At 46.4% G+C, this 71,365-nt stretch overlaps 1 long non-coding RNA gene across 1 annotated transcript; it reads left to right on the forward strand.

Moving 5' to 3' along the window:
* The first annotated feature begins 13,369 nt into the window (after nt 1-13,369).
* LOC135181527 (uncharacterized) lies at nt 13,370-19,526 on the forward strand. The gene is made up of 3 exons (XR_010304908.1): nt 13,370-13,464; nt 19,272-19,303; nt 19,397-19,526. It is a non-coding gene; the product is annotated as an uncharacterized LOC135181527 (long non-coding RNA).
* The last annotated feature ends 51,839 nt before the right edge of the window (nt 19,527-71,365 follow it).

Genomic DNA, 71,365 nt, shown 5'->3' on the forward strand with positions numbered 1-71,365 from the left:
TTCTTCACTGAGAGAGTCATTGGGCACTGGAATGGGCTGCCCGGGGAGGTGGTGGAGTCGCTGTCTCTGGAGCTGTTCAAGGCAGGATTGGACGTGGCACTTGGTGCCATGGTCTGGCCTTGAGCTCTGTGGTAAAGGGTTGGACTTGATGATCTGTGAGGTCTTTTCCAACCCTGATGATACTGTGGTACTGTGAAGTTACCATCAATGCATTTCAGGAACCTCTTAGATTGCTCTGCTCTGCTGTGTTGTTCTTCCAACAGACATCCCCCCCAAGGACCAGGGCCTGTGATCATGAAGCTTCTCCTATTTGTTTGTAAAGAGCCTCATCTGCTTTGCCTTCCTGACCAGGAGGTCTGTAGCAGATTCCTATGCTGTCACCTTTGCCTGCCTTCCCTTTAACCTTTACCCATGAGTTCTCTGTTTTTGACTTGCACATGCCCAGGTGGAGCTCCATGGTCTCTAGCTTATCATTGATGTAGAGGACAACACATCCTCCCCTTCTCCCCTGCCTATCACAGAATCAACCAGGTTGGAAGAGATCTCCAAACTCATACAGTCCAACCTAGCACCCAGCCCTGGCCAGTCAAACCAGACCATGGCACTAAGTGCCCCAGCCAGGCTTGGCTTCAACACCTCCAGCTGCAGCCACTCCAGCACCTCCCTGGGCAGCCCATTCCAATGCCAATCACTCTCTCTGACAACAACTTCCTCCTAACATCCAGCCTAGACCTCCCCTGCCACAACTTGAGACTGTGTCCCCTTGTTCTGTTGCTGGGTGCCTGGCAGCAGAGCCCAACCCAGCTGGCTACTGTCTCCTTCAGGCAGCTGCAGACAGCAATGAGGTCTGCCCTGAGCTTTCTCTTTTCCAAACTGCACACCCCCAGCTCCCTCAGCCTCTCCTCACAGGGCTGTGCTCCAGGCCTCCCACCAACCTTGCTGCCCTTCTCTGGACACCTTCCAGTATCTCAACATCTCTCTTGAATGGAGCGGCCCAGAACTGGACACAGCACTCAAGCTGTGGACTTGCCAGTGTTGAGTCTCTCCTGAAAAGTCTATAACCATCTATTCCCAAGCTCCAATGATGAGATCCATCCCACCATGTCTCAGTGGTGCCAATGACATCATAACCCTGTAGGCTTGCTCAGATTTGCAACTCTTCCTGTTTGTTCCTCATGCTCCTTGCCTTAGTGTAGAGGCATTTTGGTTGTGCCTTTATTGGAGCCAACTTGCTGACTGATTTTCCCTTACCCTGATCTTTGGGGAACTCATTCTCAGTCTATTCTCTAATCCTAGGGTCAGATCCCACCTGTCTATGCTCAGGCACCTCTGAAGCTATCAACCTATCTCTACCCCTCATGGCATCATTGCCATGTGATGTTTTCCTCTTGGCAGCTACTACCAACCTAAACCATTCTATAACATTTAAGAGCTAAGAAGATAGGTTTCAAATACTGCTGGTTGGGTTAGAATCATAGAATGGTTTAGGTTGGAAGGGACCTCAAAGCTCATCCAGTTCCAACCCTCTGCTATAGGCAAGGACATCTCCTACTAGAATAGGTTGCTCAAGGCTTCATCCAGCCTAGCCTTGAACACTTCCAGGGAGGTTGTGGAGCACAGAATCACCCAATGTGATCTTTGATCACATTGGGTGATTCTGTGCTCCACAACCTCCCTGGGCAACCTGTGCCAGTGTTTCACCACCCTCACTGTGAAGAGTTTCTTCCTAAAGAAGAAGGTTCTATGTGCAATAATTCCAGCCAGGAAGGTTTCTGAACTGAGAGAAGGAGCCAGGAGTTGTTGGCTGCACTCTAACATTATTAAGCCATTGCTTTAACCATCAGGCTGAGTGAAGATGCACCACCTAAGGACTTTCAGATAGGAGGTCACAGTTTGACACCAAGTACCTGACAGCACTTCCATTTCACAGGGCATCAACTGTGGCTCCAGGCAGAGCTGCAGGACTCATGTATAAATAAATAACCTGCTGTAAGACAGATGAGGTTCCTTGGATATCAATCACTGGTAAATATCATGTTCCTACTCACTATGGAAGAGTAGTAAATGGAAACTCAGGAAGATTTCAGAAGGCCATTGTATTTACAGTCCTGGGGCTTCCTGCTGGGAATTATTGGATGTCTTTGCCTCTGTATATGGACCAAAAGCTGCAGTGGGATACTCATTCCTAGCTTGCCTCTCAAGCTTTCAAAGCAACATTAATCTTGCTTCTTACACTCTACCTGTGAATCACTGTAAATAATGCAATAAGCTACCAGGTCTTTGCCAGCTGAGTTCAGTGAGGAAACAAAACCACAGAGCCAACCTTTTCTAATTCCATATCTAGCAAAAGGTTTGGACTAAAGTATTCTGGGCATTGTGTGATTCCAGGGGAAGAAGGGGAGATAACATAGTAAAATCCCCTGAAGGGTTGGAGTTGCCTTCTAGGAGCTGCTTAGAAACGTAGAATGGGTTAGGTTGGAAGGGACCTCAAGGATCATCCAGTTCCAACTCCCCTCCATAGGCAGGGACACCTCCCACTAGAACAGGTTGCTCAAGGTCTCATCCCACCTGGTCCTGAACACCGCCAGGGAAGGAGCATCCACAACCTCTCTGGGCAACCTGTGCCAGTGTCTCACCACCCTCATTGGAAAGGACTACTTCTTAACATCCAGTTTAAACCCATTCCTCCTTGTCCTGTCATTACCAGACCTTGTCAATAGTCCCTCCCCAGCCCTCCTGTAAGCTCTCTTCAGATGCTGGAAGGCCACTCCAAGGTGTCTTCAAAGCCTTTTCTTCTCCAGGCTGCAGAGCCCAAACTCTCTCAGTCTGTGCTCAGAGCAGAGCTGCTGCAGCCCTCTGGGTGTCTTGGTGGCCTCCTCTGCACTGCCTCAAACACTTCCATGTCTTTCTTGTGCTGGGGGCTCCAGAGCTGCACCCAGGACTGCAGGTGGGGTGTGAGGAGAGCAGAGCCAAGGGACAGAATCCTCTCCCTTGCCCTGTGCCCACACTGCTCTTGCTGCAGCCCAGCACAGGGTTGCTGTCTGGGCTGCACTTCCACTGCAGGCTCCTGTTGAGCTTTTAATCAACCAAGATGTAATTTGGCTTCCTACAAAAGGGTACAGAGCTTTCAAATGTAGAAAGGAGAAACCTATTTTTACTCCTTCTAAGAAACAGTCACCTAGGAGAAAGCCATTTATGAATTTCCAAATGGAGTTAGAGACCTTTGAGAGGTATATTTAGCCAATTTTTGATTCTCTCAAATCATCTTGGGTGTTTTCAAACTTTTTTTTAACCAATGGATTCATCTTTGAGACAGAACTTCTGAACAATCTATTTTATGCTTCATTTACCATAAGGCTTGAGGTCCTCACCCCTGCTGCCACAGTAGTGCTAAAGTTTTAGGGATAAATGTTTTTGTTTTTTTTTTATTTTAAGGAGGTCTCTGCTCTTTAATCTGAGATTTGTCCTTTTTTTTCCCCAGTTCATTACTTCTGCTGTTTTTCTGTCTAGGAAAAAGTGATCAAAAGAGACAGATAAATTAAGGTGGGATATTGTTTTAGAAACATGAATCAGGCAGGGTTGGAAGAGAACACAAGGATCATCTAACTCCAGTCCCCCTGCCATGCCCAGGGACACCCTACCCTAGAGCAGGCTGCACACAGCCTCAGCCAGCCTGGCCTCAAACACCTCCAGCCATGGGGCCTCAACCACCTCCCTGGGCAACCCATTCCAGCCTCTCACCACTCTCCTGCTCAACAACTTCTTCCTCACCTCCAGTCTCAATGTCCCCATCTCCAGCTTTGCTCCTTTCCCCCCACTCCTTCCACTCCCTGACAGCTTAAAAAGTCCCTCCCCAGCTTTTTTGTAGCCCCCTTCAGTTCCTGGAAGGCCACAAGAAGGTCACTTCGGAGCCTCCTCTGCTCCAGCCTGAGCCACCCCAACTCTTTCAGTCTGTGCTCACAGCAGAGCTGCTGCAGCCTCTGAGCATCCTCGTGGCCATACTCTAGTTGATTGGACAGGGCTGGGTGATAAGTTGAACTGGATAATCTCAGAGCCCTCTGAGCATCTTACTGGCCCTTCTCTGGACACATTCCATCATCTCCACATCCCTGTTGTCATAGAGGCTCCAGAACTGGAGACTTGGACTTTAGACTTAGCCATATAAAGAAGAAGAAATGGATTGCCCAAGGAAGGGTCAGTGTACTCCTGCTGTGCTCCTTTTGCCTTAAGAGGATAAATGTTATAGTTTTCTGACTTTACCTTTTTTAGTGACACATGAAAGCTGCTACTTCTCGTGGTGATAGTTGGGGTGTTTTTTATTCCTATCCTCACATTGCTACTCTGGGGGAACCTATTTAAAACCTGTAAGCCATGATTCATGGTTGGGTAGTGTGTCTGCTAATGCTATTTTCATAAGCAGAGTTCTTTTATTTAGCTGTGCCATGAATTGCATCTCTTGAACTTCAGCAGACTGCTGGTGTGGTGATATTATAGTGTGCTATGCTAAAAGCATGAATAACTCCTGTCATTATTTAAGTGTGCTGTGTAGCTGTGAGGAGGAGGAGGAAGCTGAAGTGGAGATTAATCACTGAGGTAATGCTTCTATTTTCATGTGTTCTCTATTATTCTTTTAAACTGTTTTACAACAAGCCCTGTTTCCTCAAAAATTGGGCCCTGAATCCACAATTAGTCACATTGTTGGCCTCACTCTGCACAAATTTGCATTTTCCATCACTCATGTAAGATTTTTCTCTTATCTCAGTCTTGAAAACTGTGCAGAATTAAGGATTTTTTGTTTTCCTCACCCCAAACCTCTCTTTCTATCTTTGTTTCCAAAATGAAATGCTCAAATAAATTCTAACAAGCAAGCAAACAAAATCTTCCTCTACTTGCCTGGATTAAGATCTGTCAGGCAGCTATAGAATAATCTCAATACATGACCTGAACCAGGTGGTTTGGCTGATTGATGTCAGGTGAACAAGGGGATGCAGTCTCAGGCGAGGTCTAGGCTGGATATTAGGAGGAAGCTGTTGGCAGAGAGAGTGATTGGCATTGGAATGGGCTGCCCGGGGAGGTGGTGGAGTCTCTGTGCCTGGAGGTATTGAATCCAAGCCTGGATGAGGCACTTAGTGCCATGGTCTGGTTGACTGGCTAGGGCTGAGTGACACATTGGGTTGAATGATCTTGGAGCTCTTTTCCAACCTGGTTGATTCTATGATTCTAGTTGATTGGCTATGGCTGGGTGCTAGGTTGGACTGGATGAGTTTGGAGGTCTCTTCCCACTTGCTCTATGAATATACAATGTTAGAGAATGAAATCTGTGTAGTCTGGGCCTGTAAGCTGGTGTCTCTTCCTTGCATAGGAGCAGCTGTGTATTGTGTCAGGGAATTGGTTGAGTTGTCATCCCTGGGGCACTCTATAACTATCTGCAAGGAGATGTTGGTCTCCTCTCTCAAGTAACTATGATTCTTCAGTCTTTTCCACCTAAATCCCTGTAAAAAGCCCTCTGCTTTTGCTTATATTTAAGCTGCTTTTTCACAGTGGTTTTAAAAATCAGATCATTGCTAGAAATGCTAAACTGTTAACTTTCCAGCAGCAACAGAAGATCTTTTGGTTAAGGAAGGTTGGTCTCTTCTGCCACACAACCAGCAACAGAACAGGGGGACACAGTCTCGGGTTGTGCTGGGGGAGATCTATGCTGGATGTTGGGAGGAAGTTGTTGGCAGAGAGAGTGATTGGCATAGGAATGGGCTGCCCAGGGAGGTGGAGTCACCATCCCTGGAGGTGTTCAAGAAAAGCCTGGATTGGGGCACTTAGTGACATAGTCTGGTTTATTGTCTAGGGCTGGGTGCTAGGTTTGCCTGGATGATCTTGGAGGTCTCTTCCAATCTGGTTGATTCTATGATTCTATGAAATGTTTCAGCTGGCACGTAGTTACATGCATATGTGGGTGTCTATATGTGTATATAGATACAACCATGTGTATGTATGTAGTAAGATGCTTATACATTCAGTATCTCACACATATATATACACACACACATACATATCTATACAGACACTTAGATCTAAAATACACTTTACTACACCTAAAAATCATGTAATGAATAAGTGATAAATACAATGCTACATGAACTGCAATGGTAAAACCAAGTGAAAACTTGGATGGAGATTCTAGAATGTCCATGTGAGTTTCTGGTCTTTAAAGAGCCAGTGGCAGTGCTACCATTTGATTATTGTCTTTACTGTTACAGTTTGAGTCAAGGAAGAATGGGGAAAACCAAATGTGATTCAACACAGAGCTTTCTCTTTGGGACTTTTTTTATTGACAAGGCTTTACTGCTGGATTTTAGCAAGCCTGTGTGTTTGAGGAGATGCTGGTTTGTGTTCTGACAGCTGTCTGAACATGAGCCAGCAATGTGCTCAGGTGGCCAAAAGGCATCCTGGCCTGGATCAGCAAGAGTGTGGCCAGCAGGAAAGTGGTGGTGGTCCCTGATTAGGCCACTCTCTCAAATAGTGGGTTCAGGTTTGGGTCTCTCTCTACAAGGACATTGAGGCACTGGAGCATGTCATAGAATCAACCAGGTTGGAAGAGACTTCCAAGCTCATCCAGCCCAATCTAGCACCCAGCTCTGTTCAGTCAACCAGACCATGGCACTAAGTGCCTCATCCATACTTTGCTTGAACATCTCCAGCGAAGGGCAACAAAGCTGGTGGTGAATCTGGAGAGCAGGGCTGGTGAGGAATGTCTGAGGCTACTGAGATTGTTTGGAGAACAGAATGCTGAAGTGAGACCTTGTTGCTCTCTGCAACTCCCTGAAAGGAAGCTGCAGTGAGATGGGGGTTGGGCATCAGGCGATGGAATGAGAGGAAATGGCCTGAAATTGTGTCAGGGGAGGATTAGATTGGAGATGGGGGGAAAAAATATTCTTTGCTGTAAGAGTGGTCAGGGATTGGAACAGGCTGCCCAGGGAGGTGGTGGACTCACCAAGTCTGGAGGTGTTCAAGAAACTTGTGGTCATGGCACTTGAAGACATGGCTCAAGAAGCACAGTGGTGTTAGCTTAATGGTTGGACTCAATGATCTTAGAAGACTCAAATGAAACAACCCTGTGATTCTGATGTGTGCTTGCTGTGCTTACCACACTGAGACATTGAAATCATCAACTACTACTAATATGTTTAAGCTTGAGCTCACTATCCCATTCCCAGTGGAATCTGGCCAACAAGTTAAAAGAATCACTGTACCTAAAAAAAAACCCCACCCACACCATCCCCTTCAGCCTAATTTCTTCAGCAATCAGGCCAAGGCAGTCCTGAAAGATAAAAAGATGCAGTGCTGAGAACAAGGAACTGCAGAATTGTGTTTAGAATCATAGATTCATAGAATCAATCAGGTTGGAAGAGATCTCCAAGATCATCCAGTCCAACCTAGCACCCAGCCCTAGCCAGTCAACCAGACTATGGCACTGAGTGCCTCATCCAGGCTTGGATTCAACACCTCCAGGGATGGAGACTCCACCACCTCCCTGGGCAGCCCATTCCAATGGCAAATGACTCTCTCTCTGAAGAACTTTCTCCTAACATCCAGCCTTTTAAAAGAGAACTAGGATCTATTACTTTTTTTTCTCCTGGTGGGAGTATGGATTGATCACTGCCTGATCTCATCTATAGTTTGTCAGTCTCCTCCATTTAGTTTGGTACCTGTGAATTCATAGCATGGGCACTGAGGCTTTATAACAGAACACTTCTCCTCTTCCTTTTCTCACTGCTTTTGCTTAACTTAAACTGTGTTGACAGAAAGGAGTTGGAAAGAGAGGAGTTTGGATAAATTTATCTCTGTCACAAGGGAAGTCACACTTGACAGAGGAAAAGCAAGGAAGAGCTTCTAATGTTTTAGTATGCATTGGAATATTAATAGACACTTATCACAGGATGTTAGGGGTTGGAAGGGACCCAAGGAGATCACTGAGTCCAACCCCCTGCCAGAGCAGGACAAAGCTATCTAACACCAATGAACACATCCAGACAGGCCTTGAAAGGCTCCAGAGAAGGAGACCCCACAACCTCTCTGGGCAGCCTGTGCCAGGGCTCTGGGACCCTTACAGTAAAGAAGTTCCCCCTTGTGTTGAGCTGGAACTGCTTTTGCTGCAAATTAAACCCATTGCTGTCTACAGCTGCCTGAAGGGAGGCTGTAGCCAGGTGGGGTTGGGCTCTGCTGCCAGGCAAGCAGCAGCAGAACAAGGGGACATAGTCTGAAGTTGTGCCAGGGGAGGTCTAGGCTGGATGTTAGGAGGAAGTTGTTGGCAGAGAGAGTGATTGGCATTGGAATGGGCTGCCCAGGGAGGTGGTGGAGTCGCTGTCCCTGAAGGTGTTCAAGAAAAGCCTGGATGAGGCACTTAGTGCCATGGTCTGGTTGAGTGGATAGGGCTGGGTGCTAGGTTGGCCTGGTTGATCTTGGAGGTCTCTTCCAACCTGCTTGATTCTACGATTCTGCCCATTGCTCCTTGTCCTATCCCAGGGAGCAGTGAGCAGAGCCTGTGCCCCCTGCTCCTGGCAGCCTTCAGATACTTATAAACATTTACCAAATCTTCTCTAGGTCTTCTCTTCTCCAGACTAAGCAGCCCCAGGTCCCTCAGCCTCTCCTCATAAGCCCTCCACTCCCCTCATCATCCTTGTAGCCCTCCACTGGACCCTCTCCAGCAGTTCCCTGTCCCTCCTAAACTGGGGAGCCCAAAGCTGAACACAAATACACACACCCCATTTTTGAAGTGATGTGCCAGTTTTCAAACCCAAAACACTCCTGCTTGTGTCTTCTGTGAGAGAGAGAGAAATCAAATAGCCTACTAAAACTGGGAAATGGCAGAGCACATCTTTTATTTATCATGGCATGTCCACCTCTTTGTCTTTTCTCTTCTAGAAAACATAGGGTGGTGTGAGATGTGAAATTGTTAATTTTCTACTCTCTCTCCTTTTCCTTGAATGTCCTCTATTTTTGCTGTGCAGTCAAAGAAGCATGAGCCATAAGCTTCCATGCTGTGCTTATAAATAACTTCTCCAGCCACTGGTAAGAATTAAAACGTGGCATTAGCTGTGAAAGCTGCATTAGCTGGAAGGGTTTACCCAGGACACATTAGCTGATACACTTCTCTCTGTTTAAGGAAGGTCTCATTGTGATAGTTGTTTTGTGCCATAAACCAAGCCTCATTGCTTCTTACCATAAAGCTTACAGAAAATAATGCAGAGGAAGTATTGGTTTTTAATCATTTCATTCCAATGCCATGGCTTGAAGGGAATGTCTACCTTTCAAGTGCTTAGTTTGATGGCGTTCCCTGGCAATCCACTGACTGCCATGTCTCAAATGTTTGCTGTTATTAAGAAGTATTTAAGCTAAGATAAGATCAGTTATTAATATTTTATGGAGAGAAAATTTCTTCTTCCAGATGATTTCCAATGTCTTTATGCCTGTAACTCTGTGTATCTGCATGCAAATAGAAGGGCTGCTCTGTAGCCACACTTTGAGTGCTGTGTCCAGTGCTGGGCTTCTCCATTGCAGAGAGATGTTGAGGTGCTGGAAGGTGTTTGGAGAAGGGCAGCAAGGCTGGGGAGGGGTCTGGAAAACAGCCCTGTGAGGAGAGGCTGAGGGAGCTGGGGGTGTGCAGCCTGGAGCAGAGGAGGCTCAGGGCAGAGCTCATTGCTGTCTACAACTCCCTGCAGGGAGGCTGTAGCCAGGTGGGGTTGGGCTCTGCTGCCAGGCAAGCAGCAACAGAAGAAGGGGACACAGCCTCAAGCTGTGCCAGGGGAGGTCTAGGCTGGATGTTAGGAGGAAGTTCTTGCCAGAGAGAGTGATTGGCATTGGAATGGGCTGCCCAGGGAGGTGGTGGAGTCGTCATCCCTGGAGGTGTTGAAGCAAAGCCTGGCTGGGGCACTTAGTGCCATGGTCTAGTTGACTGGCTAGGGCTGGGTGCTAGGTTGGGCTGGCTGAGCTTGGAGCTCTCTTCCAGCCTGGCTGTTTCTATGATTCTATGACCCAGACAGCAGTTTCTCAAGTTTCCATCTCAGAGGCTTAGGCCATGCATCTGGGCTGTGATTCATCTGCAGCAGTCCAAATACCCCACGGGTTAGTGACCCCATTTGTAGGTGCCCCCTGGCTTACAGCACATGGACCCTAACAGGTGCTGCTGATGCGAGCCATGCGCAGCAGCTGGATGTGAGCAGCAGCAGCTGGATGTGAGCAGCAGCAGCTCTGCACCCTGCCTTGCTCCATTTGTTCTCTTGCTGTCTGAGGACAAAACAGTGCTGTGAGTACTACCTGTTGTGATCTCACATTAAGCCAATTTCCCTTCATGTCTTGAAGTAATATGAGACACTAAAGAGAGGAGAATAATATTTCTCAGTACCCTTTAAAACTGTGCAAACAAATGGAATTAACAACTTCTTGAAAAGGTTCTTTTCTAGCTTAGGCTTATCCTCTGATTTCTACAAAGGTTTGTGCATCTGGAACAGGCTGCCCAGAGAGGTTGTGAGGTCTCCTTCTCTGGAGACTTTCAAGGCCTGTTTGGATGTGTTCCTGTGTGATCTGTCTTAGTATTGTCCTGCTCTGGCAGGGGGGTTGGGCTGGATGATCTCTTTGGGTCCCTTCCAACCCCTAGCATCCTGTGATCTGTGAATTTGTGGAGGCTGGTTTTGCTGGCAGGCAATATTGGTCTTCATTTGGAAATTTGATTTGGGAAGAATGGTTTGGGTTGGGAGGAACCTTAAAGGTCATCCAGTTCCAACCCCCCTGTCATGGGCAGGGACACCTTCTGTTCAAACATGTTGCTCAAGGTCTCGTTCAACCTGGCCTTGAACAGCTCCAGGGTGGGGACATCCACAACCTCCCTGGGCAACCTGTGCCAGTGTCTCTCCACCCTCCCTGGAAAGAATTCTTTCCTAATCTCCAGTCTAAATCTCTCCTCTTCCAGCTTCAATCCATTTTCTCTCATCACTACAAGCCCTGGTGGAAAGTCCATTCTCAGCTTTCTTGTAGGCTCCCTTCAGGTAGTGGAAGGCTGCTGTAAGGTCTTCCTGGAGCCTTCTCTTCTTCCTTCTCTGCTTGCTATGAGATTTTTTGATAGATAGCAGAAGTAGAGTTGTAACTGAAGCCTCCAAATGCATGGAAGTGAAGGTGCTACAAATTGTGGGGATACTCCTCTCTCTGTGTGTGTATATATATATATAATGTGTATATATATTTATAAAGTTTATATATAAAATGTGTGTGTTTTTATATATAGGGAGGTTGTTTTTTTTTCCTCCTAGCTCTTAAGGAAGTGATAAAACCCCAGAATGTGAGAAGTTCCATATTAGGTTGACTCATTGAAGTCTTCCTTGGACTTTGCTATTTTTTCAGTGTTCCCAAAGCTTAGCTGCAGAAATGTTAACTTCCCCTTGCATGCTTCATTACCTTTTGACAACTTTTGCAACCTGGGTGAGCCACATGGGTGCTCAGACAATAAAGTCATAAAATCACACAGTCACAGAATGTCAAGAGTTGGAAGTGACCTCAAAAGCTCATCCAGAGCTCACCCTGCCAGAACAGGATCACCTAGAGAAGATCATACAGGAACATGTCCAGGCAGGTCTTGAATATCTTCAGAGAGGGAGGCTCCATGGGCAGCCTCTTCCAGTGTTCTGTCACCCTCACAGGGAAAAAAATTCCTCCTCATGTTCACATGGAACTTCCTATGTCTCATATCATGGAATGCTAGATTGGAAGGACCTTCAGGATCATCTGGTCCAACCTTTCTTGGTAAGTTAGAAACAAGAAGGAACTAAATTAAAATCATAGAATCAGAGTTGGAAGGGACCACAAGGATCATCTAGTTCCAACCTCCTGCCACGGCCAGGGACACCTTGCACTATATTGCAGCGTCCAGAACCTTATCCATCTTGGCCTTAAACACCTCCAGGGATGAAGCTTCCACCACCTCCCTGGGCAACCTCTGCCAGGCTCTCACCACCCTCATGCTGAAGAACTTCTTTCTCACATGCAGCCTGAATCAACCCATTTCCAGCTTTGTTCCATTCCCCCTAATCCTTTCACTACCTGACAGCCTAAAAAGTCCCTCCCCAGCTTTCTTGTGATAATAACTGAAATAAAATTCCTCTTCTCCTGTAGAACACGAGATTCTTGCACTTCTGAAGTATTTTTTAGGTGTAGATCTGCAACTTTTCTTTTTCTTAATGCTATTTTGATTTAGCTATTGATTTCCCCTTAGTCATCTATACCCTGTTCAGCTGGAGCAGAGGAGGCTCCCAGGTGACCATTCCAATGCCAATCACTCTCTCTGCCAACAACTTCCTCCTAACATCCAGCCTAGACCTGCCCTGGCACAACTTGAGACTGTGTCCCCTGGTTCTGTTGCTGGGTGATCTCATGGTAACCTACAACTTCCTTTGCCTTTACTTTAACATGTTTTAGAATTCTTGGAGTGTTTTCCCATTTGAGAAGAGGTCTCAGTGTAAACATAGACAGGTCCTCCCAGGATGCTGCTGCCTGTTTGAGTTGGCTAAGAGCACCCTGAGGAGCTATAACGCTGACAGTGTATGTGTGCCTGTAGCTCTTTATAATACAGATATCTGTGTCTAGTCCTGTTTGTGGCCTGCATGTGCTTGTGCCCACACACACAGACATCATCTTCTCTCTGGTGACCTTCTGAACACGAGGTGCAACTTGAGACTGTGCCTCCTTGTGGGAACAAAGTGTTTAGCCTCCACCCCCTAGTTAAATTTGCCATTGGAATGGGCTGCCCAGGGAGGTGGTGGAGTCACCATCCCTGAAGCTGTTCAAGAAAAGATTGGATGAGGCACTTGGTGCCATGGTCTAGTTGACTGGATAGAGCTGGGTGCTAGGTTGGACTGGATGATCTTGGAGGTCTCTTCCAACCTGGTTGATTCTGTGATTCAGCAAAACCAACAGTTCAGGAAGTGATTAATGAAGGCAGTAAGCAGGCTGGCAGAGCAGATACTATTGACTGTTGAAACCTGTTTAAGCTTGGGAACTGGGTTTAAAACACCCCAAACACTACCATGAATTGTAACCTTTAATGCTTCCTTGTCCTGTGGCACCAGAAGTGGGCATCACTCACAGTAAGTTATAATTCCAAGGCAAATGCATGCCGTTATGATAAGTGTGACATAAATAAGTAGGCAGAGTGCCTTTCACTGCTGCCCATTCCTCAGTCATTGAGCTGTCCCAGGCTGGCTGTTCCACAGTGATTCATGGACAATTTCATGTAATGAATGAGCAGAGTCGTGGTGGAACTCAGAGGCTGATCGTATAACTTGCTTTTAAATCGCTTCTTCCCTTCAGTCATGCAGTAGGAGCTGAAACTGAAGCAGAAGAGGAAATCTCCTTTTTCTCCTTCAGATCCTTTCAGGAAGAGCACAGCACTTGACACTCATTTTCTAAAGGTATGGTGAGGTGAGTAATTTCTCTTTGCTTGCAATGCCCATCTTGAATTGTTCAGAAAAAGTGAGGAAATAGAGAATCAGAGAAGGGTTTAGGTTGTAAGGGATCTCAAAGATCATAGAATCAACCAGGTGGGAAGAGACCTTTAAGCTCAACCAGTCCAACCTAGCTCCCAGCCCTGTCCAATCAACTAGACCATGGTACTAGGTGCCTCATGCAGTTTTGGTCTGGTGATACACTCTAAGCTTAAAAACCTAAACAAGCATCAGCTGCAGACATCTCTTCTCCACATATTCCTTTGAGTGGCTGCACAGTGTTGTTATTCTGTTCTGCTTTTGTAGAATCATAGAATCAAGCAGGTAGGAAGAGACCTCCAAGCTCAGCCAGTCCAACCTAGCACCCAGCCCTGGCCTAGCAACCAGACCATGGCACTAAGTGCCCCAGCCAGGCTTGGCTGCAACACCTCCAGGGACAGTGACTCCACCACCTCCTTGGGCAGCCCATTCCAATGCCAATCACTCTCTCTGACAATAACTTCCTCCTAACATCCAGCCTGAACCTGCCCTGGCACAACTTGAGTCTGTGTCCCCTTCTTCTGTTGCTGGGTGCCTGGCAGAAGAGACCAACCCCACCTGGCTACAACCTCCCTTCAGGTAGTTGTAGACAGCAATGAGCTCTGCCCTGAGCCTCCTCTGCTGCAGGCTGCACACCCCCAGCTCCCTCAGCCTCTCCTCACAGGGCTGTGTTCTAGACCCCTCCCCAGCCTTGCTGCCCTTCTCCAAACACCTTCCAGCCCCTCAGCATCTCTCTTGAATTGAGATCATCCAGTTCCAATGAAATATCAATGCATTTATACTTATGAAGAATCTCCAAACTTAAAGGAATCAGGTTTTAAAATTCATCTTGACAGATTTTGCTGGGAGCTGCAAGGACATCCTGAAATGGGTGTCCTGTTTGCATCCAACTCCAGAAGCATAGAATGGTTTAGGTTGGAAGTGACCTCAAGGATCATCCAGTTCCAATCCCTTGCCATAGGCAGGGACACCTCCCACTAGAACAGGTCACTCAAGGCATCATCCAACATGCCCTTGAACACCTCCAGGGAGGTTGGGGAGCACAGAAGCACAGAATGTGATCAAAGATTGTGCTTCTGTGCTCCCCAACCTCCCTGGGCAACCTGTGCCAGTGTCTCAGCACTCACACTGCCAATACCTGTCTTTCCATGCTGCCTGAGGCAGGAGCTGGGGGCCAGCAGCCTCAGCTGTGGTGATGCTTTGCCTGCATTGCAGGAGGGAAACAAATAAAACTGGGAGAGAGCTCATAACTTCTGGATTAGCTTTTCTAATAAAAGTAATTTTTTCTTTGACACTCTGAAGTCAGAAAATGAGGAAGTGAACATTCTCATGGTAACACAAACTCAGCTGCTTTACCCAAATAGATTAGTTTTTTTGTGTTATTATTATTATTATTTTAATGGCTTTTTTTGGGGGGGGAGGGGTGGGGAGGAGGGAGGTAGATTTCTACTGCTTATTATATTTCCATTTGCTTTGCTCTGCATGGAGGAAATTCCCTTTTATTGCCAAGTGTACATTGCCTTTTGTAGCCTGTCAATAGCTAAGCAGCACTAATAGCAATGATTAAAGGATGGGATGTACAGCTTGGCTAAGTTCAATTAGGGGAAGCAGGTTTTCATTTCCTGAGTCTTGATTATCAATGATACTGAGGGTACCTTAATTTTAACTGTGTGTGTGTATGTTTTGCAATGTGAATATAAACCAGCACAGCTAAAAATGCCATCAGGCTCGAGAGAAATGTGCTGGGCTCTGTATCCTTCCAGCACACAACACAAAAAAGCAAAGAAACAAGCAGCTAAGCTGTTTGATATCATAGAATCAACCAGGTTGGAAGAGACATCCAAGATCATCCAGGCCAAACTAGCACCCAGCCCTAGCCAGTCAACTAGACCATGGCACTAAGTGCCTCATCCAGGCTTTGCTTGAACACCTCCAGGGATGGTGACTCCACCACCTCCCTGGGCAGCCCATTCCAATGCCAATCACTCTCTCTGCCAAAAACTTCCTCCCAATATCCAGCCTAGACCTCCCCTGGCACAACTTGAGACTGTGTCCCCTTGTTCTGTTGCTGGTTGCCTGGGAGAAGAGGCCACCCCCCACCTGGCTACAATGCCCCTTCAGGTAGTTGTAGACAGTAATAAGATCACCCCTGAGCCTCCTCTTCTCCAGGCTAAACAGGCCCAGCTCCCTCAGCCTCTCCTCATGGGGTTAGCCTCTCCTCATGGGGTTAGCCTCTCCTCATGGGGTTAGCCTCTCCTCATGGGGTTAGCCTCTCCTCATGGGGTTAGCCTCTCCTCATGGGGTTATCATAGAGTATCATAGAATATCATAGAATGCCAGGGGCTTGAAGTGACCTCGAAAAATCATCTGCTCCAGCCCCCCCTGCCAGAGCAGGATCACTCAGAGCAGATCATAGTGGAATGCATCCAGATGGGACTTGGTCATCTCCAGAGAGGGACACTCCATAACTTCCCTGGGCAGTCTGTCCTCTGCCAGAGCAGGATCACCCAGAGCAGATCACACTGGAATGCATCCAGATGGTTCTTGATCATCTTCTGAGAGGGAGGCTCCACAACCTCCCTGGGCAATATGTCCTCTGCCAAAGCAGGATCACCCAGAGCAGATCACACTGGAATGCATCCAGATGGTTCTTGATCATCTTCTGAGAGGGAGGCTCCACAACCTCTCTGGGCAATATGTCCTCTGCCAAAGCAGGATCACCCAGAGCAGATCACACTGGAATGCATCCAGATGGGTCTTGGCCATCTTCGGAGAAGGAGACTCCACAACCTCCCTGGGCAGCCTGTTCCAGTGCTCTGTCACCCTCACAGGGGAAAAGAAGTCTTCCTCAGGTTCACGTGGAACCTCCTATGCTTCAACTTCCACCCATTGCTCCTTGTTCTGTCACTGAGCAGAGCCTGGCTCCATCCTCCTGGCACTCATCTCTTGCATATTTATAGACATTAATGAGGTCACCTCCCATTCTCCTCCTCTCCAAGCCAAAAAGCCCCAGCTCCCTCAGGCTCTCCTCACAAGAAAGATGTTCAATGAGATGTTGGAGTACTGGCACATGTCCAAAGTAGGGTGAGAAAGCTTCAGTCAGGTCTTCATCTCTGCCATGTCTTTCTCCTTTCACCTGTTTTTACCCACTTTGCAACAGTCTCCTTTTATCACCCAGAATTATTTTATCACCCTGAGTTATTGATTGCCAACATACCACAAATGGCAGAGCTATGCAAGTTGGAAGTCTTGCATAGCTGAGCTGTACTCTGCCTATTTCTGCTGGTGGTTTGGTGCTGCCTTGTGCAAGCCCTAGAGAGTGAGATGATGGAGCAGGGCTTTTGAAGTGCTGCTCAGGATTTTCCTGCTCTTCTGAGGCCAGAGGAGGTCTCCTCACGTCCTCAGCATTGAGTGTGCTGCCCTCTGCTGCTGAGTTTGCTTCTCGTTGTAGCCCAAGCACTGGTGAACATCGTCTGCCCGGCCCGCCAATCTCTTTGCAATACCAGGGCTGATGGAGCAGAGGTCAAGCCAGGACCAGCACATAAGGACCAGCAAGGCACAGGAGGCCCTGCAGCAGAGCACAGGAAAGAGCCAAGGACTGGAGTCTGAGCTGTGTTTAAACCTGCTCCTGACCCTCAGCATCACAGAATGTGGGAGGTTGCAAGGGATCTCCAGAGAATGAGTCCAACCTCCTTGCCAAAAGCAGGATCCCCTAGGGTGATTCAAACAGGAGTGCATCCAGGTGGGTTTGGAGAGTCTCCAGAGAAGGAGACTCCACAACCTCTCTGGGCAGCCTGCTCCAGTGCTCTATTACCCTCACTGTGAAGAAGTTTTTCCACATGTTGAGGTGGAATCTTCTATGAGCTGTATTTAGAGCTGCAGAGGCAGGATTCTTGCAGCTGTTTCCCAGCAGCAGATGCAAGATTAGCCTGAGGCACCATTACTGGAGCACCAGCAGATAGAGCCCAGGGCAGGAGCAAGGAATGTTTGTGGAGTGCCTCTACACCTTGCTCACATCTCTGACTTGAACTGTCCAGAATAAGAGGAAATGGCCTGAAATTGTGCCAGGGGATGTTGGAGTGAGTCCAGAGGAGGGACATGAAGATGCTCAGAAGGCTGCAGCAGCTCTGCTATGAGGACAGGCTGAGAGAGTTGAGACACTGCAGCCTGGAGAAGAGAAGGCTCTGAGGAGACCTTGGAGTGACCTTCCAGTATCTGAAGGGGGCTACATGAGAGCTGGAGAGGGACTATTGACAAGGTCTTGTAGTGACAGGACAAGGGGTAGTGAGTTTAAACTGTCAGAGGGGAGATTCAAACTAGATGTTAGGAAGAAGTTGTTTGCAGTGAGGATGGTGAAACATTGGCACAGGTTGTACAGGAAGGCTCTGGATGCTCCCTCTCTGGAGGGGCTCAAGCCCAGGATGGATGAGGTCTTGAGCAACCTGTTCTGGTGGGAGGTGTCCCTGCCTATGGTGGGGCTTTTGAACTCGATGACCTTTCAGGTCCCTTCCAACCTAACCCATTCTATGTTTAGTTTGGGTATTAGGAGAAAACCCTCTTTCCTGCAAGAGTGGTCAGGCATTGGAATGTGTTGCCCAGGGAGATGGTTGGGGTCACTGTTGCTAGAAGTGATCAAGCAACCTGTGGCTATGGCATCTGGGGACATGACTTAATGGCCATGATGGTGTTAGGTTGAGAGTTGGACCCAATGGTGATAGAAGTCTTTCAAGAGAGATGTTGAAGTGCTGGAACATGTCCACAGAAGGGCATCAAAGCTGGTGAGGGGCCTGGAACACAAACCCTATGAGGAGAGGCTGAGGGAGCTGGGGGTGTTTAGCCTAGAGAAGAGGAGGCTCAGGGGTGACCTCATTGCTGTCTACAACTACCTGAAGGGAGGCTGTAGCCAGGTGGGGTTGGGCTCTTCTCCCAGGTGACCAGCAACAGAACAAGGGGACACAGTCTCAAGTTGTGCCAGGGGAAGTACAGGCTGGATGTTAGGAGGAAGTTGTTGTCAGAGAGAGTGATTGGCATTGGAATGGGCTGCCCAGGGAGATGGTGTAGGCACCGTCCCTGGAGGAGTTCAAGAGAAGCCTGGCTGAGGCACTTAGTGCCATGGTCTAGTTGATTGGATAGGGATGGGTGCTAGGTAGGCCTGGATGAGCTTGGAGGTCTCTTCCAACCTGGTTGATTCTATGAAACAGTTCTGTGATTCTCTCTGTGCCCACAGAGTTTAATGTCTGTCTCTGCCTTTCCTGTTGAGCAACAATGTGAGAATGGGAGTAGAAAACATGGGTTGGCACAAGTGGGAAATCCTCCCCCAAAACATTTGACTCTGTTGGCCACCTTTGAAACCCATCCAGTGAGACTTTTCTGTTCTCAACCAGCTCCAAGCAGGGATCTGAGCATTGCAGCTCCGATGGCAATGCTGACCTTAGTGGCTAATGCTGTCAGGGGAAAGGGTGGAGGTGATGCTCTTTGTGGGAAACTTGAAGCTACAGCTGAAAGACAAAAATGAGCAGGAGAAAAGTCAGCTTCTGAAAAGGCCTTAAGATTCTGAGCTCTTGTAACAGACTTATTGTAACTCCAAAATGTCTGCTTGAGTTTCAGAAGCAAACCTCCCACCCAGTATCTGACACATTTGCTGCTCCCTGAAATATTAAATTTTCCCCTTCCTAACTTAAGCTTCACAAACTGCAATAAACAGCCTCAATATTTCACCTTTCTTTTGTCATTTGTTTTCTGCAGGAGATGGGAAAGTGCATTGTTTAACATAAAAAGTGAGTAGCTCAGAGACCTTATTTCCTTCCCTCCTGGATGTGAAGGCCAAGAGGAGCAAATTGATGACCTGACTTTGTTGGGTTTCGTTAAAGAGCACAGGAAAGGTGGGAGAGAAAAGAGGTTTTCTCCTTTGTTCCCACTGAGAAAAACAATAGCAGACAGATTGTGATGCAGTGTTATTAATATTGCTTGTGGGAAAGGATCTCATTCAACAAAGCAATTCCAGAGGATCAAAGATGATTGGTGAATTGAAGGTCAAGCAGAAGGCAATATGCCTTCAGGACTCTTTTCATCCCTTGGGTTCATCAGGTAGGATGTTTGCTTTTGGTTCTTCTTGATGCAAACCATTTTCTTTCCTAGAACTGAATTAAAGATGGTGAATTTCCCTTTTCAGAGAACCAGGGAATGGTTTAGGTTGGAAGGAATCTCAAAGCTCAGCCAGTTCCAACCCCCTGCATTAAGCAGGAGCACTTCCCACTGGAACAGGTCGCTCAAGGTCTCATCCAACCTGGGCTTGAACACCTCCAGGGAGGTTGTGGAGCACAGAAGCACAGAATGTGATCTTTGATCACATTCTGTGCTACTGTGCTCCACAACCTCCCTGGGCAACCTGTGCCAGTGTCTCAGCACCCTCAACCTGTGCCAGTGTCTCAGCACCCTCAACCTGTGCCAGTGTCTCAGCACCCACACTGGAAAGGACTTCTTCCTAACATCCAATTTCAATCTCCCTTCTGCCAGTTTAAACCCATTCCTCCTCATCCTGTCATTACAAGACCTTATCAATAGTCCCTCCTCAGCCTTTCTTTAGCCCCTTTCAGCTATTGGAAGGTCACTCCAAGGTCTCCTTGAAGCCTTCTCTTCTCCAAGCTGCAGTGCCCCAACTCTTGTAGCCTGTCCTCATAGCAGAGCTGCTGCAGCCCTCTGAGCACCTTCATGGTATTCTCCTTTGAAAGAGAATACCTTTTTCAGCAAGGAAACAAGACAAACCAGTAGAAAAGGACAGGTCTGGAACTGTTATTTGAGTATCTTTCAGTCTGTGAGGAGGACCCCTGTGGTGTTATATTCACTGAATTTTTATTCTTTTAGATCTAAATTTTATTTGTCAGAACTTCCCCCCCACCCCCTCCTTTTCAGAGGCAGGAATGGAAAACTTTAAAGCCAAGGGAATAACCTTTGGCTTGAATTTAAATGCATGTCTCCAGGGATTACAGACTCAAATCAGACTGCTTTCTACTCAACAGCTCCTGCAGGTAATGCACAAACAATATAAAAATGCTTTTCAGAGCCAGCCTTGCCCAATCTGCCACCATACACACCTGGAGTTGAGAGAGGAGGAGAAACCACTTGTCCAGACAGAAAGCTGCAGCTGTTAGTGCAGACATCCTTTTGCATTAATCCTTCCTCCTCACCCTGCATCAGTTTGCACATCTGTAGCAAGTGCTGCTCATTTCCATCTTTCTCATGCACTGAGTTAATGGAAACATAGAACCAACCAGGTTGGAATGGAATAGAATAGAACACAATACAATACAATGCACCACACCAGGCTGGAAGAGACCTCCAAGCTCAGCCAGTCCAACCTAGTACCCAGCCCTAGCCAGTCAACCAGACCATGGCACTAAGTGCCTCAGCCAGGCTTGGCTTCAACACCTCCAGAGACGGCAACTCCACCACCTCCCTGGGCAGCCCATTCCAATGCCAATCACTCTCTCTGACAACAACTTCCTCCTAACATCCAGCCTAGACCTCCCCTGGCACAGCTTGGGGGGACTGTGTTCCCTGGTTCTGCTGCTGGGTGATCTCATGGTAACCTACATCTTCCTTTGCCTTTACTTTAACATGTTTTAGAATTCTTGGAGTGTTTTCCCATTTGAGAAGAGAAGAGGTCTCAGTGTAAGCACAGACAGGTCCTCCCAGGATGATGCTGCCTGTTTGAGTTGGCTAAGAGCACCCTGAGGAGCTCTAATGCTGACAGTGTATGTGTGCCTGTAGCTCTTTATAATATCCTGTTTGTGGCCTGCATGTGCTTGTGCACACACACACAGACATCATCTTCTCTCTGGTGACCTTCTGAACACGAGGTGCAACTTTTCTCCCATGGAACCATGGCTGTTCATAAAGGTCATTTAACATTTGAGGCTAGTGCTGGGCTCTTCTCACAGGTAACTGGAGACAGAACAAAGGGCCATGACCTCAAACTAAGACTAGGAGGATTGGATATTAGGAAAAAGTTTTTCATGGAGAGAGTGGTCAGGCATTGGAATGGGCTGCCCAGGGAGGTGATGGAGTCACTATCCCTGGAGGTGTTGAAGAAAAACCTGGATGAGGCACTTAGTGCCATGGTCTGGTTTGTTAGACAGGACTGGGTGATCAGTTGGACTGAATGAGCTTGGAGGTCTCTTCCAGCCTGGTCTGGTCTATTCTATTCTCCCCCTGGCTGTGTTTAAGGGTGGCTTGGATATGGGATATGGTTTAAGGTGAATCTTGTTGAGTAGGGTTCTAGGTTGGACTTGGTGATCCTGAGGCTCTTTTCTAACCTGGATGTTTCTGTGTTTAAGGAATGCAGAGGGCAGTGTCCCTGTAGGCATTTATTATAACTGTTATCAACAATGTTGTGCATACCTTGTGCTCACTTCAGGAAAAGGGCTTGTGTAGAGCTGACTGGCCTTAGGTGCATGACAGGAGGTGGCCCTCACAGGTAAGCTGCTCTTGTTCCTCAGAGAGCTCATGTCGAAGAAACTTTGCTCATCCTTCCAGCTGCAGTGCCACAGTGGTCATGCAGTGTTTGCAAGGGCTGGAACACTGGACACGTGTTAAAATGCTGATGGGGATGACATCTGAGTGTCCCTGAGAGCAGCATCACTTCTTTTGACATATGCTGGAAAGGAGAAGAGTAAGTCTGCACTGGAGTACTGTGCAACCTGTGAAGGAGCTCTGTGTCCAGTTCTGGGCCTCTCAGTTCAAGAAGGACATAGAATTGCTTGAGGGAGTCCAGCATAGAGCCAGGAAGATGCTGAAGGGAATGGGACACCTCTATTAGAAGGAGAGACTGAGGGGGCTGGGGCTGTGCTGCTGGGAGAAGAGGAGCCTGAGAGGTGACCTCAGCAATGGCTATCTATGTGTGCAGGGGGAGTGCCAGGAGGCTGGAGCCAGGCTCTGCTGGGTGATGCCCAATGTCAGCACAAGGGGCACTGGGTGGCATCTGAGATATAGGAAGCTTCATGTAAACATTGGGAGGATTTTTTTTCCCTGTGAGGGTGACAAAACATTGGAACAGGCTGCCCAGGGAGATTGTGGAGTCTCTCTCTCTCTGGAGATATTCAAACCCTACCTGGATACATTCCTCTGTGGTCTGGTACAGGTAACCCTCTTTTGGCAGGGGAGTTGGACTGGATGAGGTTTCCTGGTCCCTTCCAGCCCCTGACATTCTGTAATTCAGCCCACTAAGGACAACCCAGGCATGACACACTAGTTTAACAATGCAGAGAACCCATCCCATGCAACTCCTGCCCTGTGTCACAGTGTGCAGTCTATTTCCTTACCCAGAACACCCAGAGAAGCAAAAAAAGGAACAGGATAAAAAGAAAAGCAAATTGCAAACCCTCAAGGTCAGTCAGTCCAAGTAATGGCAGGCAATACAACTGCAGTTTGAGATGTAAACAGAAGAGGAGTGGGCAAGCTCTTTCTCATAATGCCAAGTAGCAGTCTGGCTATGATTTAATGCATTTGAAATTAAGTCTGTCTCTTCAGCTGTACATTTTTACTTGGTCTGCAGAGCAGACTGGCAGACAGTGGGAGCAGATGCTTCTGGTTGCAGCACGAACAGCAGATGAAGGATAAGTTTCTTAGTGCTGGCTTTTCGCTCTGAGATCATCCTTTGAATCTCTGTGCAGGACAAAAGCAGCAAGGAGCTGGAGGGGTTTTCTGGATGAGGTGTTGGACACAAGGAGTCTGCTGGTATATCACTGAAAGGAGTCTCTGAAGGCAGTTTCTATTTAAAGATCTCTGAACAGGTAAAGAACAATTCTGACTATATGCCTTTAACCTCTCTTCTTCTTTCCAGCTCCTCATGGCTCCTCAAACAATGTTTAGAGAATTCTTGTCAGCTTTGTTTCACCCAGGCAGTACATACAGCACTTGGTCCTTTTTCTGTTTGCAGTATCACAGAATGTCAGAGGCTGGGAGAGACCTCCAAATTTCATCCAGTCCAAGCCCCCTGCCAGAGCAGGAGCACCCAGAGCACAGGAACACATCCAGGTGGGTTTGGAATATCTCCAGAGAGGGAGAATCCACAACCCCCCTGGGCAGCCTGTGCCAGGGCTCTGTCACCCTCACAGGGAAAGAAATTCTTCCTCATGTTTACACAAAGCTTCATATGCCTCAGCTTCCACCCAGTGCCCTTTGTACTGTGCCTGGGCATCACCCAGCAGAGCCTGGCTCCAGTCTCCTGACACTCACCCTGCACACATTGATAACCATTGCTGAGGTCACCTCTCAGTCTTCTCTTCTCCCAGCAGCACAGCCCCAGCTCCCTCAGTCTCTCCTCCTAATAGAGATGTTCCATTCCCTTCATCATCTTTGTGTTAAAAATCCAGTAGAATCATAGAATCAACCAGGTTGGAAGAGACCTCCAAGATCATCCAGTCCAACCTAGTACCCAGCCCTAGCCAGTCAACCAGACCATGGCACTAAGTGCCTCAGCCAGGCTTTTCTTGAAGACCCCCAGGGATGGTGCCTCCACCACCTCCCTGGGCAGCCCATTCCAATGGGAAATCACTCTCTCTGTGAAGAACTTCTTCCTAATATCCTATAGAATCAACCAACACCTTATTTCATGAGAAACCCAAAGGAAAGAAGATTCTGGGTGGTTGGTTTGGTTTGCTTTGCTTTTTCCTTCAGCAAAAGGAGGAAGAACCTACTTCTATCTCCTGCTGCTGTATGTGTGGGTGTTCCTGGACACTTCTAGATGTAGGACATTCAACAGTTAAACTCATAGAGTCCCAACTCCTTATTCCTATCCCACAGGCAGGCTCTGACTCTAATGTTCTATTACTGCCAAATGGAGCAAGCTTATCTTGCAACCAACCATTATGAGCCAGCATCTATCTTCCTTCAGTGTGCCCCAATAAACAAGCTCTTGGAGAATGACATGAGGCACAGTGTGAGCAAAACAGCTTTAGCATTATGGCTGAGCATCACTTGACTGAAAATATCAGAGGTGTGATTTACTGTTGGTGAAATGTATAGCTCAAAAGCTTAATGTGGTGGGTTTGGGGGTTGCTTTAACACAAGGCACAATCTATGATCTCTGAAAAGTGATTGTGCTTACTTGAAAATCAAATCAAATTGAATTTGAAGGGGAAAAGAATGAGGACTTAGAGTAAACTAAAGAAACAAAAGAAACATCTCCTTCTTTAAAGTTATCTGCATCCATGTTTTTTTTCCTTTGTTCCTCTGCTCTTTCTTTTTCCTTTCTACTTAGAAGCTTTGTTAGCCTTAGTTCTTCCTGCTGCTTTCATGTCTTGACTGCTCTTTCAGCAAGAGTTTATGGCCTGAAAGCCAATTGCCTTTTTCTTCTTTAATTATGGAAGCTGATGGCCACTTTGTCTGCTCTGAGTGCTTAATTGCAGGAGAACCATGCACACATTTTCTTTTCCCTCTGCCTAGCCTGCCAAGAGCTTCCAGCACTGCAAAGAAAGGACAACAGCTTCTTTGGTGCTTTCTTTTTTGACTGGCATCCTGGAGCAAGAGGGGAGCCAGTAAGGAGATTACAGTGCTCTGGCTCTTATTTAGGAAAGAGTTTGGTGACCTAGTCTAGCTTATGGATATGTGGAATGTTATTCAGTGGTCAGATAAGGAAAGTGGCTTTATTTTTTCTGAAAGGAGGACGTTTAGCATTCCCTGCATCTCTTGAATTTTGCCCTTACAAGAAGAGGAAAGGGAGTTTATCCACAAAGAAATCCACTTTCATCACTGAGGGTTTTTTTTCCTCATGATATTATTCAGAAAAGAATTAATTAGAAAGGGAGCTGGGGGTGTGCAGCCTGCAGCAGAGGAGGCTCAGGGCAGACCTCATTGCTGTCTACAACTACCTGAAGGGAGGTTGTAGCCAGGTGGGGGGTCAGTCTCTTCTCCCAGGCAACCAGCAACAGAAGAATGGGACACAGGCTCAAGTTGTGCTGGGGGAGGTCTAGGCTGGATGTTAGGAGGAAGCTGTTGTCAGAGAGAGTGATTGGCATTGGAATGGGCTGCCCAGGGAGGTGGTGGAGCCACTGTCCCTGGAGGTGTTCAAGAGAAGCCTGCATGAGGCACTTAGTGCCATGGTCTGGTTGACTGGCCAGGGTTGGGTGCTAGGTTGGACTGGCTGAGCTTGGAGCTCTCTTCCAACCTGTTTGATTCTATGATTCTAGTTGATTGGCCAGGGCTGGTTGCTAGGTTGGTCTGGATGATCTTGGAGGTCTCTTCCAACCTGGTTGATTCTATGATTTTAGGTCTTTTCTAACAGAAACAGTTCTGTGATTCTGTCTATGTTAACAGAGTTGAATCTACTCTATTCCATTTCATTATGTTCTGTTCTATGTGTGGTCACTTCAAGCTGGTTTCTTGCCCTTTCCTATGCCATCTGTAGGAACCAGCCAGAATGTGACTTTGAGCCATCATTATCTCTATCCAAGTTCTAGTCTGTCTTTGCCCTTGTTTAATAGATCATCCCAATGTGATGTCTCAATTACTGTTTTATAGAAAGCACATCTTTAAATAGAATTGTTAAACACAGTGCTAAGATTTCTAAGCAGAAAAATGTGTTTGAATTGCTCTTAGAGTATTTCTGCTAAAATGACACTCAGGCACTCCAGTTCTACCCTGAGCTCCTTGCTGAAATGGCAGAGGGATTGAGCCAGGCTCTGACTTTTCAGAACACGCAGATCTCAGGAAGGAGTCACGCAGGGTGAACTGTCATACATCAAAGCATGAGCCTGTCCTTCAGCCCTTCTCCTCTGATCCTCTTCTAGCAGAAGTCAGATTATTGTCCATCGTGCTGTGCTTTGTTTTCCCATGAACAAATGCAGTGATGCCACAGGAAGCTGTGGGTGCACTTCAGTGACAGGATACAAAAAGGAATGTGATAATTGTTATGAATATTGGTTATAAATTATCTTGTCTCATGTAAGCATTTGGGCCTTCTGTTGTCTTTCTCTTTCTACTGTATCATTTTTCCCCCCTCCCACAATGTTGGAAGCTTGGCCTTGTGCAGAGATTTCCTTATCTAAAGGTTCCAGCTGCTTACTGGAGGTTGAAACCAGTTGTTCCTTTCTCCATCAATGTCTGTCAGCAGGAGACAAAAATGTGTGTCTGACTTACATGATTTGTTTTCATAATGATCAATGCAGTTTAAGTTAGGAAAACCTATGGCAAAAAATAGAAACTAGGCTTTGAAAAGCAATTTGAGGCTATGGTGTAGATCTGTTATGATTATTTTAAGGCTAATGAGTATATTTCACTTATGTAGTTCATCTTGGCAGTGTCTAGCAACAATGTTAATGTAGGAAGCCAATGCTGAGAGTAGGATGCACGCCTTGCTGATAGGCACCCAAATGATATGATAACTGCTTAAAGCATTCTTTTCATGGAATGAGCAGAGAAAATGCAAATGCAATATAAAGCTGAGGCATTAATCTTCTTCAGAAGTATCAGCATTGAAGTGCAGTAATCTCATTTAGGCTTTCTTCAAATAACATTGAGAGAAGCTTTGGAATCATTACCAGTTTAGAGGCAAAAGCAACAGTTTGAGAGGCAGGTTCTATCAGATTCAGGCTACCCTTGAAGAGCATTTCAGATCCCATTCCTTCAGTCCCTCCAGTGGTCAGTGGTGCTGCCTGTTACTCTGATGTGCCATTCCTTCAGTCCCTCCAGTGGTCAGTGGTGCTGCCTGTTACTCTGATGTGCTGTTCCTTCAGTCCCTCCAGTGGTCAGTGGTGCTGTTACTCTGTGCCACTCCTTCAGTCCCTCCAGTGGTCAGTGGTGCTGTTACTCTGATGTGCCATTCCTTCAGTCCCTCCAGTGGTCAGTGGTGCTGTTACTCTGTGCCACTCCTTGAGTCCCTCCAGTGGTCAGTGGTGCTGCCTGTTACTCTGATGTGCCATTCCTTCAGTCCCTCCAGTGGTCAGTGGTGCTGTTACTCTGTGCCACTCCTTCAGTCCCTCCAGTGGTCAGTGGTGCTGTTACTCTGATGTGCCATTCCTTCAGTCCCTCCAGTGGTCAGTGGTGCTGTTACTCTGTGCCACTCCTTGAGTCCCTCCAGTGGTCAGTGGTGCTGCCTGTTACTCTGATGTGCTGTTCCTTCAGTCCCTCCAGTGGTCAGTGGTGCTGTTACTCTGTGCCACTCCTTCAGTCCCTCCAGTGGTCAGTGGTGCTGTTACTCTGATGTGCCATTCCTTCAGTCCCTCCAGTGGTCAGTGGTGCTGTTACTCTGTGCCACTCCTTGAGTCCCTCCAGTGGTCAGTGGTGCTGTCTGTTACTCTGATGTGCCATTCCTTCAGTCCCTCCAGTGGTCAGTGGTGCTGTTACTCTGATGTGCCATTCCTTCAGTCCCTCCAGTGGTCAGTGATGCTGTTTGTTACTCTGATGTGCTGTTCCTTCAGTCCCTCCAGTGGTCAGTGGTGCTGTCTGTTACTCTGATGTGCCATTCCTTCAGTCCCTCCAGTGGTCAGTGGTGCTGTCTGTTACTCTGATGTGCCATTCCTTCAGTCCCTCCAGTGGTCAGTGGTGCTGTCTGTTACTCTGATGTGCCATTCCTTCAGTCCCTCCAGTGGTCAGTGGTGCTGTTACTCTGATGTGCCATTCCTTCAGTCCCTCCAGTGGTCAGTGGTGCTGTCTGTTACTCTGATGTGCCATTCCTTCAGTCCCTCCAGTGGTCAGTGGTGCTGCCTGTTACTCTGATGTGCCATTCCTTCAGTCCCTCCAGTGGTCAGTGGTGCTGCCTGTTACTCTGATGTGCCATTCCTTCAGTCCCTCCAGTGGTCAGTGGTGTTGTTACTCTGATGTGCCATTCCTTCAGTCCCTCCAGTGGTCAGTGATGCTGTTTGTTACTCTGATGTGCCATTCCTTCAGTCCCTCCAGTGGTCAGTGATGCTGTTTGTTACTCTGATGTGCTATTCCTGCAGTGATCAATGGTGCTGCCTGTTACTCTGTATTATTTCTGACCAAAATAAGGGGGCAGTTACTTCAAAGTCTATCTAAAGTGGGTATGTAGAATCACAGAATTTCCCTTGGTTGGAAGGGGCTTCTAGAGGTCACCTAATCTAAACCCCCTGCAGTAAGCAAGGACATCACCTAAGAAGAAGTCCTTTCCAGTGAGGGTGGTGAAACACCAGCACAGGTTGCCAGGGAAGTTGTGGCTGCTTCCTCCCTGGAGGTGTTCAGTGCTAGGCTAGATGAGGCCTTGAGCAACCTGTTCTAGTGGGAGGTGTCCCTGCCCATGGCAGGGGGTTAGAACTTGATGATCTTTGAGGTCCTTTACAACCTAAACCATTCTATGATCAGGTTGCTCAGAGCTCCATCAAGCCTGACTTTGAATTTCTCCTTCCCTGGGAAAACCTGTTCCAGTGTTCCACCACCCTCACAGTAAAGAACTTCCTAAGGTCCCATCTAAATCTACCCTCCACTATGTTTTTGGTCTTAGACTATGTTACTTTGTCTTACAGCATGCTGGAATTGTAAACTTCCAAGTTCTCTTGGCTCAGTCTCATCTGTGGTCGTTTTCTTCTCCTGACAAAGGTAAAAGGCAGTAAAGAAAGACAATGACATCAACCTTAAGGAGGTGGCAAGTGAGGTTGAGCATGGTTTGGTTGAATCCAAATCAGGGTGGAATTGCCTGCATTTCTGCCTTGAGCTTTATCAGCCCATGCAAAACTTTGTCATTTCATCTCTTTAACTCGCCTGACATATTTAATAAATGTGGGAGCAGCTCAGTTGCAGAAAGCATAACAAATGAGTCCTCCCATATCTGTAGCAGGGGAACATGAAGATTATTAGAAGCTTCAATTTTCTTAAGGGAAAAAAACAACCAACCCAGACTATGGCTTCCTGGTTTTTAAATCCAGAGTATATGTGAATAAATGGAAAGAAATACTTTAGCTGAGAATTATAGGATCAGGGTTGGAAGGGACCACAAGGAGCAGCCACTTCCAACCCCTCTGCCATGCCCAGGGACACCCTACCCTAGAGCAGGCTGCACACAGCCTCAGCCAGCCTGGCCTCAAATACCTCCAGCCATGGGGCCTCAACCACCTCCCTAGGAAACTTATTCCAGTCTCTCACCAATCTTCTGCTCAACAACTTCTTCCTTATGTCCAGTCTGAATCTCCCCACCTCCAGCTTTGCTCCATTCCCCCTAGTCCTCTCAATCCTTGAAAGTCTAAAAAGTCTCTCCCCAACTTTTTTTGTAGCCCCCTTCAGATGCTGGAAGGCCACAAGAAGGTCACCTGGGAGCCTTCTCTGCTCCAGCCTGCACAGCCCCAACTCTTTCAGTCTGTGCTCACAGCAGAGCTGCTGCAGCCCTCTCAGCATCCTCCTGGCCCTGCTCTGGACACTCTCCAGCATCTCCACAGCCCTCTTGTAATAGTGGCTCTGGATCTGGATGCAGGACTCCAGGTGGGGTCTCAGCAGAGCAGAGCCAGAGGAGGAGAATCACCTCCCTGGCCCTGCTGGCCACACTTCTGCTGCTGCAGCCCAGGCTCTGCTTGGCTTTCTGGGCTGCAAGTGCACACTGCTGGCTCCTGCTGAGCTTCTCCTCCAGCAGCACCCCCAGCTCTCTCTCGTCAGGGCTGCTCTCCAGCCACTCACTGCCCAGCCTGGAGTTGTGCTTGGCTTTGCCTCCACCCAGGGATGTCCAGAGAGAACAACAGATATATTTATGGATTCTTTGAAGATGAGAGACCTGCAAGAAGGTCACAAATCTTCTCAGGTAACGCAATCTCAACTTCCAAGGCACTGTTTTATCATACACACTATGCAGTTCAGACATGTAAGTCTTGAGATACCTTATGGGTTTTGAGTTTTGGGGTGGTTTGTTTCCAATTCTAGTAGCCCTGTTTTACCAAGCTGTATATAAGATGGCTTTGAGTGATGGGAGCAGGGGATGAGGGTTGGAGGCAGAGTCAGAGATGATTGTTGAATGTTTTCTTCAATACCAGTTCTTGCAGTTCTGCACAATGCCTCCAAAGCACGTTGGAGAATTTAGCTGCTCTCACTATGTTTAGCTTTGCATGCAAGTGGAGATCTGCTTCTGTGTAAAAGACAGAACTTCACAGTCGTCATACTAACATTTAAATCTTTTCTTTCAATCACAGCACCTCTGTGGGTGTGTTACATAAAGTGCCACAATGGAGGTTATTGCCGAGCCTTCAGCTCCGGGGCCATCTGTCACTGGAAGCGGCACATTCACCTGCTCATCGCTGCTGTAGCAGCGTGTGTGCTAGACAGGATGCATCCAGATGAAGTTAACAACAGGAGCAGCTGAGTTTGGAAGGACTTAGTAAGCAAGTCACTCCTTCAGATGGGAGCAAACACCACAAATAGATTGCTCTTTCTGTCCAAAAGAACACCGAGTGCTTTCCGCTTGGCTTCAGCAGAGAGCGAGCTGGTTCCCTGAGGGATGCTTTTCTACTCCGTGGAATCCAGCATTGTCTCCGTGGGTGCTGCTTTACTGTGCCTGACCCAAAAGGTAACCACAGAACTCTAATAAGAAAAATGTCCTTAGCTAGATCTAGCCAGGATTCAGCACTTCTATAATTATCACTATTCATCTAGGTCTCTCCTTCCACCTTTGTATTTTACTTGCCCTCTGAGGAAGCAGGAGTAAGCCAGGGCATGCTGCTGACCACTTCTCTGAGTATTGTTTGTCCAGAGCACTTTGGCTTGAGAACACCTTCACATTTGTCTGACTTTTCTTTGTTCTATGTTTAGTGCAGTCTTTGTAAGCTGTTGAAGGAGGAACTTGACAGCGTGGATGTGTGCTGACAATTTGCTCCAAGAATTCCAACCGTGGCTGAGAGATTTGTCTTCCTAATCACTGCCAATGTACATAACCTTTCTTTCTACCCTTAAATGTTCTTCTCTGTAAAATGAGCTTTTACTCTCCTGCCTCACAGGCATGTTGAAGCTTAATCAGTGTAGGTAATAAATGCTAAGTATCGTTTGCGAGGATCCATTGCATTCTAAAATGAGCAGGTTTGGATCTTAATTCCCAGCTTTATGGGGCAAGGTTCAGTATTGATTACCTTTAGATTTTTCAGTAAGTCATAGACTCAACCAGATTGGAAGAGACCTCCAAGATCATCCAGTCCAACCTAGCACCCATCCCTATCCAGTCAACCAGACCATGGCACTAAGTGCCCCAGCCAGGCTTGGCTTCAACACCTCCAGGCACAGTGACTCCACCACCTCCCTGGGCAGCCCATTCCAATGCCAATCACTCTTTCTGACAACAACTTCCTCCTAACATCCAGCCTAGACCTCCCCTGGCACAATTTGAGGCTGTGTCCCCTTGTTCTGTTGCTGGTTGCCTGGCAGAAGAGCCCAACCCCACCTGGCTACAGCCTCCCTTCAGGTAGTTGTAGACAGCAATGAGGTCTGCCCTGAGCCTCCTCTGCTGCAGGCTGCACCCCCCCAGCTCCCTCAGCCTCTCCTCACAGGGCTGTGCTCCAGCCCCTCCCCAGCCTTGCTGCCCTTCTCCAAACACCTTCCAGCACCTCAGCATCTCTCTTGAATTGAGGAGCCCTCAGCACAACTTGAGACTGTCCTCTTGTTCTGTTGCTCTAAGTCTCTCCTGTAGCTTAGATTTTCAGAAAGCCTCTCCTGCATTTGATAAAAGATTTAACAGAATAACACTTGAAAACACTCATAATTCATCTTTATAAAAAGCTAACTTTTATTTTCTTGTGTAAATCCTGTAGAGTTTTGCACATAATCAGTGTTTTCTTGAATGACATCACCTTTGAAATGCAAATGTTGTAGAGGTCTTCCCCTTCTGAAGAATATATGCTTGTTATTGTATTAACATATGTAAAATGTTTTCCTTCTGATATTTCTGAACTGATTTTCTCCAGGCTGCAGTATAAAAGAAGAAGATCATTTAAAACCATGCACATTTGGTGCTCTTTCAACATTTCATAAGGAAAAAAAAACCAAATTACATGGTAAAAATGAATTCCAGTTCTCTAGAGTGGGAGGACAAAGATTAAAATGCTGGGGGTTTGGGGTTCCTGGCTTTGTGCCTCATCAGATTATTTTTAGTCACAAATGACTATAGTCTGAGATCTCTGTTCTTGTTTCAGAGCCACTGCAAAGAGTTAACATCTTTCTTTATTGTATTTTGTTTTTCTAAATCAGAGGTATTACTGGAAAATTCCAGCAATAGACTTCAAAGGTGCAGCACAGAAAGAAGGGAAAATGCATCTGTAAAGGTGAGAGGACTCCAGGAGGAGATTGCTTGACGCCAGAAACTACAGATACTTTATGAGGTTAGTTGTGTCTATGTGCATGTGCTAGGGGAAGTTGGTTGTGTGTGTGTGCCAGGGGAAGTTGGTTGTGTCTGTGCACAAGGTGAAGTGGATTGTGTGTATGTGCTAGGTAAAGTTGGTTGTGTCTGTGTGTGTGTGCCAGGTGAAGTTGGTTGTGTGTGTGTGCCAGGTGAAGTTGGTTGTGTGTGTGTGCCAGGTGAAGTTGGTTGTGTGTGTGTGCCAGGTGAAGTTGGTTGTGTCTGTGTGTGTGTGCCAGGTGAAGTTGGTTGTGTGTGGGGTGTGTGTGCACTAGGGGAAGTTGGTTGTGCCTGGGTGTGCATATGCTAGGGGAAGTTGGTTGTGTGTGTGTGCTACGTGAAGTTAGTTGTGTCTGTGTGCAAGGTGAAGTGGATTGTATGTGCTAGGTAAAGTTGGTTGTGTCTGAGGTGTGTGTGTGTAAAGGGAAGTTGGCTGTGTGTGTGCTAAGTGAAGCTGGTTGTGTCTGTGTGTGCATGCAAGGGGAAGTTGGTTGTGTCTGTGTGCCAGGGGAAGTTGGTTGTGTCTGTGTGCCAGGGGAAGTTGGTTGTGTCTGTGTGCCAGGGGAAGTTGGTTGTGTCTGTGTGCCAGGGGAGGTTGGTTGTGTCTGTGTGCCAGGGGAGGTTGGTTGTGTCTGTGTGCCAGGGGAGGTTGGTTGTGTCTGTGTGCCAGGGGAGGTTGGTTGTGTCTGGGTGCCAGGGGAAGTTGGTTGTGTCTGGGTGCCAGGGGAAGTTGGTTGTGTCTGGGTGCCAGGGGAAGCTGGTTGTGCCTGGGGGTGTGTGTGCCAGGGGAAGCTGGTTCTGCCTGGGGGTGTGTGTGCCAGGGGAAGCTGGTTGTGCCTGGGGGTGTGTGTGCCAGGGGAAGCTGGTTGTGCCTGGAGGTGTGTGTGCTAGGTGAAGTTGGTTGTATCTGGGGGTGTGTGTGCTAGGTGAAGTTGGTTGTGCCTGGGGGTGTGTGTGCCAGGGGAAGCTGGTTGTGCCTGGGGGTGTGTGTGCCAGGGGAAGCTGGTTGTGCCTGGGGGTGTGTGTGCCAGGGGAAGTTGGTTGTGCCTGGGGGTGTGTGTGCCAGGGGAAGCTGGTTGTGCCTGGGGGTGTGTGTGCTAGGGGAAGCTGGTTGTGCCTGGGGGTGTGTGTGCTAGGGGAAGCTGGTTGTGCCTGGGGGTGTGTGTGCCAGGGGAAGCTGGTTGTGCCTGGGGGTGTGTGTGCTAGGGGAAGCTGGTTGTGCCTGGGGGTGTGTGTGCTAGGGGAAGCTGGTTGTGCCTGGGGGTGTGTGTGCTAGGTGAAGTTGGTTGTATCTGGGGGTGTGTGCCAGATGACGTTGGTTGTGCCTGGGGGTGTGTGTGCAAAGTGAAGTTGGTTGTGTCTGGGGGTGTGTGTGCAAAGGGAACTTGGTGGTGTGTGTGTGCTAGGTGAAGCTGGTTGTGTCTGGGGGTGTGTGTGCAAAGTGTAATTTCCCCTTTTCCCTACAGCTACGGTGGTTGCACTTCTTGCTATTATGGTATGTCACTAAAGTCAACCTTAATCAGAGATTCTAAGCAAGTTCCTCTCATTGATTCTTCAAATCTAAAGGCTGCCTAAAGCTCCAAGATGTGTGAGGTGTCCCTGCCCACGGCAGGGGGGTTGGAACTAGATGATCCTTGTGGTCCCTTCCGACCCTGACTGAATCTGTGATTCTGTGATGTGCTTGAAAGTGTCGTTCAGTTGTTTGCAGTGCAAGCTTACCTGGCAGTGTTAAAAATCATCTCTGTAGAACACAGATAATTCTTGGGGATCATGTCAAGGCTCTGGGATTCTCCCAGGAGCAAAGAACCATCATAAACCTCATTTTAACCTCTGCTTTTGCTGGTAGGAACATTTTTGTCCTTGCCTGTGTAAATACACAGCGAGATGTAGAAAACAAAACAAAAGCATTAAAAAGAAAACAGCAACAACAAAAAAAACCCCAAATGCCTTCATCTTAATCCCTCCCACATTCCTCTCAGCTGTGAAAAAGGGCAGAGGAACAAATCATCTTTCTGGCTGCCCTTTCAGAAAATGCTCAGGTGTTATTAAGGCGAAGGTTTAATGTGTGCATGCTTGTGGATGTGCCAAAATCTGTTGTTGTTTTTTAATGCATGCATTGTAGTAATTACAGAGAGCTGCCTTCACAGCTGTGGTGGATGCATGTAGGGAACCAGCTTTTGCTTACCTCTTGGTGATCAGCTCTTGGGTTCTGGTGATGAGAGGTCACACTGAGGCAGTGTTCCACTAAAGGAACTCAGGTTAGTTGTCTTCTAGCAAAAGAATAGAGACTCCCAATGAATGGCTACATCTGGGGGCAGATGTGGCTGGGTTGGAGGGCAGAAGGGCTCTGCAGCAGGACCTTGACCGCCTGCACAGATGGGCAGAGTCCAATGGGATGGCTTCAATAGCTCCAAGTGCAGGGTGCTGCACTTTGGCCACAACAACCCCATGCAGAGATACAGGCTGGGGTCAGAGTGGCTGAGAGCAGCCAGACAGAGAGGGATCTGGGGGTGCTGATTGATACCCGCCTGAACATGAGCCAGCAGTGTGCCCAGGTGGCCAAGAGAGCCAGTGGCATCCTGGCCTGCATCAGGAATGGTGTGGCCAGCAGGAGCAGGGAGGTCATTCTGCCCCTGTACTCTGCACTGGTTAGACCACACCTTGAGTGCTGTGTTCAGTTCTGGGCCCCCCAGTTTAGGAGGGACATTGAGATGCTTGAGTGTGTCCAGAGAAGGGCAACGAGGCTGGGGAGAGGCCTTGAGCACAGCCCTATGAGGAGAGGCTGAGGGAGCTGGGATTGGTTAGCCTGGAGAAGAGGAGGCTCAGGGGAGACCTTATTGCTGTCTGCAACTACCTGAGGGGAGGTTGTGGCCAGGAGGAGATTGCTCTCTTCTCTCAGGTGGCCAGCGCCAGAACGAGAGGACACAGCCTCAGGCTGTGCCAGGGGAAATTTAGGCTTGAGGTGAGGAGAAAGTTCTTCACTGAGAGAGTCATTGGACACTGGAATGGGCTGCCCGGGGAGGTGGTGGAGTCGCCGTCCCTGGAGCTGTTCAAGGCAGGATTGGACGTGGCACTTGGTGCCATGGTCTGGCCTTGAGCTCTGTGGTAAAGGGTTGGACTTGATGATCTGTGAGGTCTCTTCCAACCTTGGTGATACTGTGATACTGTGAAAAGCTGTTTGAGATGTTCACGTAGCACAGTCGTGTTTCTTCATCTACTGGGAACAAACAAACAAGCAAATCTGTGTGCAAATTTTCCACTGCACTGGCACAGGCAGTTAGTTATGTCCTTGGTTCAGAGCTGGCACTCTTCTAGATGCATCTGATGCTTTCATTCATTAGGGAAGATTTCCTGTAAACAGCTTTGTATCTGCATATTTTAGCAAGCTGAGATGTCACTGCGAACAATGTGGTGAGGAACTCCTGTGTTGTCTAACAAATAATATGAGCGTTTAACTATCCTTTAGGAGCTTGGAACTAGCTCCCAGCCTGACAACTCAGGCTCCATCTCCCGTGCTTTGGTTATTTCTCTTCTTGTTAGGACTTTTTGTACAAGAGAAACATCTTTGTGATCTTAAAGATGGGTTGAAAGGCTGCTTTTTTTCCCCCTCAGATATATGTTTCAAGGTCTCCCTGGACTGTTTTCCTTGTTCTGTCTGAAGAACTGATTGATACCTTAGGTAGGGAATTCCTGATGCTATGTAAATCACTGGCTTTGACCTTGGCTGGTAGAAAAGCATAGACTCGACCAGGTTGGAAGAGATCTCCAAGATCATCCAGCCCAACCTAGCACCCAGCCCTGGCCAATCAACCAGACCATGGCACTAAGTGCCTCATCCAGGCTTTGCTTGAACACCTCCAGGGATGGTGACTCCACCACCTCCCTGGGCAGCCCATTCCAATGCCAATCACTCTCTCTGATAACAACTTCCTCCTAACATTCAGCCTAGACCTCCCCTGGCACAGCTTGAGACTGTGTCCCCTTGTTCTATTGCTGGGTGTCTGGCAGCAGAGCCCAACCCCACCTGGCTACAGCCTCCCTGCAGGGAGCTGCAGACAGCAATGAGCTCTGCCCTGAGTCTCCTCTTCTGCAGGCTGCACACCCCCAGCTCCCTCAGCCTCTCCTTACAGGGCTGTGCTCCAGGTCCCTCACCAGCTTCACAACCCTTCTCTGGACATGTTCTAGTACCTCAGTATCTCTCTTGAACTGAGGAACCCAGACTGTTGGCTTCTAGAACTGATGGGTCAGTAAGCTGTGAGTTCATTTGGACAGGAGGGAAAGGAATGAGTCATTGAATCAAGCAGGTTGGAAGAGATCTCCAAGCTCATCCAGTCCAACCTAGCACCCAGCCCTAGCCAGTCAACTAGACCATGGCACTAAGTGCCTCATCCAGTAAGAAACGTCAGGGAATGTTCAGACTGGACATTAGGAAGACATTCTTCACTGAGGTCAGTTGGTCACTAGAAAGGGCTGAGAAGTGCTGACAGCATCAAACCTGTCAGCTGAAGGGATGTGTGAATGAGACTTAGTCATATGGTTAAGTTTTAGATTGTCCTGCAAGGAGTTGGACTTAATGATACTTATGGGTCTTTTCCAGCTAGAGAGATTCTCTGATTCTGTGATTTAAGACTGCAGAGTTCTTGGCAGACTGAACTAAGACTGTAAATTTTAAAACATTTTGTAGTTCATATCTCATAGTGGGTTGCAGACTTCCAGTCTTTGAATAAATGCTTTTGATGATGTATGGGAGGGTCTTGGGAAATCAGAGAAAGCAGCAGTTGTTTTTCTCCAGGTGGAAATGTGAATCATAGAATGGAATCATAGAATAGATTTGGTCTTCTAATCCTCTTGCAGTGGGCAGGGACATTCTCCATTGGATCAGGATGCTTCTTTTATCTCTTAAAGGAGAATATGGTCCCTCATCAGGTGTCCAGGAAAGACATAAAGGGTATTTTTCATGTCTTTGTGGGGTAGTTCACAGGGCCATATGGAGAAACCACTACAAACTCACAACTTACTGACCCATCAGTTCTAGAAGCCAGCAGTCTGGGTTCCTCAGTTCAAGAGAGATACTGAGGTACTAGAACATGTCCAGAGAAGGGTTGTGAAGCTGGTGAGGGACCTGGAGCACAGCCCTGTGAGGAGAGGCTGAGGGAGCTGGGGGTGTGCAGCCTGCAGAAGAGGAGGCTCAGGGCAGACCTCATTGCTGTCTACAACTACCTGAAGGGAGGCTGTAGCCAGGTGGGGTTGGGCTCTTCTGCCAGGCAAGCAGCAACAGAACAAGGGGACACAGCCTCAAGTTGGGCAGGTCTAGGCTGGATGTGAGGAGGAAGTTGTTGGCAGAGAGAGTGATTGGCATTGGAATGGGCTGCCCAGGGAGGTGGTGGAGTCACTGTGCCCAAAGTTGTTGAAGCCAAGCCTGGCTGGGGCACTTAGTGCCGTGGTCTGGTTGCTTGGTCAGGGCTGGGTGCTAGGTTGGGCTGGCTGAGCTTGGAGCTCTCTCCCAACCTGCTTGATTCTATGAAGAAGTGTTGAGAAAGTAGAACTCTCTTTAGATCTTTATTTTCCTTAATCTATGTCTTGCAGCCGATAACTCCAAGCTCTGAAAGCATTAACCTCTTTTGCCTAAGCTAAAAGACAAACACTCTCTGCGCGAAGTCTACCTGCGGAGCTTGTGGGGAGGAGGACTGTCACCCTCTGAGCTTGACCTGTTTTCCCTCTTATTTGATTAAGAGAATGAGTGAATGTCTCAGATGCCTGTCAGCTGCATGGCTAAAGAATCATTAATACTAACAGAGGTTTAACGAAGAGCGTGCAGCAACAAATATTTGCTTCCATTACTTAGCACATTCCTGCTGTATTGAAGCCTCTCCTCCGAGGAGAATATGCAGAGCTGTGTGTAAAGGGGCATGAAATTCCTTTTTCACTTAGAACTGTTAGTCAACTCTACATTTCAAATGCCCTGTTTAGTCCCTAATGGTGGAAACAAAATACTGAGTTGGTGGTTGGTTTGTTTTTTTTTTTTTTTCTCCTATTAAAAATCATTTCCTGAGGGTTCCTGAGGCTTGGAGACAAGCAGTGGATAAATTCAGCAGCTTGATACAAGCAGTTGCCTTGTGAGTCTTGCAGGGAGTGTTTGAACATCTTATGGATGTAGAGTTTGGAAAGGAAGTCCTGTGAGAGCAGGATCCAGTGTTTCTAGGCAGAATGAAACCATCTTCAATGATTTTGTGTGTGTTGTAAGAGGCAGAGCTCTCATCCTTACCCTTCCAGGACAAAACCTATTCACAGTTTGTTGGGTTTGGGTTTTTTTTCCTTCATTGCTGAGTCATTTTTAAGCAACAGTGTTTGCCCCTCGTTGCACAGGAATTCTCCTGGAGGCATTCAAGTTTAGTGCTGAGGTCTGTATGGTAGAATCATGGAATGGTTTTACATGGAACTAACCTCAAAGATCATCCAGTTCCAACCCCCTGCCATAGGCAGGTATTCCTCCCACTAGAACAGGTCACAACCTGACTTTGAACTGTTTCTCTTCCCCAGACAGCACTCAGAAGCTAGGCTCCTTTGCTCAGCCTCTGGCATTTAGGTTATGGTGGTTTCACCACGAGCAGTTGGCTGGTTACCTTCTTTCACAGACATGTTTGCTGTGCTGTGACCTGCTGGGTACCTTAGGGTGTAACATTCATATTGTTAGGTCTTGCTGGGAGCTGCAAGGACTTCCTGAAATGGGTGTCCTGCTTGCATCCAACTCCAGAAGCATAGAATGGGTTAGGTTGGAAGGGACCTCAAGGATCATCCAGTTCCAACCCCCTGCCATAGGCAAGGACACCTCCCACTGGAACATGCTGCTCAAGACCTCATCCAACCTGGGCTTGAACGCCTCCAGGGAGGGAGCATCCACAGCCTCCCTGGGCAACCTGTGCCAGTGTCTCACCACCCTTACTGCAAAGAACTTCTTCCTAACATCCAGTTTCAATCTCCCCTCTGCCAGTTTAAACCCATTCCTCCTCATCCTCTCATTACAAGACCTTGTAACTAGTTCCTCCCCAGCCTTCCTGTGTAGCCCCTCTTCAGATACTGGAAAGCTACTATAAGGTCTCCTCGAAGCCTATGCATGGAGGTTTTTAAACCTCAGAACTATGATGTTTGAAACAGGAATGTTCCTATCAGAATGTTTGGGTTCTAATCACTAATGGTTTGGTTTATTTTTTTTCACTTGGAGGAGACCTCTAAGCTCATCCAGTCTCATTTAGCACCCAGCCCTGGCCAGTCAACCAGACCATGGCACTAAATGCCTCATCCAGGCTTTTCTTGAACACCTCTGGGCTAGTTGTTGTTGTTTTAATTAGTACACAAAGACAATCTAGAATCACAGAATGTCAGGGGCTGGAAGGGACCTCGAAAGATCACCTGGTCCAGCCCCCCTTCCAGAGCAGCATCACCTAGAGCAGATCACACTGGAATATATCCAGATGGTTCTTGAATATCTCTAGAGAGGGAGACTCCACAGCCTCTCTGGGCAGCCTGTTCCAGTGCTCTGTCACCCTCACAGGGGAAAAAAAATCTTCTTAAGGTTCACATGGAACCTCCTATGCCTCAGCTTCCACCCATTGCCCCTTGTGCTCTCACCGGGCATCACCAAGAAGAGGCTGGCTCCATTGTCCAGGTACTCACTCCTTACATATATGTATGCACACACCCCCCCTTCTTAGTCTCCTCCACTCTAAGCCCCAGCTCCTTCAGGCTCTCCTCGTAAGGAAGATGTTCAACTTCCTTAATGATCTTTGTGGCTCTGCACTGGAGTCTCTCCCCCCCTCTTCTTTTTCTCCCCCCTCTTCTTTTTTCTCTCAAGCAGTTCTGTGTCCTTTTTCTGAGAGGCCCAGAACTGGACACAGTACTCCAGATGAGTCCTCACCATGGCAAAGCACAGGGTAAGGAGAACCTCCCTCACCCTACTAACCACAGCCCTTCTGATACACCCCCAGAATGGTGTTGGTCTTCCTGGCCACAAGAGCACCCCACAGTATTTATCCCTGTCAGTCAGGTGCTGTTGATGACTTGAATACAGTGTTTAAGTGGCACTTGAGATGACTGAGGTGAAAAATGGGTATGAAGACTTGGTCCAGATTCTATCAGGTCTGCTGAGAGTGCCACTTGGATGGCTCCTTACCAGGTGGTCCCAAGGATCTTTAGGAGCTTGGTTAGCCTACCCTCTTGCCCTGGGGCAGCATTGACTGCACCTGCACCTTTCCCAAAACTTCTTCCTCTCTCTCTCTCTCTCTCTCCAGTAATTTTGGCCAGAAGCACTTGTGGAGCATGGCAGTGATCAACCTAATCTTATTAACTGCCTGCTTTTTATTTTCCATTTTTATGGCTAATTGATTTATGCTTAGTCCTTGGCTTGCACCGTGCTGCAACCTCTTTCTTCCAATAAACTTTATTGACAGTATTAACATTATGCTCACAGTTAGTGCCTGTTTAGTGGATGGGAAGGCTTATTTGGTTTTAATATCCCAGCAGCAAAAGGCAGTTGTACAATTTCCCCTCGTAAATGGCTGATAATAAAAGCAGGAGTTTGATATTTTTGCCTAGATAATCTCTCTGAAAAGAAATCATTCACTGCCAGACACACATCCAAAACAAAGGTGCTTGGTCTTCCCTTCCTTTTCCTGCCCCCCTCTTCCTTTTCCTGCCCCCCTCTTCCTTTTCCTGCCCCCCTCTTCCTTTTCCTGCCCCCCTCTTCCTTTTCCTGCCCCCCTCTTCCTTTTCCTGCCCCCCTCTTCCTTTTCCTGCCCCCCTCTTCCTTTTCCTGCCCCCCTCTTCCTTTTCCTGCCCCCCTCTTCCTTTTCCTGCCCCCCTCTTCCTTTTCCTGCCCCCCTCTTCCTTTTCCTGCCCCCCTCTTCCTTTTCCTGCCCCCCTCTTCCTTTTCCTGCCCCCCTCTTCCTTTTCCTGCCCCCCTCCTCCTTTTCCTGCCCCCCTCTTCCTTTTCCTGCCCCCCTCTTCCTTTTCCTGCCCTCTCTCTCTTTTTCCTCCAATCTTTTTTTTTCCTCCTCTCTTCCTCCCCCTTCTAAATTAAAATATCCATGTAATTATGTTGTGTTCTGTAGATTTTGTTAGCCTTTTTCCCTGTGAATTTTCCATTGCCTTAGATTAATTCTGGATGTAAATAAGGCACCAAATTCTTTTCATAGTCACCTGGAAAATTTCCAGCTCAAAGAATTTTGCTCATGCATTTATGGCTGCACAATATGAATCCAGGGTTTTTAATAAGTTGGACCATTTTTACCTTACAAAACCAGAAACTCTCCTGAGAGTAGAGCAAGTGGCTGGGGTTAGCCACACACTTACTCTCTATAAAGCTGGTTGAAAAGAGGGGTAGGGAAATGTGCTTGCAGCCTGCAATCTGAAGGTTACTTTTTTAAAGGCACGATAACGGAATCAAAGTGTTTACTTAGCTGAGTTCTGTTTTGTCGAGGAGATGAGGGACTCATTTGTTTAGGAAGGGGTTAAACTAATCCTTTAGGCTACATTGAAAGGTGGTTATCTTTCCAGCAAGAGAGCGCCTTGTTTGCTTGGCCAGAAAGAGTGGAATTGTTCCTTAAACCCATCATGTTCTCAAAGAAGAACAAAAAACTTTTTGGAAAGGGGGAAAAATAGCCTTGGCAGAAGAGCAAGACTCCAAAAAAAAAATTAATGAAAGGGCTTTCATTTCTATCTAACCATTTTGCATGATGTAAGCTGCCTTAAAGCTGCTTTTTTTGTGAGGAGATTATTTTGTGTGTGTGATGTGTGTGTGTGTGCGAGACGAGCGCTCTAATAGAAGTATCACAGGTTATGGGAAACAGAGCAGCAGCAGCATGGCTGGCTCAAGCTAATTCCATTTATTCAAATGAAATACCATTCTGCTCTCCTCTTCAGGACAAACAGCAAAACGTTGAAACCTGCTTTTAGCCACCATTTTATCTATTCCAATTGTTTTGTCTGCGTGTTGCCTATGCGCCTTTGCTGCGGTGCCTTTATATTGACAGTTGGTAGCGCAAGCCTTTTGAAAGCACAAAGGGTAGCAGCACTTCAGCCAATCTGTGATAAAGGGGGGGGGGAAGAAGAAGGAAAAAAAAATGAAATCACTATGGAAACTGCAGGAAGAATCTAAAAGCTTTCTTTATAAAGTAAATGTCTGATGTTTGTGACTGCGGGGGCAAAAGATTCATAAATCTGTGCGATGCTATCGTTTCTGATTTGTTATCGCGGCAAATGCCAACTCTAAGCAGTCTGACCTTAGCCTTATGAAGTGCTTTCTTTTCTGATACAGTTATTATTTGACAATAGAGAGGCTGCAGTGCTGCAAGAGGAGGGGGGAAACTAATATCTTTTAAATGTGTGTGTGTGTGTGGCTGTGTGTGTATATATAACTATCCATCTTTCCTTCCCCGTGAAACTGGCGGAGTTGGGAATGCTGAATGTGGGAACTCTGAGCGCGATGGAGAGAACTATCTTGCGTCCCATTGCATGCTCCTGTCTTTGATCTCAGGTTGAAAAATCTCTCAGCCTCTTCCTCCAATCCAAAAGCAAATAAATACTGAAAGAAACCTCTCTCCTCCCAGCAACGTAGGGCCTCCCCGACTGAAAAATGAAGGTGGCTGGGAGAGCTCTGATGAACCTGTTTGGATAACAGGCAGCAGAAAATACCTGCCTGGGTGGAGGAGTTTAAGAGCGCTGCAGAGATCCTCAGACAGTGCAGAATATCTTGGCTCACACAGGCCACTCTCTGTCTCAAAACAATACCAGCCAAACTCCTCCGTACCTACAACCGAAGAGGCAGGAGGACAGTAGCTAGCTAATGCTGCTTTTAAAGATGAATTTTGTTGACTTTATGTTCTTATCAGATTAAAGACACAGACATGAGCTCTGAGCAAGATAAAATAGCTGGTAAGTATTTTTATTGCATTGGATTCCTTTCACTCAAAGATTATTTTTAGCTAGAAGTAGCTGTTATAAACGAGCTTACAGGCATGAATGAGTCGTGGGGGGTTTGGGGAGGCTGCTTAATTATGGAAAGAAATTAATGCCTGGGTTTGCATTTCCAACTTTTATGGGGTTTAAGCTGTCAGAGTTGTATTTTTTTCCTCTCCTGCCTTGTTGCTGTGCTGTAATTAGTGTATAAGCTTCGCAAGTCTGATGTTTCAAGACTCTCCTAAGAGCCTAGGCTCTCAGAATAGAAACATTCCCAGTAATAATACATATTATTGTATATTATACACACACAGAGAGTAACAGCCTTTAATATTTCTTTAAGTGTGGCAGTTAAAAAATACACTGATAATGAGCCAAGCCAGGCAAGTACTTTCCAACTAAGTGTTTATTTCAAGCTCTTAAAACAGTGTGAATGTTCTAACTCCTATCGAGCAAGTTTATATACAAAGATTTCATCTCAGGCAGATGACAGCAGGAAATGATTTGCCTATAAATATGAGAGGCTAGAAGGATTCTTGCTTATATGCAGATTTAATGGGGCATTGGTGAATTCTGCTATAGTTTGTGCTTGGGTTATTAACGGTAAGGATTTGGGGTTAGAAAAGCAGAGGCAGCGTAGCTCTCGTAAAAGCTGGTCAGTCCTTCACTAATAAATATAAACCCTAACAGAAGATATCGTTTGACATATTGCCTTCATTGCAGCTTTTTTTATACATATAATGAAAACCAATTATCTGTGGAGAAAATTTGACTTTGTGGAATGGAATTAAATTGCTTTTTAAAGGCTGCCTTAAACCAGCGCTAGCTGGAGGGAAGTCCAATAAGGTTTTTGAGCTCTGAATTGTAATGGCTTTGCTACATTAATAAATCATGTTGTGTTCTGACTTTTTATCCAAAGATTCTAAAAGGAAGAAAAGTAGGCACGGCAGGTGGGAGCTACAGGGGCAGTCCTGACTGGATTTTCTCCATCCAGTGACTTTACTTACGGTCCTGCAGCCATTCCCAGGGAGCAGCACTTAAAGCGGTAGGTCCAAATTCATCCCAGCTGATGGAAACAACTGCTAAATATAAATTCCTGCCAGCAAGTGAATTGTCAGGCTGGAATATCTGATGTGTAGGCTAGCTGCTTATGCCATTGCTCTTCAGGAATCAAAGGGAAGCTTTCTGTTGGCAGTTGTTTGGGGAGGGAGTGGTGTTTGGGGGCTTTTGGGTAGTTTTGGTGGGGTTTTCTTGTTCGTTGCTTTGGTTTGTTTGCTAGGGACTATCTTGTTCTGTTCATCTCTTGCCTTGAGATGGAACTGACTACAAGGCTTGATCTAAAAAGTAAACTTCTTTTTCCAAAGAGATGGTTTAATTTCCTCAGCAGTGTGTGAATATGCCCTGTTGCTGTAATTCATGTGCTACCACTCAGCTAGGTAAGTGCTTGGGCTCAGGGCTGAATGCAGAGAGCCTCTGGAAAGCAGGTGTTTGGGATTCAGAAGCTGAAACCATCCAGAAAGAAAAGCACTTTATTTAAACAGAGGTTTGGTCTGCTAAGGAGGAAAAAAGGAAGGAAAGATACTATCAACTTCTACTCATTTTTTCCCACCAGATCACGTATCAAAAGTGTAATCTGTAAGAGGAACATGAACTGCTGAAGCCTACTTCTGCTGCTGGTTGCCTATGTTATTATGTAGAATGTTTGTAATTATCTTGCTGAGTCGTAATCCCTGACATTTGCTTTCACAAAGCATCTCGTGGAGAATGCTATACCCTAATTATGTTCCCGTGAAGGAGTTGGAGGGGAGGGAGGCTGAGGGGTGGAGGGAGTGGAAGTTGTGCTTTTTTAGCACAGCATTTTAAAGAAAAGCTATGTCATTAATAACAGATATCAGATTTTGGCAAGGATAAGGAGACTTTATCAGCTGTGCTTCCTGCTTGTTTTACCTTACAGCGTGCAGACGTAGCTGAGTGTGTGTTAATCAAAAGTTCTTTTCTAAGCTGTGCTTTGCCTGCATCCTAAGCAAAACAGGCACTGGCTGCAGTCTAAATATTTCTGTATCTTTCTGGTTGCTTTGCATGTTTTCTGCAGGAGATAAAGCCTAGCCACCACGTTTTAAACCCATATGCTTTGTTAATACACAAATCGGTGCTTTCTCATAATGATGTTTTAGAGTAGCTTTTCTATTAATGATAGGATGTCAGGGGCTGGAAGCGACCTCAAAAGATCATCTTAGCCCAACCCCCTTGCCAGAGCAGGATCACCTATACCAGAACAAGGAATCAGGATCAAGAGTAACAGTTAAATTTGAACTGCACCTCCTGAAGGTCTCCTCACGCTGTCGGCTTTGACATAATGAACTGGCCACAAGTGACACAAAGTTGTAAAACTGATTTTTGATCACAAGGAGAGTTCATTTTATTTTTATAGATAGGTTTGTCTGCAAACTGAGGCAAAAGGTTAATTGAGGTTGCAGACTTGAATATATTATGTGCATTTCACTTCTATAACGTAGCCAGTTACTGAAACACTGGAGGTTTTGGGGTTTTAATATACCTGCTGTGAATAAGTTCTAAATATAAAGGCATTTACTAGAGGATCATTCAAATGGAATCTCCAAAGAGAAAGCAGATACATGATATCACTATGTGGCTTTGTTCACCAAAATAGGGCTGTGTGGGTTAGCTGAAAGAAATGACTCCAGAAATCTGTTCTCAGGCAAATTTTAGAGGACATACCTGGCTTGCTTTATGCTGTCCTTTTAGGATGTGATTTCATTTCAAACTGCTCAAATAGCCTACTTTATGTGAGATTAGTTAACCAAGGGGTTGTGCCCATAATGCCTGCTTTTACGACAGGAGTGGTGCAATTGGAAAGAAGGGGGGGAAAAAAACTTGCTTTTGCTTTTCCTGCTCTCTAAGCAGCCTCCTTTTCCTTCCATCTTCTGTGCTTGTCTGGTTTTTTGAGGGTAAAAGAATAAAACATAACACATCAGTATAAACAAACATCAACTTTTGCATAAATGCCACAACTTCCACCTTATAGCAAGAAATGTGCTACCCACGACTTGGCTGCTGACGTCCAGCTAAGGTGACTCAAAGGTGATGTCCAGCGAGTGCAGAAAGTCTTTAGGCAGGATGCTTCACTCATGACTCATGTTAGGAGGAAGTTCTTCACTGAGAGAGTGATTTGCCATTGGAATGGGCTGCCCAGGGAGGTAGTGGAGTTGCTGTCCCTGGAGATGTTCAAGAAAAGCCTGGATGAGGCACTTAGTGCCATGGTCTGGATGATTGGACAGGGCTGGGTGCTAGATTGGACTGGATGATCTTGGAGCTCTCTTCCAACCTGCTTGATTCTATGATTCTATGTCTCAAAACCTGAAGAAAGTTATTTCCCTTGAGGAGGATGCAGCTTGGGGGTTGCTTCAGGTTGGGATGAGGGAAGAAGCTTCACTTTGAGAGCAAGCACTCATATCTCCCTCTTCCTGTGAGATGCTCAACTTCAGCATGAGCTTGCTGCAAAAGATTTTTCCTTTCCTTCATCCCAACATCCTGTATTCTTTAATGCTGCGTTGGTTTTGAGGGGTGTGTGTGTGTTCATGCAGAAACCAAGCTGATTTGGACATATCAAGAGGACTCAGTGCTGGGAGATGTGCGGGAGTCTCAGTCTGGGGTGTAATATCCCTGAGTGTTACATTGAGCAAGGCCTATCCTGAAGCTGAAATCAAACATGACCATGCTCAGTAGCTTGTCATGTGGCCCTTGGCAGGGCTTCAGGTCACCCTTTGCACGGCACAGTGCCACTGGTCTCCATTTTGCAGTGGTATGCCCATGCTGGGTATAGTAGACGTTTGCAGGCAGTAGGTAGCATGCCCTCCACAGCCCTTTGGTGTTACACCTTCCTGGCCACATTCTCACCTGCAAGGAGCTGGCAAAGCTCCTCCACACTCTACAGCAGCAGCAGACAATCTGCAATTCTGAATTCCATTTTAGTGGTGACAGTTTGTTACCAGTTGGCTCAAACCAGAAGGGAAACCAGTGCAGAACACCTCAGAATTTACACAGAATAACAAATCCATCTTTTTCTCTAACAACACTATTCTGTTCTAGAGATGTCATGTAAAGCTTCTCCCCACACCCATAACAGCAGGTTGATGACAAAAACTACAGTCCAATGGATGGGTCTGTCCTTAAGGAGTGATATTCCAATAGACTTGAATGAGATACTCTGGAACAAAACAGCAACACATGGGTTGTGAGCGCAGAGTCCTGGTTCTTTCCACCACATTGGGTAGCCCAGAGGTCTTCTGCCACGCAGGGTCTGTTGAATAACCCTTGTTTGCTTTGCTTTCTTGGTTGTCTGCTTGTTTCCCTTGCTGCAATGGGAGAATTCTGAGAGGCACTGGACTCCTGGCTTTGCTGCAGGAGTGTAATGAAATTCTCAAGCCTGCAGCAAAGAGTGCTTTGAACAGCTATAAAGTGACCAGTGGCAACTTTCAAAACCAAGCACCTCTTGTTTGGAAGTTGCTGATAAAATGATTATTTACATAGTGTGTAAGGAGGCTTCTGTGAGGCTGTGAGTTAACTTGGCTTAAAATACTGCTTTTGGGGTGATGTGTCTAAGGTGCACTTGTGGCAGTCTGGAAAACCCTCTGTGCTTTCTAAACATGGTTTTATTGCCATCTGAAAAGTCTCCTTGTAATCTTCAACCTTGTACCTTAAAATCTTGTGATCTTCAACCTCAAAATGCCCTCAAAAAGACCCAACCCACCCACCCAAACCCAAGTATATCCATGCACATCCTACTGCAAGCATTCTGGAAAACCTTCTGTGCTTTCTAAACGTGATTTTATTGCCCTCTGAAAAGTTTCCTTGTGATCTTCAACCTTGTACCTTAAATTCTTGTAATCTTCAACCTTAAAATGCCCTCCAAAGGACCCAACCCACCCACCCACCCAAACCCAAGTGTATCCATGCACATCCTACTGCAAGCAGTCTGGAAAACCCTCTGTGCTTTCTAAACGTGGTTTTATTCCATCTGAAAAGTTTCCTTGTGATCTTCAACCTTTTCCTTGAAAGTCTTGTAATCTTCAACCACAAAATGCCCTGAAAAGGACCCAACCCCCCCACCCAAACTCCATGCACATCCTACTGCAAGCAGGCTGGAAAACCCTGTGTGCTTTCTAAATGTGATTTTGTTGCCAATCTGAAAAGTTTCCTTGTAACCTCCAACCTTTTCTTTAAAATCTTGTGATCTTCAACCTCAAAAGGACCCAACCCACCCACCCAAGCCCAAGTATATCCATGCCCATCCTACTGCAAGCAGTCTGGAAAACCCTCTGTGCTTTCTAAACGTGATTTTATTGCCCTCTGAAAAGTCTCTTTGTGATCTTCAACCTTGTACCTTAAATTCTTGTAATCTTCAATCTTAAAATGCCCTCAAAAGGACCCAACCCACCCACCCAAACTCAAGTACATCCATGCACATCCTTACTGCAAGCAGTCTGGAAAACCCTCTGTGCTTTCTAAACGTGGTTTTGTTCCATCTGAAAAGTTTCCTTGTGATCTTCAACCTTTTCCTTGAAAGTCTTGTAATCTTCAACCACAAATTGGCCTGAAAAGGACCCAACCCACCCACCCAAACTCCATGCACATCCTACTGCAAGCAGTCTGGAAAACCCTCTGTGCTTTCTAAACGTGATTTTATTGCCCTCTGAAAAGTTTCCTTGTGATCTTCAACCTTGTACCTTAAATTCTTGTAATCTTCAACCTTAAAATGCCTTCAAAAGGACCCAACCCACCCACCCAAAACCCAAGTATATCCATGCACATCCTACTGCAAGCAGGCTGGAAAACCCTCTGTGCTTTCTAAATGTGATTTTATTGCCCTCTGAAAAGTTTCCTTGTGATCTTCAACCTTGTACCTTAAATTCTTGTAATCTTCAACCTTAAAATGCCCTCAAAAGGACCCAACCCACCCACCCAAACTCCATGCACATCCTATTGCAAGCTGCTTGGAATGGAGATTGATTTGAACAGAAGGAACTAATGTGTATGTATATATATATAAAATAATGTTATAGAGCTGAAGCCTGCAGCTGGGCTGAACTTCTCCAATATTTATCCAGAATGCAGCATCGTTAGCTTTTCATATAATCATGCATTACTTCTTAAAAGTCAAACACAGAGTGTAAATGTCAGGATATTTTCTCTTAACAGCTTCATTGACTCTGTCTTTGTGAGTGAATTCTTAAGCTCCATGTTGTAGAAAATGTTGGGGGGGGGGGGGGAGGGGAAGCAACCAACCAAACCTTCTTTGAGCATATAAAATCTCCTTATTGAAAGCTAAAACTGCTGCAAGACTGAACTGGGTACCTGCTGCTTCTTATGCCAACTAACTGGCTGAGTATCTGCTTGCCCTAGCACAGTTTTCTCCCTGAGACACTAACTTAATGCTGAAAACTGATTACTGCTTGGTTAAAAAGGTAAATACCCCAAACACTGAAGCATTTTCACTGCATTTCTCTCTTTCTTGATACCTAGAACTGTTTGGGCATAAGATGCACGCTGTCCTTTCAGCCTCTTTTATTTCCCTCATGAATTGTGAGCGCTGAGAAGAAGGCAGAGCAGGAGTTATTTACCTTACAGAATGGGAAGCCTGGTTTACTGCTGAGGTGTGCTGCTGCTGTGTTGTCCAACATCAGGCTAGATGAGATTTGGAAACGAATAGCAGTGCTCCTACATTTGCATGGCATCACTGCTTAGGTAGGTGAAATCTCAAAGGTTTTTTGTCTTAGCACACCCCAAAACATTCTGCTGATTAATCCCCCCCCCCCCCCCTTTTTTCTTTATCCCACCTCTTTTTTTTTTCCTCCCCCTTTCTCTTCCCTGCCCCTCCCCTCTCCAAGGCGAAAGGAGATCTTTGTGGAGAAAAGAAAAGTGAAGCCCTAGCAAATAAAGGGTTAAACTGAAGGCAGGCTCACTGGTTTGTTGAGATCTGTCAGAGTCTGAGTGGCTGGCTACATATTTGTCTGAGGAACAATAGCTACCTGTATTCTGCACGGACTGCTGGGCAGGCACTAGCAATCTGGAGAAGGTCTGCCCCTCTTAGAGGCTTTTTAGTGGGAATCCCTAATGACAGCCCCACTACTCATTGGGGGGAGGGAGGAATTTTCTCTGTTCTGTTGATGAGGGACAGAGCTTTTGATCATTTTCATTCAGCCTTGACTTGGCCTGAGGTTTAGGTTCCCAGTCCTGAAGTCAGCAGGCTCTCCTTTCTCACACAGCCTGGCACACACACATGCACTCCCTCACTCACACACACACCCACCCCTGTGCCGGTCTGTGCAGGCAGATTAGTGTCACGGCTGTAACTGAGGCACAGAGCAATAAACATAGCAGAACCAATCTCCATGGTGGCAAGTGGGGGCACTGGAGGTGACAACAATGGAGAAGGAGCTTTCTTCTGACAAGTTTTAGGTAAGAGAGACTATTTATACCCTCGGCCAAGTATTTTTATAGCCTTCTAAATAAGTTAGGAATTGGTAGATTGCAAACGTGCCTTGCTAGAGGAATACTTTGAGCTTCCTGCCGTCTCCAGGCTGTTACTAGCTGCTAAACCTGTAATTGCTGCGCTTTGTGTTGCAAGAATGTTTGCAGAAAAGCAGGCAGGGGTTTGTCGTGGGGGTTTATTTTTGGGGGGTTATTCCTTTTTTTAATCATGGCAGTGCTGGCTATTCTGGTTATGCTCTTAAATGTTATCCCATTTTTGAATGCTTTGCATGTTAAATGTGGTTTTTTTTACCACGAAGCTGCTGCTTGGCTACGTAACGACAACAACAAAAACTGATCTATGCTCTAGCTGTAATAAATATCCATCTCTGATACAGTATTGTCTAGCTGATAGCAGGCATGCAATATTAAACCAGGGCTCCCTCAACCCTAATTTGTAATTATTTTTACACCTTTAACTGCAGCAGGGTCAGAGAGTTTTAAAAATTAATGAGCTCCCCCGCTGAGTTCAAATAGTGTAATCGAGACGGGAGTTGGGGGCTGCAGAGGGCTGAAATGATTTCAGCATATTTTTAATTAGGTGCAGCCTTTTGTTTGTTTGGTTTTTTTTTTCCTTAATGGTTATTTATTTATTTGCATTGTTATTTATTTCTTTATTTCATTGTCTTGCCTTTGAACCTTTCCTTTTCCGTGTCCGTTCCCGCAGCCCCGCGGTAAGCAGCCACCGACTAACCCCGTTTGTGAATGACCAAGGGAGTGTGGGGGGAATGCAGCACCCATACAATGCACAAAAAAACCCACTGGCTGGGGATGTTTTCTGCTTTGGTGTGTGAGATCTGTGTTAAAATTTCTCCAGCTGGGATTGTCCTCACCTATTTACAAATAACTGCTGCTGTAGGCAGAGGAAAAGCCAAGCGCAGCGCTCAATAGTTTGCGTGAGGTTGGGGTAAGAGCTTACCCATCTAGTTGGAAGGTTACAAAATGAATTGTTGGAGACCTTGAAAATATATATGTAGAAGGGAAGAGTAACAGGGTGAAAAGAGGTAGCAAAATGAAATAGTGCACCATCCCCTTTTCCTGGGCATGCTGGACAGATAGCACCCATCAATGCTCCTCAAAAGTAGCGTTCGCTAAACGTCCCCAGTTGGAAGGGCTGGCAAGCAAAGGGGCGCAGTGAGCTGTTTGCTGTAAGGTTTCCACACTGAAAGGACAGCAAACTTTCATACCAACAAGAATAAAAAGATTTAAAGCATTCTCTCTTATTTATTAGAGCCTGCAGAGCATTGTGCTTCGGTGGTAAGCGTTTGGAAGCTGAGTCTGGGCGTCATCGGCGCTAAGGACGCGTCTTCCATTTGCGAGACCCACTCTGAGCTTCCTGTGATATATTGTTATGTAAATAGGGTGCAGCAAGGGAAAGCAGCACTATGGAGATTCAATTTACTTTGAAAGTTGTTCATTATGGAAGGGATGAATGTTATTTATTGGATGTGAATCAAAGGCTAGAAATGACTTTTTCCCTGTGAAGTCCATTGTGATGGGTGCAGCGTGATCTAATCTTTTTAATTTTGGCTTTCACACCAGTGGAGATGAAAAGAGATCTGAGCTCATTTATTGGTTGCTAAGTCTTGCTGAAGGCCTAAGTACCATTCTTGGTTGCTATGGCCAATCTGACCTCAATCTATGCAGTTTTAGGGACTTAAGCAATCCCTTTTTTATTTAGGAGCATGTACCTTGATTTATGTCCAAAATTGTGCCTGAATGTCTTTGTCTACAAGTGATAAATGGTGGTGTACAATTCATCAGTTCTTACAAGTAAACACTGCTGTCCCACTAAAAATATGTTTTGTTCTGGGTTAATGGTATGGAACAAGCCAGTCTCCACAAACAGCTATCTTTTATTGTAGAGAGCCACTGAAACTTGGAGCAAAGTGAAGGAAATTGGCATTCATCTTCCCTGCCATTAGCATTTCATTTGTGCTCTCTGGTGATGAGACTCTATGTCAATTGACAACGAAAGGCTAGCATTGTGTTTCCCTGCTCGAATATATAATTGATCTCTTATGGATTGATTTATTCCTTACAGATACCCAAAAGTCAGGAGTGAGTGCAATTCCTCGTGCTGCTTGCATTACTGACTATCAAAGTATTTGCAGTCAAATAAACTGTGGCTTGGCTGTAGGAAATTCCCAGTTTCTTGGGCAAGTGCCTTCTTGTTGAGTCAAACCAGATAGTTGTTACTACCAGAGGTGTCCTACTTCTGGGGTGCTTAGTCTTTCGTGTGGATTGGACTTTCTCTCTGTAGGAGCTGTTCCAAGAGGTAATTTAGACTATAGAGTGGGCTTTATATTATGAGCAGTAATAATTTTGTTGCACTGAAATTGCTGGTAGCCATTCAGCTTGCACATGCACTGAGCAAGTCTGATGCTGACTGCACAATAGAAGGCAGCAAAATCTTTTGCTCCGGCTTCTTTGGTGAGGGTTTTGTTGTGGTTTCTCAGAGTAATAAGAAAGAAAGAAAATTATATTGAGCTACTTTTAATATGACTTCTACTAAATTGGCTACCATAGATTTGCTAGTCCATGGGGGGGGGGGGGGGGGGGGGAGGGAATATCAGATCAGTTGTTGATCTTAATACCTGGCAGGATTACAAATGCATTGCTTTAAAACCCAGCCAGGCTCTTGCTTTCTAAATATCTAATAGCTTGCTGTAATAGAATTCAGCAGAGCTGAGCACACGTGGAACAAAAATCATTCTTACCATTAAATGTGGTTTTTTTTTTTCAAGCTGGTGTTCCAGGAGTAAAAGAAATATTTCCTGAAGCCTGATTTTTATTCATAGCTTAATTTCAATCACAAGGCTGCAGTGAGGCTTAGTATTTTAATTGAGCCCATTCAGCCAATTTTTGTGTGTGTGTGTCTTCCTGAGGTGAATCTTTCAGATTGGAATCATCCACAGTGATGACAGAGCCTTCCAGTGTGCTCTGTGGATGATAATTGCTGCTGGAATAAATTCTCAAAGAGGTGGAATTTACAAAGGTTTCTGGCCCTACTGAGCTGCTGCTCAGTGTCAGATTGATAGCAGAATTTGCAGAGGCAGCTCCTTGGGGTTAGTTCACAATAGTGCTGCTGCTTCAGGGCTTTAAAAGTAACAGTTATTAGTCGCTGCTGCTAAAAATGGGCTGAAATGTTAGTTACAGAACTAACTGGGTTGTTTCTCCTTGTTAAAGCTGCTTTGCAACAGTCCAGTGTTCATATGCTGTCTTCTTTATACACTAAAATAAACCCACTTTTAACCAGTCCTGCACACTTGAAAGCAGATTTTAGCTTTTTTCTAACAAAGAAATGGATTTTTGTTGTTGTTGTTGTTTAAAGATGGTTTTGAAGGAGAAACCTCTTAATTATTTAGCACATTAAAGTACCGACCAGGAGTAATTTGTGATGAGCGTAATAACATTTGAGTGTTCCCAGTCTGTTTCTACAAATGGAAGGAAACAAAACAGGGAATTTCTTTAAGTTATTATGGAAGCTAATATTAAATTGATAGCACAATGATTAAAGAAGTTCTGTTGAAGATTGGGTGGTGGTGGTGGTGGTCCTTTGCCCAACTGTGTTTAACTGGCCTGGGTTCTGCATACTCAGCCAGAATAAGGGGTTTGTAGCACCAGGACACACACACAGAGCACATCCTTATTCTTGTTATGTTCTGGGCTTCTAAAATGCAGGTACAGCAATTTAAATACTTGCTTCTGAGCTCCAGAATTCTACTTGAAAGAAGATGATCCACACATTGTAGCTTTCTCCTTCAGCAGTAAGACAACAGGCTTGATTAACTGGCAAAAACGCCGGCACCACTGTGGTAGGGCACGCAAGTGACTGAAAACCAAATGGTTATTGCTTATTTTTGGATGTCCTTTCAGCTTATAAAGTGAGTTCCCTTTTATTAGTGTTACAGGTTTGGTTTTGGTAGCAGACACTCAGCTTCTGAAGCTTCTTATTAAGTAAGATTCATCAGATTGCAAATTGTTGGGGGAAAATAGGAAACATTTATAAGCTTATTGTAACCAGTGCTCCTCTGTGAATGAAGTTAATCATTATTCTTTCTTGTCAGCAGCTGCCTCATTGGTTAATTTAGAGCCCAGGTTTGGAAATAAAGGTATAACAGTGGAGAAATCTGTGGGTTTGCTCTTTAAAATGCGTGGGGTTTGGGTGCGATCTTGCCGATAACAATGTAAGTATTTTGGATCTATTCACTGTGAAGTCCTTAAAGTAATTAGCTCATAGTCTCTTTTGGAAGAGAAGTAGGAGAATAGATCATCAGATAACATATAAATCAGTGCAACATCATAAAGCTTGGCAATTTTTCCCTCTCTCTCTCATGTTTTTTCATGTTCTCTCACGTGTACCCGGAGTAAGCAAGCTGTGATATGTAAAACCAATTCCTCTGCCACCTTAAATTGTGTGGTTTGGGTGAAGCCAAAGCTGTGTTTGAATAACTTTCAGGAAGGTGCACTTTGTTCTGGCCAAGGCATTTTTTTGTTACCCCACACCAGATTGCAGAAGGTCATACCACAGTGAAACAGTGCAGAGGAGTTATAAACTAAAGACTAAGGTGGGGGGGTTGCCTTTTAATTCTCTGGCAGCTTGGGCACAGATCACATGTTGGTGTCACCAAAAGAGGTAGCTCTCAGATGAGGTCTGCCTCACCCAGCCTGCTCTTGTCCTGACCACTAATGGTGAGTAGGCTATCAAGGGTGCACTTTGGCTCCTGTTGTCTTTGCCTGGAACAACTAAGTCAGCCAGCTGAGTGCAGGCTGGGGGCAATGCTCTCTCTTTCAGGAGTGAACACCATTTATATTTGTCTCTATCACAGCACAATCACATCATACATGAATTTCTATTTACTTAATTAGTCTAAATCTACTAATGTATTCTTAGTCTTAATTTTCCTGATGTATTTTGCCATACCTCAGTGTCTGGCTGTCAATATAACTTTGTTCTTGCCTGTGCCTTGAGAGATCTTATTGACTGAAGTCTTGAAGAGGGTGGAAGCAGGGTCTAGGTGAGGTTTGGGGGTTTTTTTACTTGCAGAGAACTTTTAAGTTTGATGCTGAATAGTAATAGCACAAACCCTTTTAACATCTGAGGGCTGACCCAGGTATCCTCAATTATGGCAGCCCTCTTCTCCATTGGATGACAAACCCTATGAGGAGAGGCTGAGGGAGCTGGGGGTGTGCAGCCTGCAGAAGAGGAGGTTCAGGGGTGACTCCATTGCTGTCTACAACTACCTGAAGTGAGGTTGTAGCCAGGTGGGGTTGGTCTCTTCTGCCAGGCAAGCAGCAACAGAACAGGGGGACACAGTCTCAAGTTGTGCCAGGGCAGGTCTAGGCTGGATGTTAGGAGGAAGTTGTTGGCAGAGAGAGCGATTGGCATTGGAATGGGCTGCCCAGGGAGGTGGTGGAGTTGCTGTCCCTGGAGGTGTTGAAGCAAAGCCTGGCTGGGGCACTTAGTGCCATGATCTGATTGACTGGCCAGGGCTGGGTGCTAGGTTGGACTGGCTGATCTTGGAGCTCTCTTCCAACCTGGTTGATTCTATGATTCCTATCTTTCCTGTTGGCTGTAGATCACTCTGCAGGCTGAAGGTGCTTGAGAAAAGAGTAATCTGGATTAAATAACCTCTTCCTCACTAACAATCTTCTTGTACACTTAATAAAGTAGGGCTCCTAGCAAAAAGAGAAAATGAGAAGTTGCATAATGAATCACAGCATCATGAGGTCCAATTCTGAACCGATCCTCGTCCTTAATTGTGCTAAGTCATCTCTTGTCTCTGATGATTTTGCAGCCTCTGTCATAATCTTGGCAATTAATTCCTGTGTTTATGCACACAGATCGTGTGAGTGAGTGTTGCCAGTTTGCAGTTTGTGAGAATTACAGCTTTGAATAGCATCCATTTTGTTCAGATAAAGTGGCAATGAGACTAAACCATCAAGGCTGTCTGAATATCGTTTCCTGTATTGTTTTGCTTGCTGTAAATCAATAGATTCTGCCAGAGCCTGAGCTGAGTGAGAGCAGTACACTTTCTCTCTCTCCATCAATTCTATCGTCTTCAATCATCTCAGTGATGCTATTGACCAATTATATCCAATATTTTCAGGCCCCAAATATGAGGTCGAGGTATCATTCTCTCTGCAACATGCAAGGAAGAAGTAATTGCCCTCCTTTGGCTGGAGAACCTTTGGAGCAGCTGCTGGGTGATTTGACTCTGCTTGACTTACAGGCTAAGCCACTCTCCTCTGAACTAAACACTTCTCTGAAGCATGCATATGCAGATGGTTACAAGGAGTCAGCTGATATGGGGCTCACCTGCTTAGCAGCATGGTGGTTGCCTGCATGAAGGAGCAAGCAAGAGCCTTTGAAGCAGTTTAGCTGTCCCAGGACAGCCCACATCACTTGAAAGCACCAGTCCTGGCTGCTCTTTGTTGTAGAAGAGGCTTCTAAAGCTTTGCTGGTCAACTGAAAACTAATCTTTCTTTTCTTTTCCTGGTGGGGTTAGTTTTCAGGCAGATCAATCACCTGCTCCAGCTGACTGCATGGCTGCTCACGCCTCGGTGTCAGCTCCGGCGAGGCAGCTGGAACGCGGCACAGGGCTGGAGAGGGCAGGAGCTAACACAGTGTTTGTGGAAAAGCAGCTCTGGCACATTATGCCATCCCTCTTGCCCCTGATCTTTCTGGAGCAAAAGGTGTCTGCCTTGGTGGGTTTGAGCGTCAAATAGCGTTGTGATTGGGATGGTTTTCTTCTCCGCACACCCATCTGATACGGTGTTTCTTGCTCCAGACTGGTAACAGTCAATCTCTTAGACAAAGACTTCATTCCTAGAAACCTGAATGAGAAAGGAGACCCCCCCCTTGAATTCCAGATTCAGTTCCCAATGCTCTCAGTATGCCATCCTGTGATTAAATCACAGTTGTACTACTAAGGGATAGGTTACATTATCCAGAGGTCTCTCTTACCTCTGCAGGTCTTTCTCTAACCCATCAAAGTATTCCCTTTAGTTTCTTTTGCCTTTATTCCATCTGCTGTAATTGATTGTATGGGTTCCAGACCTCTCCTTTAAAGAGGCAGAAATTTACTCTTCCATTTCTACAGAGTCATCTTCATCTTCAAAAGCAGCTGTCATCTTCCCCTGCAACACCAGAAAACGATGGCAGTGTAGTAATTGCTGATGGTGTTGATTGGGGCTGAAGAAGTCCATTTTGCTAGTGTTAGTTTCAGTTTATGCCATTACAGTTTAAAGTCTTGCTACAGCTCTTCTATCTTATAGACTCATAGGATGCCAGGTGGGAAGGGACCTCAAGGATCATCTGGCCCAACATGATCTCTACAAATAACTTGTGCAGGTGTTTAAAACCTTCTTAAGAGTCTTCTTTCCTCTTCTTATCACAGGCTCCTTGCATCTGAGAATGACAAACTGAGGCCTCCAAGATTTTGACTTGGCCATCAGCTGCCAAGTGTAGATTTGAAAGATGAACTCGGTGTTGAAACCAAAGCAGCCTTCATTTTGCCATTCAAGCAGAGCACCCCTCCCATGAGGACAAACTGAAGGAGTTGGGGCTGTTCAGTCTGGAGAGGAGGAGGCTCCAAGGGGACCTTGTTGTAGCCTTCCAGTGTCTGAGGGAGGCCTGCAGGAAGCTGGGGAAGGGACTTTTTGGGCTGGCAGGGAGTGACAGGACTAGGGGGAATGGAGTGAAGCTGGAGGCAGGTGGATTCAGACTGGGTGTATGGAGGAAGTTGTTGAGCATGGGAGTGGTGAGAGCCTGGAATGGGTTGCCCAGGGAGGTAGTTGTGGCCCCATCCCTGGAGGTGTTTAAGGCCAGGCTGGCTGAGGCTGTGTGCAGCCTGCTCTAGGGTAGGGTGTCCCTGGGCATGGCAGGAAGATTGGAACTGGCTGCTCCTTGTGTTCCCTTCCAACCCTGACTGATTCCATGAGTCTGTGATTAACCTTGCTTTCCATTGGGGTGAAATGTGGCCAATTGACTGGGGCAAATGAAATGATCATCTTGGTGTGGCTCAGTGGAGTTGTGCCACTGAACAGGATGGGACCTGTACTGTCCTGTGCCAGCGATGCTGATGTGAGCAGGCTGCGCTGCTCTTGCTGGGCTGAGAACTCAAACCCGCACCTAACATTCACTGGAACTCAAGCAGATACTGAAAGGAAGAAAGGAAAATCCATAATACTGAATATTACTGCCCCATGAATTACACCTTTTCACAGTTTTATTGGAAAACAAATCATTTACTAGCAGGTTGATGTGCCTGGTTTTAGGAAATTGCTCTCTGAAAGAGGGAACTATTAAGAGGTTTGGACACAAAATTTTGCCAACATAAATGTGTAGTCATATTGTAGAAATAACAGGCTTCCTGAGAAGTAACTTCTGATCACTGCTATCTGCATTCAGCACATCTGTTCCAAGCTGTTATTGTACCAAATAGATATTTTCCCTTTGAGTTCATAGAATCAGTTGGAGAAGAACTCTAAGGCCATCGAGTCCAACTATCTGCCTAACGCTCTCATAGCTGGTAACTCATGTGCCAAGGTGTCAGGTCCACAAGTTTCTTGAACACCTCCAGGGATGGTTACTCCACCACCTCCCTGGGCAGCCTGTTCCAATGCCTGAACACTCTTTCAGTAAGGATTTTTGTTTCATAATATCCAACCTAAGCCTATCCTGGCACAACTTCAGGCCATTTTCTCTTATTCTATCACCTTATACCAGGGGAAGAGACTGATCTTCTCCTCACTCCAACCTCCTTCCACATCCCTGACTTAAAATCTAGTATTTGTCATAGAATCAGCCAGGTTGGAAGAGACCTCCAAGCTCGTCCAGTCCAACCTAGCACCCAGCCCTAGCTAATCAATCAGACCATGGCACTAAGTGCCTCATCCAGTCTTCTCTTGAACACCTTCAGGGACAGTGCCTCCACCACCTCCCTGGGCAGCCTATTCCAATGTCAGTCACTCTCTCTGCCAACAGCTTCCTCCTAACATCCAGCCTAGACCTCCCCTGGCACAACTTGAGGCTGTGTCCCCTTCTTCTGTTGCTGGGTGCCTAGGAGAAGAGCCCAACCCCACCTGGCTACAGCCTCCCTGCAGGCAGCTGCAGACAGCAATGAGCTCTGCCCTGAGCCTCCTCTGCTGCAGGCTGCACACCCCCAGCTCCCTGAGCCTCTCCTCACAGGGCTGTGCTCCAGGCCCCTCCCCAGCCTTGCTGCCCTTTTCTGGACACCTTCCAGCACCTCAACATCTCTCTTGAATGGAGGAGCCCAGAACTTTATATTTAGCAACCCTTGCCAACGCTAGGCACAAGAGAAGCCAACATGCAAAGGCATTCTTGCATCATGGTGCAGATTTGGCCTGTCCTTTTGTTCCAACATTTCAGTACAAGCAGTAGCTAAGCAGTATCTATAACCTGCACATTGTGGAGGTGCATTCACAGCTTGCCACATGTTAATTATGCTTATTGTGTAGTCTCTAGACCGAGCTACATCCACTAAAACACCAAATATGTTCTGAAATGCATGGTTTGACTATTCAGTCAGGCCATTTTTTCTTTCCCTGTAGAGGTGAAAGCTTTAATACATTGGAAAAATAAGTTTTAAGCAACCAGTTGCATTCCTTCTGGACTGTCAGGAGATGTGGCATGCTGTGGGAAACACCTCTTGAGTAGGAACTGTCTGCAGGGCTTAATAGGTACAAAGTGGAGGAATCATGTTCAGGTGTTATTGCAGTAGTTCTCAGTCGTGTAAGGACAGTTCCTCCTTTCTCTGTATTTCCAGAGGATAGTTTTTGCCACCTCTTCTTTGTTGTGGAGTGTTTCCAGAAGCTCCCTTGTAAAGCAAGATAGTAGCAGCCTTATTGTTTGGTCTTTGTTTCTCTATCCCACTTGTCCCTATCTGGCTGTGTCTAACAGAGGATAAGGTTTATTTGAACAACTAACTCAAACTGAAATGAGATTAAGTGGGCTTGGCAGAGGAAGCCTTACTTCAGAGGCTGCCTCTCTGAATGGCCTCTTTTGATCAGAGGAAACTCAGCATCTTGAAATTTTTAGTATTCCCCTGAGCAGTCTGTAGTGAGTGGTAACTTCTCTTACATCCATCTGGTCGGTTTTGGTGACCCATAGCTGTCATCTGAAAATATCACCTTTTGGGGTTCTTTTTTTTGCTAGCTTCCAACTGGAATAAAGGTGATGGAGAATTTACAGCAGTTAAAACCTCACAAACTGCAGCTGATTAATCACTTGTGGACCATTGAAATAACTAGAACTGATTTGACAGTATCCAGTTGCTATTAAACAAGTCATTGACATTAGAAGAACCATTCCTCTTCTTAGATGAACAAAGTAAACAAATACCATGGACAAAAGACATCCCAAGTGTGTTTTTCCACAGTACAAATGTTGTGGCAGTGTTCCTCTGGATGTTCAGACCACAAGGGTATGCTGAGAGAGCAGGGACTGTTCAGCCTGAAGAGAAGGCTAAGGAGACCTTATGGCTGCATTTCAATATCTACAAGGGATCTACAGGAGAGCTGGGGAAGGACTGACCTTGTAGTGATAGGATGAGGGGCAATGGTTTGAAACTGGAGCAGGATAGGTTAGGTTGAACATTAGAAGGAAGTTTTCCACAATGAGTGGTGAAATACTCGAACAGGTTACCCAAGGATGTGGTAGAGACATCCTGGAGACATTTCAAATCAAACATGATGGGGCCCTGAGCAATCTGATCTAGCTGGAGATGTCCCTGTTGACTTAGAATCATGGAATCAACCAGGTTGGAAGAGACCTCCAACATCATCCAGTCCAACCTAGCACCCAGCCCTAGCCAATCAACCAGACCATGGCACTAAGTGCTTCATCCAGGCTTTTCTTGAACACCTCCAGGCATGGCAACTCCACCACCTCCCTGGGCAGCCCATTCCAATGCCAATCACTCTCTCTGACAACAACTTCCTCCTAACATCCAGCCTAGACCTCCCCCAGCACAACTTGAGACTGTGTCCCCTTATTCTGTTGCTGGTTGCCTGGGATAAGAGACCAACCCCAACTTCAGAGGGGTTGGAGGAGATGATTTTTGAGGGTCCTTTCCAGCTCGATGCATTCCATGATCATTTCTTCTCTAAATCCATTTTCTGACACTGTCCACTGCACTTTCATAGAAGCAGGGAAAAGAGAGCAAGAATTGGAGATGTCCCCTCCTTGGCAGCCAGCTGACCTTCACTGCACTGATGATGTAGATCACCTCCCTTAATTTCACTGGTTTCCCAAACTTTGTGCATTTTAGTTTATGAGGACCGAGGTACATCCTTCATCCCAGGCCATGTACGCATCTGTCCAGTGGCGATGGAGGAAACGGATTTGGATCATCCTTCTGGCCCAGTCTGTGCAGTACAGGTGACTTCTTTATTTTATATATATGGCCTCCACACGATGGGAAGCCAGCAACATGAACCTCAGCACTGAAACAACTCTGCCATTATCCTCCACCAACTTGCCTAGCCAGGTTCAGCATCGACTGAGGCTGGAGACTTCAGGATAGTGAGACAGGCGATGCTGCTGCGAGGTTTCTATGGAAACAGAAGTGGGAGATGAGAGGCAACTAATAAGACCTCAACTCAGCCAGCTCCTGGATGGTGATTGAAAAACATGGACTTTTAAAAATAACCCTTTACCTTATTTCCCCCCACCTAATCTTTGTTTCTGAAGAAAGGGATCAGAAAGGCAGGGGGTTGCTAGCAGCAGTGAATGAGAGCTCTCACTCACCGCTTTCATCTGTTGGCTGTCATGCAAGAGCTGCAAGTAGCAGTTTACTAAGACTGACTGCAGGCTCATAAGGTATGTATTTGTCATTTTTGGACTAGAGGAAAGCATGAAACCCATTTTATAGGTGTTCTTCCACTTCTATTTTCATGCTTTTGTATTTGGCAACTTTGAGGGTGGCAGAAAGGCACTTTCTAAACCATAAGCTTAAGCTAGATATTAACTTGGCAGAATGCCTGTGTGTTTTACTGCATGCTAAATACTGCTTGGAATGTTGTGCCCATGCTGCAAGCAGGATCTAGGTCTCTGCTTCTTTTCAGTCTGTTTTCTCTTCATCCTTCCCAGTGTTGTCCCTATGCTGGGAAGTTCTAATTGTGTAGACTCAAAATGCTGCAAAGTCTTTTTCAAGAGGAATCTTAGGTGAAGGTTGTTATGCATCAGTGACAAAAGGACTTTTGTGTCAACCCTCTGTTTTATTTGAGTTGTTGTAGATTTATATGCATTTCTTTTTTCCAAGAGGTGGGAAATTATGACTGTATCAATTTCCTCTATAAAATTGAAGACTGATGCCTCAAGTCCTAGTTGGCATTAAGGATGAATTTAGTGCATTCAGTCTCACGCCAGATTGATTTTTGCTGCTATGTTAATGTGACTCTTGGATGCTTGTATTAACCTTTATAATGCAGCAAGCAGATCAGATTGTGACTCAGCTTCCTGATCAATTCTTAAAACTCTGTTGAGAATGTAAAGAACACAAAAAGAAACAGAGACACTGGAGAGATGGGAATTCCACAATTACTGTTACGTCCAGGAGCTAAAGCAGGAGGAGGAAAGCAGTTAGCTGATGTCCTTCTGCATCTGCATGCCTCCCTCTACTGCTATCCTGTCCTGTACCTCTGGCTGAGACCTTAGGGATTGTAGAATCATAGAATCAAGCAGTTTGGAAGAGAGCTCCAAGATCATCCAGTCCAACCTAGCACCCAGCCCTAGCCAGTCAACCAGACCATGGCACAAAGTGCCTCATCCAGGCTTTGCTTGAACACCTCCAGGATCAGTGACTCCATTCCAGGCTCTCACCACTCTCATGCTGAACAACTTCCTCCTCAGAGCTAGCCTGAATGTGTGCATCTCCATCTTTACTCCATTCCCCCCAGTCCTGTCACTCTCTGATAGCCTGAAAAGTCCCTCCCCAGCTTTTTTGTAGGCCCCCTTCAGATTCAGAAAGGCCACAAGAGCTAAAGCTTATTTTAATTAACAGTGATGTAAGTAGAAGCAATTTTCAGCATCCCAGCATTTCATTTCCTAGAAGAAAAGAAGAAAGTAGTTACTCTCTGTGATGAGTTTCATTTTTCCCTTTGATGTACTCTGCATTCCTCCTGTTGATTATAATATACTTAACAGTTGTGCTTGCAGACTTGCAGATGTAACACATGCTGATTTGTCCTCCCAGAGGCATGGTAGATTTTGACATGCAGTGTTTGAAAGACTGTATTTGTCACTCTTGAAAAGCTTCTGAGACTATAAACATCATTAGTTCATTAGGAAAAAAAAAGCAACACCCATCTCAGTTGCCAGAGCTTGCTGTGATTGTGCTTATGCATGGGAATAGGTGGAGAATATGCATAGAAACACTGAGTGTTGTGATGCTGTAGGTACCATAGAATCAATCAGGTTGGAAGAGACCTCCAAGATCATCCAGTCCAACCTAGCACCCAGCTGTGGCCAATCAACCAAACCATGGCACTGAGTGCCCCAGCCAGGCTTTGCTTGAACAGGGACAGCAACTCCACCACCTCCCTGGGCAGCCCATTCCAATGCCAATCACTCTCTCTGCCAGCAACTTCCTCCTAACAGCCAGCCTAAACCTGTCCTGGCACAACTTGAGGCTGTGTCCCCTTGTTCTGTTGCTGCTTGCCTGGCAGAAGAGCCCAACCCCACCTGGCTACAGCCTCCATTCAGGCAGTTGTAGACAGCAATGAACTCTGCCCTGAGCTTTCTCTTTTCCAAACTGCACACCCCCAGCTCCCTCAGCCTCTCCTCACAGGGCTGTGCTCCAGGTCCCTCCCCAGCCTTGCTGCCCTTCTCTGGACACATTCCAGTATCTCAACATCTCTCTTGCTTCATTAAAATGCTATTTTCCTCTTTCTTCTTCTCAGCTAGCCCTGCTGGCATGCTTTAAGCTTAAATGGAGTTTTTTAAATAATGTTTAATAATATTTAGACAAGTCCAGCTGGCATGAGTCACACTAAGGAAGGGAAAAAATAAATAGAACAGCTTTGATATAATTTGCTTAGATCCTGAGGTCCTAACACATGTGTGTAGACTCATAGAACCAACCAGGATAGAAGAGACCTCCAAGATCATCCAGGCTAACCTAGCACCCAGCCCTAGCCAGTCAACCAGACCATGGCACTAAGTGCCTCATCCAGGCTTTGCTTCAACACCTCCAGGGACAGTGACTCCACCACCTCCCTGGGCAGCCCATTCCAATGCCAATCACTCTCTCTGCCAACAACTTCCTCCTAACATCCAGCCTATACCTGCCCTGGCACAACTTGAGGCTGTGTCCCCTTGTTCTGTTGCTGCTTGCCTGGCAGCAGAGCCCAACCCCACCTGGCTACAGCCTCCCTGCAGGCAGCTGCAGACAGCAATGAGCTCTGCCCTGAGCCTCCTCTGCTCCAGGCTCCTGCACACCCCCAGCTCCCTCAGCTTTTCCTCACAGGGTTTTTGCTCCAGGCCCCTCCCCAGCCTTGTTGCCCTTCTCTGGACTTGTTCCAGCACCTCAACATCTCTCTTGAATGGAGGAGCCCAGAACTGGACACAGCACTCAAGGTGTGCCTGAGCAGTGCTGAGCACAGGGGAATGGAGCAATGTTATCTTATGACACTGCTACTGCAGGGCACTTTCAGGGTGTGGGGGAAGCAAGAGTTCAGAAGCAATTTTACAGCCTTGATTCTGCTTCTGTGGAGGATTTATTTTTCTTAATCTCTTCCATCTGAGATTGCTCTCTCTTGCATTACCAATTTCAACATTCTTCTGGAGCATTGCCTTCATACAAAGTAGTGCCCTGCAAAGAGAGAAGGGAGCTTGAAAGTACCTTCAGCTAATCCCATTCATCCCTCGAGTTAGCCCTGTTCCACAGGGACTGCCTACTCCACGAGTACATCATAGCCATCTCTCAGCATCTACAGCTCTCTAGAAGTTGGTCCAGGCTGAGGTCAGGTTTGTAGACCTTTTACCAGGCAATCACTGATGCTGCAGGTAGAAAGCAACCCCTTAGAAGGTCTCTGTTCTGAAGCTGGGTTTATTTTTCCTCTCTGTGTGGAATGATCTCTTTAAACGCTTCTATCTTGTAGCTTTAAATGGTCTCAGAAGTGTAGCTTGCAGTGACAGGAGACTGTTTCTGTGCTTAAATCTCAGTATCTGATGGTGTTTTCTACTACTCTGGCTTGTCTTTCCTCCTCATTTTAAATATGGTGTCTTCTGCCTCACATTAAGTGGTGGTCAGAGGGCTGGAGCTGATCTGCTGCAAGGAGAGATTGAGGGAATTGGGGCTGTTCAGTCTGGAGAGAAGGCTCCCAGGTGACCTTCTTGTGGCCTTTCAGTACCTTAAAGGAGCCTACAAAAAGGCTGAGGAGGGACTTTTTAGGATATCAGGTAGTGATAGGACTAGGGGAAATGGAGCAAAGCTAGAAATGGGTAGATTCAGACTGGATGTTAGGAAGTTCTTCAGCATGAGAGTGGTGAGAGCCTGGAATGGGTGGAAGCCTCATCCCTGGAGGTGTTTAAGGCCAGGATGGATGAGGCTGTGGGCAGCTTGATCTAGGGTAGGGTGTCCCTGCCCATGGCAGAGGGGTTGGAACTGGCTGCTCCTTGTGGTCCCTTCCAACCCTGACTGGTTCTATGATTCTGGTGAAATACAAACAAATGTGTTTTCAGGCAAAGGAAGCTCATTTAGCATCAGTTAAATCATAGCTTTAAACTTTATCATCCTCCATCACCTTCCTTTTCCTCCATTTTATTCTATTTGGTGGGGCTCAGAGTAAACATACTACAGCTCTGAGGAGGTTTTTACCACTTCTGACTAATTCCCTGTGCCTTCAGCTTTCTGGGGACTCTATGAAGTGGCAGTTTGGGGCAGGTTAAATATCTGTTAAAATGAAGGCATCAGCCAGCAGGCTTTGTTGAGTGGTGGTTGTTGTGCTCATAAATATTAGAGATGATTTAGATACAGCCATAACAATCTGGAGATGTCAGCTCAGGAAGAGACTCATGGACCAGAATGACTGCTGGAGTAGTCATGAGTATCTTGTAGGAGTGAGCTGGGAGAAGAGTGGGAGCTTCTTTGGAGAGGAAATTTTACTGCTGTGTTCATAGCAGTAAGAACTTAGGAGGGGGAAAAAAAACCCAACAAACCAAACCAAGAGAAATCTCTCTCCTAATGTCCAATTATCTGTGTTTTGGCTCTGCTTTCACCAGGGCATGTGAGGAGGTGGTGTCAAAAGAATAGCTAATGTTTCTTCTGATTGCCCAGGAAAAACAAGCTTTAGAATCCTTCCTGGCAGTGTGAACCTGGGCTATGGAACTTGGTGTCAGAGGAAATGAAGGAGAACAAAGGTATAACTGAGTTAAAAATGAAATTAGGAAGGCTCATAGAGAGTAGCTTCCAGGGTGGCTATAAAGCATAACTATTCAGATGTAGTCTGACCCTTCAAGGTCACTTTAAGTCTCTAAAAGCAGGAGAAGTGACTCCCAGTTTTGGACTCTCTAACTGCCTGTTCTGAACCATGGTCAAGAGCAGCATTCAGAGTAGTGGCATGAGTGTTCTTCCAGGATAGGGGCCTTGAATAGGTGGTTTTGTTCCTCCAGAAGGTGAAAATACTCATTTCAGTGTCTCCTTTTGCCATTTTCACTGAGAATCCATTCCCAAATTACATTATTCAGACTCTTCTCTGACTTGGGTGAGGAGGATGATGTAAAGATGTTCCCTAGGATGCTGTAGTGATCAGGGGAGTTGGATCTTTTACTAGAGTCTTCTACTCTTTGAGGAGCTCTGCAAGTGTTGGGTGGTACTTGGTGTATTTATCACTGCATGCTCAGAAAGGATCTAACTGATGCTTCACTTTCATATTTTTAGACCTCACATGCTGCAGTGTTCTCCTTTTAAAATGGTTTATGTCTTTTCAAGCTATATCATAAGCAGTTTCATTGTGCCTCAAAGAAGATGGATTTTGATGTCACACAAAGAGCTGTGTGCCAGACAAGATAGAATTAATAAATTCTAACTCCCCACTAAGGATGATGGTTACAGGCTGGGGACAGAGTGGCTGAGAGCAGCCAGGCAGAAAGGGACCTGGGGGTGCTGGTAGATAGAAGCTGAAGATGAGGCAGCAGTGTGCCCAGGTGGGCAGCAGAGCCAATGGCATCCTGGGCTGGCTCAGGAGCAGTGTGGGCAGCAGGACAAGGGAGATTCTTGTGCCCCTGTGCTCAGCACTGCTCAGGCCACCCCTGGAGTGCTGTGTCCAGTTCTGGGCTCCTCCATTGCAGAGAGATGTTGAGGTACTGGAAGGTGTTTGGAGAAGGGCAGCAAGGCTGGGGAGGGGCCTGGAGCACAGCCCTGTGAGGAGAGGCTGAGGGAGCTGGGGGTGTGCAGGAGCCTGCAGAAGAGGAGGCTCAGGGCAGAGCTCATTGCTGCCTGCAGCTGCCTGCAGGGAGGCTGTAGCCAGGTGGGGTTGGGCTCTGCTGCCAGGCAAGCAGCAACAGAACAAGGGGACACAGCCTCAAGCTGTGCCAGGGCAGGTCTAGGCTGGATGTTAGGAGGAAGTTCCTGGCAGAGAGAGTGATTGGCATTGGAATGGGCTGCCCAGGGAGGTGGTGGAGTTGCTGTCCCTGGATGTGTTGAAGCAAAGCCTGGATGAGGCACTTAGTGCCATGGTCTGGTTGATTGGCCAGGGCTGGGTGCTAGGTTGGCCTGGATGATGTTGGAGCTCTCTTCCAACCTGCTTGATTCTATGATGGTTTGTTTTGTTCTCTTTAATTTCATACTGGTACAGATAGAGAGCTTTTAATGCAATCTATTTAGATTGTGGTCTCAGAACATTAGGGCAGGAAGAAATAGCAGATATCACTTATAGAAATAGGTTTGGGACTTCTTTGGTAGCCTCTTGATAGATTTCAACCCTTGGGTCTTTTTGGAATCAGTCCAGTAAAGTACATTTGAGGCTTACATTCCTGGTTTATGGTAGTGTGCTGATTGTTTCTGGAAGATAAAATGTGGCTGGAATATAGTGAATTCCACTGCTGAGTTCTTTAGGATTGAAACTAATATTTGCAAGCACTTCCTAGTCCATTTTCCACTATTCTTTGGGTTTGTTTCTTTCTCTAAGACAATAAGACCAGAGTGAGGAGCTGGTGGAGTGGGCTAGGGCAAGTGGGAGAGAGGAAGGGTACTGAAGGCAAACAACTGCTGTTGCTATGCTTGAAATTTCTACTTGGGTTTTGAAATGTAGTACATTTAATAGAGCAAAATATGCTGATGTCATTAGCATTTTCATTTATGGATAATTCTGTTTTAAGTTGTCCTTTCCCAAGTGTTGTTTGAATATCAGTGCTGTCTATTCCAGGAGAAGAGAAGTCAAAGATGGTTTTTAGATTAGGGGCTGGGAATTAAGTTAAATGCAAATCCCTGAAGAGGTGAACCACTTGAGTTCTGCTTAGTTCTACCTTAACTGCATTGAAACGTTCCAGGAGTTAGTTGTTCTGTGAAATATCATCCATCACTTAGGAATTTGTGTGAAATGAGTCAAGTGTGAACTACAGAAGTTACCTGAACTGCTAGCTCACAGTTTAAAATCACAGACTCACACAATGTCAGGGGCTGGAAGGAACCTTAAAAGCTTCTGCAGTCCAACCTCCCTGCCAGAGCAGGAGCATGTAGACCAGATCACACAGGAATGCATTCAGGCAGGCTTTGAATATCTCCAGAGAGGAAGGCTCCACAACCCTCCCTGGGCAGCCTGTTCCAGTGTTCTGTCACATTCACAGGGAAAAAAAATCATCTTCGTGTTTAAATGAAACCTCCTATGCCTGAACTTCCACCCATTGCCCCTTGTGCTGTCAGCAGGCATCACCCAGCAGAGCCTGGCTGCAGCCTCCTGGCACTCACCCTGCACATATTGAGGGCCATTGCTGAGGTCACCTCTCAGGCTCCTCTTCTCCCAGGAGCACAGCCTCAGGCTCTCCTTGTAAGAGACATGTTCCATTCCCTTCAGCATCTTTGTGGCTCTGTGCTGAATTCTCTCAAGCAGTTCTATGTACTTCTTGAACTGAGTGGCCCAGAACTGGCTGGATGTTAGGAGGAAGTTCTTGACAGAGAGAGTGATTTGCCATTGGAATGGGCTGCCCAGGGAGGTGGTGGAGTCACTGTCCCTGGAGGTGTTCAGGAAAAGCCTGGATGAGGCATTTAGTGCCCACGGTCTAGATGACTGGCTAGGGCTGGGTGCTAGGTTGGCCTGGATGATTTTAGAGGTCTCTTCCAACCTGGTTGCTTCTATGATTCGATGTGATCTCAGCAGAGCAGAGTAGAGGGACAGGAGAACCTCTCTACATCTACTAGATACACCACTTTTAATACACCCTAGAATGGCATTGGTCCTTCTGGCCACGAGAGCACATTGCTGGCTCATGGTCAACCTCCCATTCACTAGGACCCCCAGATCCTTTATCCTTTCAGTGCCTTCCAACAGGTCAGTCCTCAGCCTATATTTAAATGATGCAAAAAAGAAATTCTGGTGTGTGTGGGGGGGGTGAAGATGAGTTCTTTTGATAAGTAGCTGAATCATACTGAAGTATATGTGTTGTTAGTACTGTATCTATGCAGTATAACAGCATTTGGGTGGAAGCACCCTTGGTGTACAACTTGTTAACAGGATACATGCATTGATCCTGAACTCCTGAATGATCCTGAGCTTCTGATGATATTAAAGAGTATAGGGATAGAGCTTGCTAAAGCCTAGGGTAGGCTGTGCTTTGTCTTCAGTGCTTATGGTGGCATGAACATGTCCAGAGAAGGGCAACAAAGCTGGTGAGGAGCCTGGAGCACAAATCCTATGAGGAGAGGTTGAGGGAGCTGGGCCTGTTTAGCCTGGAGAAGAGGAGGCTCAGGAGTGATCTTATTACTGTCTACAACTACCTGAAGGGGCATTGTAGCCAGGTGGGGGGTGGCCTCTTCTCCCAGGCAACCAGCAA

This window comes from Pogoniulus pusillus, chromosome 15 (assembly GCF_015220805.1).
Source record: "Pogoniulus pusillus isolate bPogPus1 chromosome 15, bPogPus1.pri, whole genome shotgun sequence".
In the NCBI taxonomy this organism is placed as follows: Eukaryota; Metazoa; Chordata; class Aves; order Piciformes; family Lybiidae; genus Pogoniulus; species Pogoniulus pusillus.